General features: G+C 47.4%; 3 protein-coding genes across 5 annotated transcripts; 2 read left to right on the forward strand and 1 right to left on the reverse strand.

The window, feature by feature from the left end:
• Positions 1 to 11,198: 11,198 nt before the first annotated feature.
• Positions 11,199 to 16,010, forward strand: LOC109760095 (uncharacterized membrane protein At3g27390). 2 transcript variants are annotated; one of them, XM_020318933.4, is made up of 11 exons: positions 11,199 to 11,850; positions 11,994 to 12,313; positions 13,134 to 13,242; positions 13,337 to 13,529; positions 13,627 to 13,760; positions 13,966 to 14,254; positions 14,358 to 14,464; positions 14,549 to 14,702; positions 14,910 to 15,108; positions 15,197 to 15,437; positions 15,521 to 16,010. In XM_020318933.4, the coding sequence occupies exons 2-11, from the start codon at positions 12,214 to 12,216 to the stop codon at positions 15,768 to 15,770; spliced, it is 1,776 nt and encodes a 591-aa protein (XP_020174522.1). In that variant the 5' UTR covers positions 11,199 to 11,850; positions 11,994 to 12,213; the 3' UTR covers positions 15,771 to 16,010. The 2 variants fall into 2 exon arrangements, with proteins under 2 accessions (XP_020174522.1, XP_073364857.1); XM_073508756.1 differs by lacking the exon at positions 11,199 to 11,850 and having other exon boundaries at positions 11,935 to 12,313.
• A 287-nt stretch (positions 16,011 to 16,297) lies between these two features.
• LOC109760096 (uncharacterized) lies at positions 16,298 to 22,761 on the reverse strand. Of its 2 annotated transcripts, none has more exons than XM_020318934.4 (6): positions 22,509 to 22,761; positions 22,358 to 22,425; positions 21,440 to 21,683; positions 17,381 to 20,998; positions 16,948 to 17,008; positions 16,298 to 16,656 (listed from the first exon to the last, which is right to left on the reverse strand). In XM_020318934.4, the coding sequence occupies exons 1-6, from the start codon at positions 22,657 to 22,659 to the stop codon at positions 16,524 to 16,526; spliced, it is 4,275 nt and encodes a 1,424-aa protein (XP_020174523.1). In that variant the 5' UTR covers positions 22,660 to 22,761; the 3' UTR covers positions 16,298 to 16,523. The 2 variants fall into 2 exon arrangements, 1 of the variants encoding a protein (XP_020174523.1); XR_005768658.3 differs by having other exon boundaries at positions 16,610 to 16,656; positions 17,357 to 20,998.
• Positions 22,762 to 56,509: 33,748 nt separating this feature from the next.
• Positions 56,510 to 56,842, forward strand: LOC141041104 (zinc finger BED domain-containing protein DAYSLEEPER-like). The gene has a single exon (XM_073507217.1). It carries the CDS (start codon positions 56,510 to 56,512, stop codon positions 56,840 to 56,842), a length of 333 nt encoding a protein of 110 aa, XP_073363318.1.
• The last annotated feature ends 14,567 nt before the right edge of the window (positions 56,843 to 71,409 follow it).

Here is a 71,409-nt window from a genome sequence, read left to right on the forward strand (position 1 = left end):
CGTCGACTACATGACACTTCACCATTATTTGGGCCTAGAGGAAGGCATTGGGAAGTAATAAGTAGATGATGGGTTGCTAAAGTGACAGAAGCTTAAACCCTAGTTTATGCGTTGCTTCATAAGGGGCTGATTTGGATCCACATGTTTCATGCTATGGTTAGGTTTACCTTAATACTTCTTTTGTAGTTGCGGATGCTTGCAATAGGAGTTAATCATAAGTGGGATGCTTGTCCAAGTAATGACAGCACCCAAGCACCGGTCCACCCACATATCAAATTATCAAAGTACTGAACGCGAATCATATGAACGTGATGAAAACTAGCTTGACGATAATTCCCATGTGTCCTCGGGGGCGCTTTTCTCTATATAAGAGTTTGTCCAGGCTTGTCCTTTGCTACAAAAAGGAGTGGGCCACCTTGCTGCACTTTATTTACTTTTGTTACTTGTTGCTCGTTACAAATTATCTTATCACAAAACTATCGGTTACCTATAATTTTAGTGCTTGCAGAGAATACCTTGCTGAAAACTTCTTATCAGGAGCACGTCGAGCGTGAGATGACGAGCCAGCTGGGGTTAGCGACGGAGTGGCGGTGAGGCCGTCCTGCCGCACCGAGGGGTGCAGCGAGGATGCTTGCTGCTCGTTTCCCGCCGGGCCGATGGCGGCGTTGGCGGCGGGCGACGGGGAAGGACGGGGAGGCCCGCCAACAGGATCGGTCTGAGCGACGCGGGCAGGAGGGCGGCCCGGCGCTCAGCGCGGGCTCGACGAGCGTCCGCCATGGATGCGATGAAGCGATGGGATGCGGATCGGCGGAAGGAAAGCTTTGGCGTGCCAAATGTCGGATTTCGGGTTCCGGCAAAACCCTTGAGGTTCGAACACTAGGGTGCGCACGAAGATCTCTCTCTCCCTAGATCGCTCTCGCAACGATCGCAAGGCATAGCTCGACGAACACAAAGAACGAGAGACACAAGAGTTTATACTGGTTCGGGCCACCGATGTGGTGTAATACCCTACTCTAGTGTGGTGTGGTGGATTGCCTCTTGGGCTGAGGATGAACAGTTACAAGGGAAGAACAGCCTCCTGAGGAGAGGTGCTCTTGTGCTTGTGTGTGGCTATGGATGGAATGGCTCTGATGCAAGGTCAGATGAGATGCCTCCTATGGTGGTGGCTAGTCCTATTTATAGAGGCCCTGGTCCTCTCCCCAAATGTTGAGCGGGAAGGGATCCAACAACGGCCAAATTCAAAGGGAGACAACTAGTACAAGTTATCCTGACTAAAGGTGGTCTTCGCCTGCCAAAGGCTCTGGTGGTGACGCCGTTTTGGGCTCCACGGTGACCTCCGTCCTGCCGTCCTGCTGGTCTTGGTCTTGTAGCAATGATATGGAAACCTTTGCCTGATGCATCGGGACTCCTCGCATGCGCTTGCCTCTTTAGCACCAAAGAGGAAACGAGGACAATGCGCGCGCTGGCGCCCGCCTAGCTCCAGTCGTCATGGCTTGCGTCACAGGAACCTCGCGAGGTGCTCCTTGCCTTGATCTCTCCGCCCCTCGCGAGCCAACCTGGTGAGCCGCCCCCGAGGAGGTCTTGTGTCGTCCGCCTCGCGAGGCTTGGCCCCTCGCGAGGGTCTTGAGTGTTTGCTGGTGGAGCCACGCCATGGGCCGCAGGCAGGCAAGTCTGGGGGGCCCCCGTTCCCAGGACGCCGACAGGACCGAGGTGAAGCAATAAGGCAACAGAGAATCAGTCAAGTCATCTCGGTGAGACCGATTGCAACATCTCTATGGGACCGGAGTGAAGCAACAAGTCACAAAGAGCTGACAAGGCCATCTCGGTGGGACCGAGATCCATATTGGTGGAACCGAACTGTTAGGGTTTTGGCAGTGGCTAAGTCCAGATGAACTCGGTGGCTCCGGGTAGGAAATATCGGTGGGGCCGAGTTAGGAATTAGGGTTTGGACATATTTGGATGGAGAAAGTGGCTGAGGGTTTTGGAGCAATATCACTAAGCACTTGAGCAAATAGATCATTAAGCAACACGTCATCCCCTTTTAATAGTATTGGTTTTCCTATGGATTCAATGTGATCTTGGGTCACTTAAACAAAAATGTAGAGTCTTGAGCTTTTGTCAATCATTGTCCTTAGCATTTTGAGGGGTCCACATCTCTAGTCCATGCCGTGCCAATCATTGAACATCCTGAAATATTTGTCTTAAATAGACATTAGTTCATTGAGATATATGTTGTTATGAATTGCCAAAACTACCCGAAGATTAGTTGCACTTTCAGTTTGACATAAAATAGATAATTACTCGTGCATTGCAGTGAAGTTATAAATATTAATTCCAGTACATTAGCATGTCTATATTAGTGTTTGTGTAAAAAAGATTTTATCTACTAAAACTTTATTTGATAAACACATACTACTAGTTTATCAAAGAAAATAAAAATGGACTTGGTAAGTCAACAAAGTGTGAGGCAGTTGAGGTGGTTTTCAAGAAAAGCCAATGGGAAAAACCGAAAACAAAGTCAAAAAAGAAGAAGAGGAGAATGCACATAACATTGTGTTTGGATGTTTGCATTCGGGCCTAGTATTGGGTATTGGCATTCGTTTGGGCTGAATATCCCGAATACCACTATTTGGTTAATCTTGGCATTCAGCTTTGGCATTCAGGCTCGATATCGAGTGACCCGTCCTGCAGGCAGAAAGCTAGCAGCCCAATTCAAACTGTCCGCGCTCGACATCGCTGAGTATTCGGGATAGCGTACTTGTTCGCGACCAAAACGAGCGGCATCCTCCCATCCCTGCTCCAGGCAGCAGGTCTCGCCCGCGCGTGCCCTAAGGAATGGCGGCAGCGGCGCGGGTAGCCCATCCTATCCTCCTCTTGTCCAGCGGGCGGCGCCACCTCCCGCCCCACTAAGCTCTCTTTTCCTTTTCTCCCTCCCGGTAGAGCAGTCCCCTCTCATCTCTCTTCTGTGCATCCTAGGTTGGGGATCCTGTCCACACAATGGGAGATCCCGCAGCTGCTCGCCGGCTACCTGGTCCCTATCCCAGACCTCGACCGTCGGCTACCTGGGCCCTGTCCCAGACCTCGACTGCCGACTACCCATACACCTTCGTCGCGCTGCCGCTTTTCCGGTACTGAAAGGACGACACCTCACTCGAGGTCCTCTTCCTGGACTGGTCCTTTCGTGGCTTGCCGGAGGTCAACATTCGACCCAGGGGGCGCTCATGAAGGAGATAGCAGTCCATCTCATCTCTCTCTTCAGCGACCTCGACCCCGATATATTATTTGACCATCCAAACATCATCTCGTCTCTGTTCTGGATACCTAAACATCCAAACAAAAAAATTGGCATTCAATCTCAATGCCAATATCTTGTGACATTTGTATTCAACCCAATGCAATGCCAAGGCTCCGAATGCAAACATCCAAATGGAGCATAAGGTTCGATAGATGAAGCAACGCAGAACTTTAGTTCCTTTTTAAGGAGGAGAGTCACTCAGCTGGTTATAGTTAAGTAAAAGAAATTGGCTTGTGACTACCAACAGAGTAGCCGGCGCCAAGCTCTCAAAAACCTGCTAATTTTCTTGGCAAGGTTTTAAGAGTTACCAAATGTAGCAGGCTTAGCCATCAGCGCGCCCGAAATCACGACGATCACAGAATTGAAGTCACAGGTAATTCCCCTAGATCTGTCAAACACCTCGCACCATCAGGGCATGTACAATGGTGCTATCTTAGCAGGGAAACGTAGGATAAATGATGAGGTGAAGGAGAGAGAACTCATAACAAAAGACTTGTCTTCTTTTATTTAAGATGGCTAGTTATTAAAGATAAGGCTAAGAAATGATTCATTGTAGACATTTTTTTTGTCATCTCTAACTTACATGCAAGACTTAAGACTTAAGATAAGACCATCTTATCAATCATTATACACGCCCTCAGCGTGTGGAGACCTGCGAGGAGTAGGCAAGTCTCGTCCTAGTCCACACGTCGCCTTCGCTGGGGAGAAAAAGGCAAACAGTCCACATGTCATTAGTACCTGATGAACCGTGTCACCCAGGTAAACGGTCGGTGTTAACGCCTCCCGTCGGTCTCACGCCCCGCGTGTTCGGAGCCGTTGCCTCCCCCTTTCCCCTTGTTCCGCAACTCCGCCGGCGAGTCCGGTCCGAGGTTGCGGAGCGAGGGCGAGCGCCGTAGACGAAGTAGTCGAACACGCGAAAGTAAATGATACAGAGAGATATGGAGGAGACCGGCTTTATTAATCAATGATCAGGGATTACAATGATGGCTCCTCGTTGCTTTATATAGGGGGTAAAGGGTCAAGGGATAAGTACCCACTTAACGTAAAGTGGGGGAAACGGGAGGGGCTAGCCCGTGCGATACGCACGAGGCCGCCGCCACCCCTGGTGGCCCCGGTTTCCCAACACTCCCCCTTGGGTAATTATCCGTATATCCATGCCTCAAAACTCCGAAAAACCCAGTGGGAAAAAATATGGAGAAAGAGCACATGGTATACATTGTTGTATTGCACAAATTGCCTCGTCAAAAACCTCGTGTGAGAAACATCAGGAAAACTCACTCAAGGGAAAAAGAGTACAATCCACTCAACCATCAAGTTGAGTACTCAATCATCAGGATTGAGATTTTAGCGACGAGTTTGTGAAGTTTCTCCCCCTGAACCTTGCATCCCTCTAAGTCTCATCATACCGATTCCACGCACACACCTCTCTAAGGTTGATGCCGGTAATGATTTAGTGAACATATCAGCAAGATTGTCACAGGACTTAGTATGCAAAACTCTCACCTCGTTCAACTGTTGCAGCTCATGTGCATAGAAGAACTTGGGACTAATATGCTTTGTGAGGTTACTCTTCACATAACCCATCTGGACTTGTGCAACACAAGCAGCATTATCTTCATAGATAATGGTAGGGATTTGTACGGTGTTCAGCCCACATGTCTGCTGAATGTGGCCGATCATCCGCCGAAGCGATACACACTCTTTTGACGCTTCGAATAGTGCCATGATTTCCGAGTGGTTCGTGGAAGTCGACACAAGTGTTTGCTTGGACGATTTCCAGGAAAACGCAGTTCCACCATAAAGGAAAACATATCCAGTCTGCGATTTGCAATCATGCGGGTCCGATAGGTACCCAGCATCGGCATAGCCTATAATAGATAGGTCTTGATTTCCTTTATAAAACAGGCCAAGATCTTTGGTCCCTTGCAGGTAACGGAAGACATCCTTGACACCTTTCCAATGCCTCTTGGTAGGTTCAGAACTGTACCGAGCAAGCAAACTGACGGCGAACGCAATGTCTGGCCGTGTACAATTTGCGAGGTACATGAGTGCTCCAACTGCACTCAGGTAAGGAACCTCTGGTCCCAGAGTTTCCTCCCCCTCTTCCTTTGGCCTGAACGGGTCCTTGTCTGGCTGTAAAGATCTTCCGACCATCGGGGTCTTAGAAGGATATGCCTTATCAAATACAAATCTCTCCAACACCTTCTGGGTGTAGGCCGACTGGTGCACTAGAATCCCATCAGGGGAATGTTCAAGTTGCAGACCTAGACAGAACTTGGTTTTACCCAAATCCTTCATCTCGAATTCCGACATCAGGTAGGAACTCGCTTCCTCAATATCCTCAGGCATACCGATTATGTTTAAATCGTCCACGTACACCGAGATTATACAGAATCCATCTTGGGATCGCCGTATAAAAACACATGGGCAATCTTTATTGCTCGTGTAGCCCTTCTCATGAAGGAAATCACTTAAGCGATTGTACCACATTCTACCAGACTGTCTGAGTCCGTACAGTGCCTTTTGAAGTTGAACACTGTATAGACCCATGTTTGCTCTATCATGGTTCGGAACAGGGATACCTTCTGGAACCTTCATGTATATGTTCGAATCCAAGTTACCATATAGGTAAGCAGTGACAACATCCATTAGTTTCATTTTCAAGCCCATGTTTACTGCCATCGAGATCAAGTATCTAAAGGTAACTCCATCCATGACTGGGGAATAAGTCTCCTCAAAATTGACACCTGGTCGTTGAGTGAACCCTTGAGCAACGAGCCTTGCTTTGTACCGTACTACCTTATTATTTTCATCTCTCTTTCGAACAAAAACCCACCTATGGCCAACAGGGCGAATGTGGGGAGGAGTTCGACAAACTGGTCCGGACACCTTCCTTCTGTTGAGAGATAATAATTCGGCAGTAATTGCCTGCTGCCAATCTTTCCAATCCGACCTTTTCTTGCAATCAGCGAGCGTGTTAGGCTCAGGGTCAAGATCTATGATTGAGGCAATTTTCGTAGCAAAGTTGATGTCGACAATCACCGTTGCTCGGTTCAGGGACTCCCCCGTATAAATATAATTTATGGCCATTTCGTCATGGAGCGCATCCGGTGCAAACACTTGCTCTACCAAATTTCCCATTATGGGAGCAAGGTCCTTTAGATTTCCCGCGCCGACGTGTGCGCACACATCTCCGCTGGGTGTTTCCCCTATGGGAAAGTTTAAGTCCGGAATTTCATGCACTGAATTTTCCGTACTTGTGCCAGGTCTCGACTGGCTCCCCGTTTCAATTTGGGGTACTTTGGCGACAGGTTGTGATAAATCTCTCTTATCCTTTTTCGTCAGGCGTCCCCGAGTACTTGGGATTTGAGAAGCCGGATTTCTCGTCCTTTTAGGCCTTTGGACGGGAGCGGGTATACCATCATTTTTCTTCGGTATTTCAACCCTTTCCGGTGCATTGCGTGCGTGCACATGCGATTTTGTCACAGTCTTTAAGTCACTAAAGTGGTCGGGCAGTTGATTTGCTAAAGACTGCAAATCTATTATCTTTTGGACTTCTCTCTCAGTCTCAGCAGTGCGCGGGTCATGAGCGTGGATCCCCGTGGCTTGCCACGTGATTTCTCGACTTTTAGCATCAAGGGGTTGATTCTCTCCCCCTAAAGTCGGGAAAAGATCCTCGTCAAAAATGCAATCAGCAAAACGAGCCGTGTGACAGTCACCTGTCATGGGGTCCAGATACCTGATTATGGACACAGTCTCATAACCAACGTATATCCCCGACTTACGGAGCGGGCCCATCGCCGATCGCTGAGGGGGTGGTATTGGTACATATACCTGGCAACCGAACCTACGAAGGTGGGAAATTTTCGGTGCCGACCCTTGCGCAAGTTGAACAGGAGAGTGGATGTTGTAGGCCGACGGTCGAAAGTTGATGAGATTAGCCGCGTGTAACACCGCGTGGCCCCAACATCTAGTTGGTAAATTACAACCCTGAAGGAGCGGTCGGGCAATGAATTTAATTCTTTTAATCAATGCCTCGGCAAGTCCATTTTGTGTATGGACATGTGGTACCGAGTGCTCAACTCTGATTCCCATTGCCATGCAATAATCATCGAACGCCTTTGAAGTAAATTCTCCGGCGTTGTCCATTCGAATAGACTTTATACGATAATCCGGGAAATTATTCCTCATTTGTATGATCTGTGAGATCAATTTTGCAAAGGCATGGTTCCATGTTGACAGCAGGCAAACATTGGACCATTTAGAGGAAGCATCAATGAGCACCATGAAGTACCGAAACGGCCCCGTGAGGGGCTGAATTGGACCGCATATGTCCCCTTGGATACGTTCCAAGAATGCGGGGATTTTATCCCTCACCTTGAGGGGCGATGGCCTAATGACTAAATTCCCCTTAGCGCATGCGGAGCACACGAAATCATCGGGATTCGGGAAGTTCTTCACGTTAACATTATGGCCATGTGAGTTGTTAATTATATTTCTCATCATCCTAAGTCCGGGGTGGCCTAACCTATCGTGCCAGAGGCAGAAGAGTTCAGAGCTTCTAAAAACGGTCTTGAGGGTAGTGTACACGGGCGGTGCTACTATCTTAGTGTAGTATAGCCCTGTGTCAAACGAAGGAAGCCTTTCGATAACATGTTTACCACCTGCATCCCGCTTTGTGATGAGTAGGCACTCCTTGCCGTTTTCATCATCGGTCTCAGCATGGAAACCATTAGCGCGGATGTCTCTAAAGCTCAAAAGAGTACGAGTCGACTCCGGGTACAACAATGCATCATTAATGATCAAAGTTGTTCCCATGGGGAGTATAATAGTGGCTTCCGGAGCCAACTATGTGAGAACCGCAGCCGGCGATTGTCATAATACTTCCCGGAGATTTTTTAATGGACTCAAAGTACTTAGTTTCTCGTAAAATGGTATGAGTGGTGGCGCTATCGGCAAGGCACGTTTCCTCCATTCGGGCGCCACACACGTTCTAAAATATGACATCTAATTAATGTAATGAGGAAGAAAATACATTAAAAATAAATGCACACATCTCAGAACATAACATGCTATCATGTATAAATAATGGAATAAATGAATAAATGTCATCCAATCGCCAAAGTAAAGAATAAGTTTATGCTCTCATAGAGCTTACAACCAAATCGAATTTATTCAATTTTATTGTATCAAATCACGGGATCATGATAACCAAAGAGGTATGCTAAGTGGACTCGGTGAAGAAGCCATTCACTTCCGCCGCAATCTCCATACTAGTGAGCTGATCCTCCTTAGAAATCATCTTGGAGGCAGCATCAATGTCTAGTGGCGGCGCCGCCGAGGCGACCATGTGGTCAACCTCCATGGCGACGTGGGCGTCGGTAGAGACCGCCAAAGCTGCCGCGATGGGCACCACGGGGGTCGCCTCTATGGGCGCGGCAGGGGGAGTAGCGATCATCACGGGTGCCGCCATGGGCGCCGGTGGTGCTCCCTCCTGAACCAAGGCGAGGTGCGTCTCACGCGCCTTCCGAGCCTTATATGCATCAACGACCTCCTGTGGTGCGCGGCACTGGCGGGAGAAATGCTCCACCGAGCCACAACGGAAGCAGTCCTGAGGCCTTTGCCCTCCCTTGCCTGGCTTGTTCTGCTTAGCCGGGGCGGGGGGTGAGGGCCCTTCTTCTTGCCCTTCCGGCCCCTCTTCTTCTGTTGAGGCTTGCGGGCTTTGAGAGCGTTCACCTCCTGGCGAGAACTCCCCCCAAGTGGTTGCGCGACAAAGTTCTTTTTGAGAACCTCGTCCTGCGCCTCCACCACCTGGAGGACGTCAATCAACTCTGAATACCTCGTGTAGTTCCCCTGGCGGTAGTTCCGTGAGGACTGGACCGCGTCGGGGTGGAAAGTGGATAGGGTTTTCTCAATCTTCTGGGAGTCGGTAATCTCAGTACCACACAACCGAAGAGTCGTACAAATCCGGTGCAGAGCCGAATTGTACTCTCCAACCGTCTTGAAGTCCGCAAACCTCAGACGGATCCACTCTGCCTCTGCACGTGGCTTCACAGTGTACTTCAGCCGCTCAAACCGCTGCTTAAGAGCGGTCCAAAGGCCAGAAGCACTGCGCTCAGCCATATACTCATCTTTCAGAGTAGGTGACAGGTGATGACGGAGAAAGTGCAGAGCCTGCGCATTCTCAGTTTCGAACTTGGGATCAGTGACGGCCAGCTGGGCCCCCTTACCGATCGCCCTCAGGAGGGTTTTGCCCTGGAGAAAGATCTCGCAGTCCGAGGACCATGACAGGTAGTTTAGCCCTGTCTGGGCCAACTCAGGAAACTCCTTGTTGACAATTCCGGCCATCTGCGATTTATGCAAAAATCATGAGATTACAGCAGGTAATCTTTTGCACAAAGCGATGTTGATAAACTTATTCAATAAAATGACGTTCCAATATTTAAAACATGCTATTATATGACTTACTAAATGATTAAGAGTGCTAAACAATTAATCTATAGCAGTAAAATCATACTATAATATCATGTTACAAAAGATAGCATGTTAAGCGCATCTAGTATGTGAAAACTAGCCCAAAAATTGAATTCCCGAGGCATTTTTAAGCCCAAATACGTGTTTTCAGTGAAAACAGACAGTTCCAGGGGCTTCTACGCGAAATATTACAGCAGGAATAAAACTTGCGTAAACTCTGGAAACTACGGGGGCTAAACCGCAAAAATCCCGCGCTGCAGTCCGGCTCAGTTCTGTTGGCCCGTTTAGTGCGTAGCAGCCAGCCCCTCCCTCTCTCTCTTTTTTTTATGGAGCCAACAGCCGGGGCCCAGATGGGCCCGGCAGCCAGCAGGCCGGCCCAGGCGCTGCGCTGCCTTCCCTGGGGCGACGCTAGGGTTTCCCTAGCGCCCGCAGCGTGGATGCGGCGGCGGCCCCGGCATGTGGCGGCGGCGGCGGCCATCCCGGCACGGCGTCAGCAGGACGCGGCGGGGAGCGGCCATCGAGGCGCGTGCCAGCAGGGCGCGGTGGCTGGCCATCGGGGCGCGACGTCGAGCGCGCGCGCTGGCCAGCGGTGACGCGGCGACGGCGGTCAGCAGGGTGCGGCCATCAGTTACGCGGCGACCAGTGCCAGGCCAGCACGCACGCCGAGCGCGGCTACCACGCACGCAAGCGGGGGCGGCCTGCAGTCGGGCGGCGACCAGCGGGGCCGCGGCCAGCAGGGCACGCAGCGGGGCGTCAGCAGGACGCGGCGACGGCAGATAGCGGCGCGGCCGGCGGCCAGCGGGGTCGGCACGGGCATGCGTGTGTCTCGGGGTTCCTAATCTTCGTCTTGTTCATCGGGAACATTGACGGCGCATGGCACAGCAGGTGCGTTGCGGCAGTACCACGATCATCTGGATCGCGATCTGTACCGACTCCCTATAGTGCAGTCAACAAGTTTCTCTTAGTCCAAGAACATCGACATTGGTCGGCGACGTGTTCGTTCGCTCGGTTCTTGGGAGGAAAATCCGCACCATAGGTAGATCAAATCCGCAAAATAATCTAATCGCAAAAACGGAATCGTAGTAACGAGAGGAATCCATTTTTGCAAAAGTGGGGATCGAATCTTATACCTCCGCGGGATCGACGAAAGCCTGCGTGATGCAGGCTTGACCAGGCTTGACGGAGAGTTGATGGAGCGAAGCGTGCTAATAATGTGTTCCGCAACTCCGCCGGCGAGTCCGGTGCGAGTCCGGTCCGAGGTTGCGGAGCGAGGGCGAGCGTCGTAGACGAAGTAGTCGAAGTAGTCGAACACGCGAAAGTAAATGATACAGAGAGATATGAAGGAGACCAACTTTATTAATCAATGATCAGGGATTACAATGATGGCTCCTCGTTGCTTTATATAGGGGTAAAGGGTTAAGGGATAAGTAGCGGAAACGGGAGGGGCTATATGCACGAGGCCGCCGCCACCCCTGGTGGCCCCGGTTTCCCAACACCCCTCCCCCCTCCGCCTGCGCCGCGCACTGCAAACCCCGTCCCTCTCCACGGCAACCGCAGCCGAAAAAGCTCCACGGCAACCGCAGCCGAAAAAGCTCCCACTAGACACGAAACAGAGCACGAGGCTTCCACTTCCACGACGCAATCTCCACCCCCTTCTTCCTCCTGCACCCGCGCCCCACCCAAAAGGGAGCAAGAATCTGCGCCTGCACCGCCGTCCCTCCTTTCTCCCTCCTCCCCGCCTCCCCGGAGCCCGCCCAGCATCGGATCCTTCGCCCCCCGGTGCGGTTTCTGAATCCAGCCGAGCCAGCCCAGTCCCACCACCAGTGGGCGCCGTGGCGATTCCTTTCGCTGCTCATTTTCTGGTGTAACTACCACCGGCCCCGGCCATCTATCCCATCTCCCTGCGCTTTTGCGTCGGCGAGGTTCTCCTCCAACTCCAACCAAGCTTTTCCAACGGCACGGGTTTGTCCCTCACCGGAGGGAGGCCCACCACTCCTGTCGTCTTGCTGGCGCTGGCACTCTAGTCCTTCCTAGGTTGTCCCTCCCTACATCGTCTTGGGGCGGTCCGAATCTTCAGTCAGGTCCGTCCGTGCTTGCCTGGTTTTTGGTTTATTTTTAACCCCTTCCTTTTCTGCCGAGATCTCGTTGTTGCTCTCCGGTTTGAATGAGAAATTCGTCGCCGGTTGTTGAAAACAGTGCAATTTCCTCTTACTCCTCCTCCCAGGAAGGTATTCTACCCTTGCTTGTGTCTGGGGTTTCGCTCGTTGCTTCCCAACTGTCCAAGGTTTTGCCAAGTTTGGGTGACCAAGGATTCCTGGTGAGGAGGATTTTGGTTCCCCTGAAGCTCCTTGGTGCTCCGAATTTGGGGGGTTTTGGAGGAAAGCTCTAAGTCTTGGCCTCCTGCTCCTTGGTTAGTCCGACCAAGGCCGAAGAAGAAGCTGCCAATGGAGCCGCCTAGCAGTAGCAGGCTCTGGGCTTCTCTCTGGACCTTCATCAAGTTCCTGCCCTACTTCTGCGGCCTCTTCATCCTTGGGCTCATTAAAGGTGACATCCTGATCTCTCTACTCTGTTGCTTCTTTTGGTGTGCAAGTCTGATCTGTCATGTGTGAGTAAAATGGAGTGGTCATATGTGGCTGTGCATTTCCTTGCCTTGTATGGTAGTCCCTTGATTTCTCTGCTGCTTGTGTACATGCCTGACAGGCATTACTCACTATGCTGTTCCAGCTTTTGTTATGATATGACCAGATTGCTTTCACCTGGCTTGAGTTATTAGCTTTCAAAAGTAGTTGTTGGTTTTAACTCATGGGCTGGTATCATTTCAGTTTACTCTGTTCATTATTGGATAACAGTGTCTATGTTTTAATTATCAAATAACCCTTTGTTGACAGATGGTATGCACTTTCACCCATAAGGCTACATGGGCTTCAACCTGAAAAATCTTGTGGTTTCTCACACACAAAAATATGCTCAGAACTAGCATCAATTTGAGCCTGTTAGAAAATGTTCTCCTTGTCTTGTCTATAGAAGTATTTAATATTTGTTGATTTGGTGTTTTTTGAGATTGTGTACAACCGAAACCATGAAGTTTGTTAGGTACATATGTGACCTTGTGGATTTACTGTGCCGTTTGAATGCTTTCGGTTGAATTATGTCGCCTGTTGTCTGTTGATGTGTGCATGCAAGCCATAGATTTGCAAATGAATGACAGACTTTCATGGGGATCAATGTATGTAAAAGCTGAAATTGCAGCTCTGTTGTGTGCTTAAATACTTCTATTTGCGTTGTTAGTTCATTTTTGTTTGATTCTTCTACATATTTAAACTATGTATCGTATCCCCTCACTTCATACTATTCTGTCTAACAGGTATTCTGCTATGCCCTTGGGCATGCCTTATTATGGCAATCGGAATATCTGCACTAATTCTTGGGTTATGGCCTATGCATCTGATTTGGACATACTACTGCATCATCAGGTACAGTGTGTATCTTCTGCAGTTTCACCCTTAGCAAGCACATTAATACGCGTCTAAATACTCATATTATTTGTCCTCTTTTTGTCGAAGGCAGAACCAGAATGGTTGGACCTGTAGTAAAGCTTCTACTTCTTGTTGCTGCCACTGTGATCTTGATCTTATGGTTGATAGTTGGCATCCCGGGAAGCGTTTTGGCTGGATTATTATATGGCTTTCTAGCACCAATAATGGCCACGTTCGATGCAGTTGGCGAAGGCAAAGAAAATACATTTGTTCATTGCTTTGTGGTAAATTTTCTTTTGGTGAAACATGCCATTCCATTGTATTTATGCCCTTCCTGCTTTCTTAGAACATATTTTACATGTTACCATCTCAAAACTGCAGGATGGAACATGGAGCACTATTACTGGTAGTTGTACAGTGGTCAGAGATTTGAAAGACATGCTTTTCCACTCCTATTTCTCAATTATGGATGACCTTCGTCTTCAGACACCTTGTGGAAAGCCATATGAGATAAGGTTTGCTTCCTGTTTGTATCTAGTACTAGCCTTTAACTTATATGACCTTCATCACATATGCAAACTAGCTCCTTTTATGGTTGACTTCATAGCCGAGAGAAATGAGCCCTAGATGCAGTGCTCTGTATTTAGGCAGCACATCTCTTTTTGTTCTTCCTTGAAGAATTATGGATTATAAATATTGAGTACAAATATTTATTTACAGATTGCTTGATATTCCCGGGGCGTTGTTGTCTGCTGCTTGTGGACTCATACTGGATGTAATAATGTTCACACTAATTGCCATCTACAAGTGCCCTGTGATGCTTTTCAAAGGATGGAAACGACTGATTCAGGATTTGATTGGGAGAGAAGGACCTTTTCTGGAGACAGCGTGTGTGCCATTCGCAGGTCTTGCTATTCTTCTCTGGCCATTTGCGGTACTAGGGGCTGTTCTTGCATCTATCCTGTCCAGTATTCCTTTAGGCCTATTTGGTGCAGTTGTAGCTTACCAGGTATGGTAACTTGTACTTGCATAAATTATCATCTAGTAAAAATGCTAGGCGATATCCTTTTTCTTTTTGAAGTCATGGAGCCTTGCTCGTGTTGATTTCTCAGGAATCCTCTGTAGTCATGGGACTCTCTTATGCTGTCTCATCTGTGTCCATCTTTGATGAGTACACGAATGATGTGCTTGACATGGCACCGGGATCTTGCTTCCCAAGGTATAACCATAAACCATATTGCATGCCTTTGGATCAAATCATAAATAACTTAAGGTTTCTTGTACTGACGTTTGAACTCTCTAGGTTGAAATATCGGAAACAGAAAAATGAAGATTCTTCACATGGTGGTCAACTATCTAAGCCAGGCTCATTCGACAAGGAGAACCAAGAAGGAAAGAAACCTCTAAACCGTGTCACATCATTTAAGAACAGCATGGATGAGTTCAATCCATTCAAGGTTATCTTTTCTTGCTAATACATTAGTAGATCACAATGCTTCTGCGTCTTGTGACCAGCTTCACTTTTTGTACAGTCCAATAGGAATAGCATATGTTGGGAATAGGTTATTCAATTTTGTAAATGTCATTATCTGCTGCTTTCTATTCCTTAATAATATTTGAACTTCCAGAATCGGGACATATAACCGATTGTAGCTGTTATGCAGATGCTGGACCACTTATTTGCTGAATGCAAGCGGCAGGGAGAGGTTTTGGTGAATGAAGGAGTGATAACAATGAAAGACATCCAAGAAACGAAGTCAGGCAAAGTTGGCAGTGGGGTTCTTAACGTTGGTTTACCGGCATATGTAATCCTTAATGCACTCCTTCGATCTGCAAAATCTAACTCTAATGGCCTAATCTTGAGTAAGTTCACATAAAAACTTTCCTGTTACACCACTACCTGAAGGGTGTTATGATTACCTTAGCCTGACCTGCTTTGGAACATATTCAGGTGATGGCACTGAGATTACATCTGATAATAGGCCTAAAAGCACTCTCTTTGACTGGTTCTTCGACCCTCTTATGATCATCAAGGAACAAATTAAAGCCGAAAATTTCACAGAAGAAGAGGAAGAATGCCTCAAAATGCGAGTCTTGATGGTTGGTGAGCCCAGTAACCTCAAGGTCACTCTTCCTCATGTGCCATCACTGAATGAGCGGAAAAAAGCAGAAATCGACGCATTTGCTCGAAGGTACCGCCCTGCTCATTCTTTCATTTTGGTCAACACTATCACTGATATTTGCGACCGCCTGCTCCTTCTCTGTATCATCAAAGATTGCAAGGAATCACAAAGTCGATATCGAGATATCCTACATCCAAGCGTCGTTTCGATGTTCTTGTGAAGTCTCTCTTGTCGGAGCTCGAGAGGACGATGGGTGGCAGCGCGCCTGCCAATGGATCCCAAGCGTTAAGGTTGAGAGGCGGTATTGCCCGAATGCTTAGCCAGAAATCCGTTGGGAAGACGGCAAACATCATGGATGAAGATCCAGAAGCGCAAGTGGCAAGGAAGGCTCTCACTCCATGATAACTTTGATGATGTATTGTGTAGCTGACAAGCTAGCGAGAGGCCAACTCTGTAAAAAATGTGTAAAAGAGAAGCAGCTATGAGCTACTAGTATGAACGTTCTTAGGTGTAGCTTGGGTTGTTGTAAGTTTTGTTGTGCAAACATTTATTGCAGATCTCGCTAGTATGTTGGCATTTGAACCTGTCTCTCTGATATCACGAGGAGAAACTTGCATTAAACAAAACTCCAGGATTTGGTAACTGGTTTTACTGGGGCTAATTTGTTACACAAACTTCAGGGCTGTTTGGTTCTATGCCTTGCATTGCCACACATTTTTGCCAAACTTGCCTAAGGTTAGTTTAACAAAATGAGAGTCACAAGTTGGCAAGCCTAAGGGAATCTTGCCATACTTTTTGTGTGTATGTCATGTGGGGCCCTAATATGGCTTGCCTAAGGTGTGGCTTGAACCAAACACTTGGTCAAACTTGCCTAACCTAAGCGTGGCAACCTTTGGCAATCTTAATCACAAACCAAACAGCTGGAGGTGTAACAAATTAGAACATTCATCGACTCATCCACAGGCAACAACAAAGAGACCAATTGTCCAAAATAGCCACGGTGAAAGACCACAAACTGAATACAGCTGGAGGTGTTTATAATTTACTTCTAACATCTATAGCCAGACATGTTCAGCAGCTAAACCCACACATGCGCAAAATTTTGGGAATTGCGTGAAACTCGCGTCGATTTAAGCACCAGGTCCGTCCATTGATTCAGCCCCAAAGACTATCTGGAGGCTGGCTATCAGGCACCTCGGTGTCCTCCAGCAGCTCGGTTGGTTTCAGCCTCGCCTTCTTGTAGCTACTGGAGCCTCGGAGGACGGAGTTGATGTCACTCCTCTGTGACCTGAACAAATGGGATCAAAGCAACTCAGGTCTCAAGCAAGCTTCAACATTGTAGACCAGTAAAAGGCGAAAATCAGACTATGTTCGTCTAGTCAAGCAGTTCTATCCAAAATGTTACCGTGCATGCATCTACACCCAGTGGGGATACAAGACGGCTACAACATAACTACCATAGTAAGTTAATGTGTACCCTCCTCGCTCGTTCACATTTGCAGTGTGCTAAACTAGTTCGTCTAGTCAAGCAGTTCTATCCAAACTAGTTTTTTTTTAATATACAGATTTAAGAACTTACAGCGATGCAATGCCTTCATCATCAGGTACGTCGCTTCCCTCCCAGGCCGTGGATGAAATTCCTGTTGAATGCACATCAGTTAGCCAATTTCCACAAGTGGACCAGCGTATCATCAGATGCAAAGTCGGAAAACAGTTCGTGAGCAGCCACACTGAATAACAAACACAGGGCAAACCGTGGATTGTGGATGTCTATGAACAGAATACTAAAATAAGTACCAGTGTATTGTGTGCCATTCTGGAGATACACTTAATACTGAAAAGGGGAATTTATCAAAGCAAAGCAAGAATTTTGGAATGAGTTCCACCACGGCAGAGGAATACATAAAAGATAAGCAGTTATATTCAGTAAGTAAATAAATGCATAACAAGTGCAAATGCAATCCAGCATAAAGTTGGCCAGCTAGTACCTATTCCAAGTTACATGTTCCTACCTGAGTCAGCAGATGTGGATGAATCATCTGATGAGTTTTCCTTGCCAACCTTTTCACCCATGGTGTTCAATAGTTCATCAGAGTCTTCACTTATGGTGTCACTGAAAATTGCGCCAGCGCCTCTCTTACTAGTATCCTTCTTGGATTTGTCATTGAGCTGTTCAAAAAAATTTCTTGGAACTTTCCGAACTGCTACTCTAAATCGGTTAACAGCTGGTGTGCCATAAGTGCTTTCATTTGATGCTTGTGGGCTGATGGGACTGCTCTGAACAACATTGCTTACAACCTTAGGATTTGCATTTTCCCTCCCATCAATAGACCCGTCATGTTTTCTATTCTTACCATGATGCTTTGTCTGAGAAGTAGAGTTCATTTGTTCTTTGCCCATGCGTGCATGGTCCTTCTCAGTGGGCAAATCAGTCTGATTGTCAGCACCAACCTTGCTTTGGCGGGGCTTCTTTTCAAAAGTGCTATCACGTGTGGCATCTTCTTTTTCCTGTTCCTTCTTCTCTTTTGCATTGCCCTGATCCATTCTTCCTTTCTGCGGTGCAGAAGTGTCAGTATCTTGATTACCACCATCAGGATTTTGACACTCGGGTTTGACCAAATCCTGTTTTCTTTTGCTCTTCTTTTTCTCCTTGGTTTTCCTCACATTACCATCTTCTCTGTTAATGTTTTCTGCTTCAGTCTCCTGTTGCGGCATACTATTATCCTTGGTGATTTTATCACTGTTCTCTTTTGCATTGCCCTGTTCTATTCTTCCCTTCTGCACAACAGAATGCAGCAAATTTTGTGAACAATTATCAGTGTCTTCATTATTACCAATAGGGTTTTCAGACTCGGGTTTGACCAAATCCTGCTTTCTTTTGCTCTTCTTTTTCTCCTTGGCCTTTTCCACATTACCATCTTCTCTGTTCGTGTTTTCTGCTGAAACAGATGGCACACCCACATTGCCAGTATCAAAATGATCAGCTACACTAGTTTTATCTGTATGAAGATGGGATTCTGGCAGATCATTTGGTTCAATAATACCAGCATGTTGAGACTGCATATCTGGTTTTCTTTTGCTTTTCTTTTTGCCCTTAACTTCCCTTATAGTAGTTTCATCATTGTTTTCTGCAGAAACAGATGGGCCATTCATCACACTGGGGCTAAAATGGTCCAAGAAATTAATTTTGCCATTTTCAGAATGAATCGCTGCAGAATCATTTGGTTCAACAGCACCAGCAGAACCTTTAGGAATAGCTGCTCCCTCCTGAGCCCTGGAGTTCATCAAATCTGCAACAGAACCTTGTTCCAAAGCAGTATCCTGACTCTGAAGTTCAGTCTTGGAAGATTTCTTCCTTCCCTTTCGAGCATTAGGCTTATCATGCATGATAATTGTGCCATCTTTATGAAGTACTGATGATTCTGTTGGAGCTCCTACTATATTTTTGTCATTACGAGGCCCACCATCAGTTACATATTTTTCCTGGTCATCCTTTATGAACTGATTATCTTGTCCATATGTAGGATGATTTATTTCCTGTATTGTAGGAGTCTGAGTCTTCAAAGACTTTCTGCTTTTCTGCCGTAATACTTGACCAGTACTTGCAGGAGCGTCAACTGAAGAACCTTCCAGAAGCAATTCCTCTTTGGTGTCATTTCCTCCTTCCAAGTCCTCTGTGGGAACCTGTCTGACTTGCACACCCAAAGACTGAATATCTTTACTGCTATCGGTAGACACATGCTTTAATGAAGTCTTCTTTCTCTGACGCTTACTGGATTTGGTTCTGCCATCAGCTGGCACTACTGTATTCTCAGTCAAAACATCATTAAGATCATCAGACTGATTATCTGCTGGATATTTCAGAGGTAAGGCTGCACTAACAACACCTTCAGTGTGTTCCTTTACTGGATCTCCACTTAAGTTGTCTGTGCATCCTAAATCTGCCAATACCTCATTAATCACATTGGTTGCTGCTACATCCGCGGTTCCATCAAGCTTCCTGCAAGCACTACCCGTTGCTTCTCCTATAGTGCCTTGTGTTGTTTGCTCTGCATTTAGGGGATCGTCACTTGCATGCTGTGTCGAGCTTCCACCTGTAGTGGGTCCAGATGATTTTGTCAAAGGATCATCCTTTGAAGACTCCAAGCGGAGTTTTCTCTTCTTTTTACGCTTCCCATCACCAGTTGGATTTTCTGTTACAGTAGAATCCCCTTGATTCACCTTGCTTGGTTCATTTACAGTCTCCACCTGAGCATTTGCAATGGATCCAGATGGTTTTGTCACACCTTGAGTAGTAGGACCATCCTTTGAAGACTCCGAGTGGCGCCTTTTCTTCTTCTTCAGCTTTCCATCACCAGCTGAATGTTCTATGACATTACAATCCCCTCGCTGCACATTACTTGTGATGTGCCACTTATAAGGGTCATTTAAGATGTCCCCCTGAGTAGACACTATATCTGATTTGGCTGCTTTCTCGCTATACCCAGACTGGTCTTTTGCTTCAGCAGTATCCATGGAAGATAGGCCAACAGAACTAACCTTATTTGATTCCTGGCAATTCTTCTCATGAGAAATATTACCGGCTGTATCTGCCATATCCAGGACATTCTCACTTTTACTTCCTTTCTCCATGTTGCTTACCTCAACTCCTCTTTCATCATGATATTCATCATTGATTCCTTCTGCAATTGTTTCTTCACCAGCTACAACTTTGGAAGTGGAATTACTGGTCTCTCCAACTGCCGGATTTCCATATCCTTCATGTACAATACCAATGTTACTTTTGTCAGCAACTAGATCAGTAGTTGCCTGAGCATCAGTACCCAACTGGCTTCCACTATTGAGTTGTGATGATGGAAGATGCATGTCAGATGGTCTGACCATTGCTTTGTCTCTGCTAGTCATTTCAACATTATCTACACCATCACCTTGTTGCCCTTGGTTTTCATGAAGCAGGCCTCCATCTAACGCTTTTGGTACCTCCACTGTTCCAGCTGATGGTTTTGTTATTTCTTGGGCATCTTTGGGAGCGACTGACTGATGTTTTTTCCTTTTCTTATTCTTTCCAGGAATGATTGGATTTTCAGGCTGGATTGAATCCTCTTGTGCATTTCCATGTGATTCTTGCTGAAAAGAATTGCTTGGAATTACCCCAAGAGAATTAGTGTTTGTTTCCAATGAAGGCTTATCCAAGCTATTCACATCCCTGGTTTTGTAATCATTAGTTTCTCTAACAGGATCTACAGCTGACATGTTAACAGAATCAGTCCTTCTAGCCCTTTTGCGCTCCTTTTCCTGAGAGGGATCATCCAGTGCATGAAGCTCTCCCACCGTTCCCTCCCTTGTCCCCACTTGCTTGTCACCAGAAACAACACCAAGATCATGGTCTTCGACACTATGCAGAAGGTTTTCCTTTCTTGCGAGTAACTCTTCTCCAACCAGGGCCACATTGCTTTGATTTGAAAATCTACTGACATTTGCCACAGAATTTGTTTGTACATCAGTAGCCAGGCTTACTGCTGCATCCTTCTTTGTAACCGTACTCGGATGTGACGAGGATGACAGCTGCACATCATTTGGCACTGCATCATGTGCATGAACATTAAGCAATGCTGCAGCCTCCTCACTACCTACAAAAGCACATGAAGTATTAGATTTTAAAATAACTCAGCATAAACTATATGAAGGGAAATCAACAATATTAGCAGGTTCAACCTCATGCCTCAACAGACGATACAACTACGGACAGCATAAATTTTAACAACTTACATGCATACTGAAAAGAGGTTAATCATATGCATGAGAAAGAACATATTGACTCGAGCATGTCAAAGAAATCCACAGCCTCCACTGAGCGAGAAGGAGCTGTAGGTTGACCATACACAGGAGATTTGACACAAAGGTTCGCTTCAGAAACACAAAAACTTGAATGATCAATTCAACTGAATAGCTAACCTCATATCCCGAATAAGACATTAACCAACAATAAGCAAACTACAAAACAGTAGCGATGCTAACTTGACTCAACAATTAATACAATTCAAATGCCACAGTGGCTGCTAACTCAATACCTTCCAGCATTTGAGGATTTACACCGCCTGATATTGTTGCAGGCAACTCCATAAGACGTTTGTCCATATCAACTCCAAGACAACCTCTACTTGATCTCCCTCTATCCTCGTCTCTGCAGTAGTGTGAGTCCGTCGCAACTGCTACCATCTTGACATGCAGAAAGCACCCAGCTTTGACTTTGGAAAATGCACTCCTCAATGCCATCGAATCAGAGAGGTGGTACATTGCACCCTTGCGTAGCACCTGGCGGAAATACTAACACATTTAGAAACTTGCATTACCCTTTGAAGGGTCTCCAGATTGCACATGCTAACTGTATGGAGTTTCGGAAGAACATGCCATTCAGTCCAGGACTGTAGCACCTGGCGGAAATACTAACACATTTAGAAACTTGCATTACCCTTTGAAGGGTCTCCAGATTGCACATGCTAACTGTATGGAGTTTCGGAAGAACATGCCATTCAGTCCAGGACTACGAGGGGGGAAATGAGTTGCCCTGACTATCAGAATCAAGATATACATCTTTGAAGAATCACAATTCATGTATATATTCAATGAACTTTGTCAATTTTGATAGCCATCTATTGCATTTTTTATCAAAGAAACCGGAATTGTTAGTTAGCTCAATCTCCATTAGGCGTTTGACGAACCATACACACTGATTCGGAGGCAGGGTTTATTGAGGTTTTGGGGTTTGGAGGCACTATGCTCCCAGCTGATCAGACGCCAATTAAGTAAAACGTGCCCATACTAAAGCATCTGATCACCTAACAAAACACAGGAAAACCTACACCGAAATGTCCATACACGAGACAAGCTACATGTCAAAATACAAGAAATCTAAGAGACCCTGAGGAGCTTACTACCCTACATCCGAAAAAAAAAACATGAAAAGGATCGAAGCCGTAAACTAGAACCTGAAAGGACTTGACGGCGACGGGGCCGAGGTCGGGGAAGGCGGCGGCGTGCTCCACGGCCACTTGCGCTGCGGGGAGGCAAACAAGCGAATCAGATAAGGTTATTCCGGTTTGGGTTTGATAGGAGGAGGGGAGGCGACGAGAGGCTTACACTTGAGGCGGCGGATGGTGGAGTCCGCGGCGACGTTCAGGGCGAGGAGCGTGCCGAGGTCGGTGTCGAGGAACAGGGACAGGTGGGCGCCTCCGTCGGCGGAGCGCGCCTGCGGCGGCGGCGGTGACGGCGACGACCGCGGGCCGGCCATTGCTGGGGTGCGGCCGCCGCCAGCAAGAGAGGGGAGGAGAGGGGTTTGGCAGAGAGAGACGAGAAGTGGCGTATTTTGAGGGTGCGCTTTAGGTTATAGGCCAACCATTTCGAAATTACTGGAGATTTTTTTAGGATGGGCGCGCATAGCCAAAATAAAGAGGCGAAATTTCTTTTTAAGAATAAAGAGGCAGATTTGGTTCTACAGTACAAAGCATTTGCCCTTTTTCACAAGAAGGTCTTTTTTATTACACCACAAAGAGTTTCCTCTCGTTTAACTCCAAATTTACATTTGACAAATGTATTCTTTCTGTCAAATGAGCACTGCATATATTAACTACAAAGAGATAATACTATGTAGTACTACAAACCATGACATGCTTATATAAGGTGTACTCACAAAAAAAAGTTATATAAGGTGGAGCTTGTAGAAAAAATGAATATGTGGAAAAAGATTGCTTGCCAACTAGCAGCATGTTGCCTTTGATTGATGTTTCTTTTTGGAGGAAGCTAGTCCTTTAGGGCTTAAATGCGCAGCTTGTCGGCTGTGAAAGGTATACCTTTCCTTTCCCACCTGTTTTCGGTGTCTAAGTAGGTAAGTACGCTCGGCCCAGTACTAAACTTTAGCATTAAAGCCAGAGTCCTTCTTTTTATGAATGTTCAGGACATGGGATATTTCATTGATCTATCAGCAGTGTACATATACAAATCGTGCAATGCAGCATAAGACCATCTGCAAATACAATTGTATTGAGACAGTTCTCATTGCTCGAAGCTAAACATCTGGAACTTGAACATCTATTCTGAATCTTTAGTGCTAGCTTGGCCTGGTGATGTGCTCGATAATTCTGACTCCTATGAATGTGGTAGATCCTGAAAGCATCGAAGGCCGAAGAAGTTGTCATTTGGGATAGTTGCAGCCTGATGGTCCAATGACGCAGAGTGAGGAAGAGATTTCGAACTGATGCCGCATTCGCCAATGTTGCGTTGTCCGTCAGGAAAGTAGTCTGCTGAAGCTGAAGCAAACCTGCAATGTGGGTTGCAAGCACGAAACTGAAAGCTTCGACCTAGATGGCAAAAGCCGCTAGTGGCTAAAGCCGCTAGTGGAGAGACAACCAAGATACGAAGTTGAGAGCATGTCTGGTCGCCTCCCAACCGCATGAATATACCTAATCCAGCAGGTGTCGGTTGGCCATCCGAACTACAAAACCAAGAGGCATATGAGAATACAGTAGGACCTATAAAACTGGAGATATTCCTAATTGTGCTTATTGGATGTGGTACACTCTTCGGGGAAGCATGATCCTCCTGCACTGACACAACATGCTCCATGTGTAATTGGGTATTAACTGACGATGACATGTACCTAGGGTAGGGTCATAGGCCTGACCTAGACGCCCTACCCAAGGACATTGCCCCAGAGTCAAGGACATTCAAAGTACAACAGAAGATACCGACTGGAATCACCTTGGAGTGCAATCCACTCGACCAGCTATCCCACTCGGATACCCCAATTCCACTCGACCAAGATAGAGTCACTCGACCATACGAAGAATCACTCGGAGTACAAAAGATCTAAAGCCACCCCAGGATGGCAACGGTCAGGCGTTCACTCCATAGTCTTAAATGTCATCAATAGTCATTTATAGGCGAGCGTTACCAGTAACACCCCTGTCTTAACTTACATTGAACCATGTGTAACTGAGGGCTGGAGGGGTCTGGCGCACTCTATATAAGCCACCCCCTCCTTTGGCACAAGGGTTCGCACCCCCTGTAACTCACACGCATATTCCAGTCGACAAGCCTCCGGGCACCGAGACGTAGGGTTGTTACCTCCTCCGAGAGGGGGCTGAACTCGTAAACTCGCGTGTACAACCTTGCCGTAGCTAGGGCCTTGCCTCCTCCTACGTACCCCCTATTCTTACTGTCAGACTTACTCCCACGACAGTTGGCGCCCACCGTGGGGCGGGCGTCTTAGCGACTTCCGGCGAGGTTGCAGTTTTTCCGATCTCCATCAACATGGTTTCCAGTGGTGGTTTGGCCTTGGGCCATGAGATCCGTCTCGGCGTGCTCGTCTTCATCGCCGACGACTCCGCCTGGCTCCAAGAAGCCCCCCTCGACGTTGAGGCCCTTCCCATCCGCGGGGCAGCGCATTTCTGCGCGAGTGCCTGCGGCGTCCTCCTGCGGCAGCCGTCGACCCAGTATCGGTCGGCTCCCGCGTCATCCGCTCTCCCCGCTGTACGCCGCCGCAAGCGATTCGGTCGGTCGCAGCTTCAGCGGTGGGTGAAGCATGCGGTGGCTCGCCAGTCGGCCACCCCTCAAGTTGCGGCTATCGAGCCCGACGAATCTCTCTACGGAACATTCGACTGGTTCCGCGGACACTCTTTCCGAGTGCGGGAGCAGCGACCCTGCGGCAGAAGTCCTCATGGCCGACTCACCTCGCAGCCCGCCTGGGTTCCGTCGCGGTGGTGGCGGTGATGGCGGCGGCGGCCCATCGCGTGGTCACGACGAATATCATCACCAAGCCCTCACTTCGGAGCAAAGGGAAGAGCCGCATCGTCTCAACGTGGAGGCGCTCCATACCCCCATCATCGGGGAGACCTCTGAGGCTCGGGCCTTGGAGGCTGCGCGCCAAGCCACCTTGGCTGAGCGCACGCATCTGAAGAATCTCCAACATTCACTCGACGAACGCGCCCGTCGACAGATCCCTGAATCCAGTCGACGGCCACGACAGTTGTTTTCGCCTGAACCTCAGGTATATCGCACTCCAGTTCAAAATCTTGCAGGAGTAGCACAAATAGCAAAGTCAATTCAGTCGTCTCGTTCAGAAGCTGGCAGAGGTTTGATGCAGATCCGAGCGCTGCTCCGAGCAGCAGGTGAACAAAACTCGGCTGTTTCTCAGTCGCGCAACAGGATTCATAGTAGATATGTGGTTGCGGACACAGTTCAGTTGGCGCATAGCCCAAGATCACCTCCGCGGCGTGAGAATCGTGGTCATCGCCAGGATCAGTATCTGGGTCGAGGTCACGGGCAGTATGATCATCAATTTCCCCGTGATGACCACCGTCGAGTGCCTATGCCCCCTCCGAGGGACGAATCGTACGCGCCCGGCGGTATGATGACAGGCTCCTGTATGGTGACGAGCAGAGAGCTCCGATTGATCCCAGAGAACCTGGATTCGATGCAAGATCAGTTCTGGTCCAGGGTTTGGTTGACAGAGGCAGAGCACACAGAGAAGGGCAAGATAGAGATCGCCCAGTCGGGAACAGAGCATTTGTTTCTGGGCCCGAGTGTTTCAGTAGAGCCATCTGAGCTGCTGAAATCCCTCCCAACTTCAGATTGGCAATAGGAGCGAGTAAGTTCACCGGTGAATCGAAGCCCGACACGTGGTTGGAAGATTACTGAGTGGCTGTGCAGATTGGTGGAGGCAACGATGACGTAGCCATGAAACACCTCCCCCTGATGCTTGAGGGTTCGGCCAGGGCCTGGTTGAATCAGTTGGCCGCTGGAAGTATTTTCTGTTGGGATGAGCTAGCCCGAGTGTTCATTAAAACATTCGAGGGCACTTGCAAGTGACCTGCCGGGCTGACTGAGCTGCAGCATTGCGTCCAGAAACCGAATGAAACTCTAAGAGATTTCATCCAGAGATGGACCACTCTTCATCATACAGTGGAGAATGTGTCAGAGCACCAAGCAATTTGCGCTTTCAAAGAAGGCGTACGATACAAAGAGCTTAATCTGAAGTTTAGTCATTCAGGAGGTATGTTTCTAGGCCGAATGATGGAAATTGCCACTCGGTATGCCAATGGCAAAGAAGAAGATCGACTCCGCAGTGGCAAGGGAAAACCAGTCGGTCAAGGTCAGGACACTGGAGGTGGAAATTCCAATCGGAAACAGAAACGTAAAGGTGAAGTTGCAGGTCCCGCCGAGGCCGCAGTTCTGAATCAAGGAAAATTCAAAGGAAAACCTAAGGGGTCGTGGGTGCCCAAAAAGGTGAAGGATCAGTCCGGCAACAATGTTCTGGATTTGCCGTGTCACATACACACGAAGAAAGATGAGGAGGGTAACTTGATTCTGCCCAAGCATACCACTCGACAGTGTCGGCTCCTGATTCAGCAGTTCCGAGAGGCTCAGCCCCCAGAGAAGGACTCTGATAAGGAGGAAGAGAAAGAAGAAGATGATGGTTACCCCAATGTGAATGCTACTTTGGTGATTTTTGTTGACTTAGAGAGCAAAAGTCGACTGAAGGTCATTAACAAAGAAGTGAACATGGTTGCTCCGGCAACTACGACGTATTTGAAGTGGTCGAAGACTCCTATTACATTTGACCAGTTCGATCACCCAACGCACGTTGCTACCCCCGGGCGGCAAGCGTTGGTGGTTGACCCAATCATTGGGGGCACCCGACTGACCAAGGTTCTCATGGATGGTGGCAGTGGATTGAACATTCTGTATGTTGAGACCCTCCGAGGGATGGGCATTCCGATGTCCAAGCTTAGTGAGAGCAACATGCGATTCCGTGGAGTCATCCCAGGAAAGAAAGCAGATTCACTCGGTCAGATCACTCTTGATGTGGTTTTCGGTGATTCAAAGAATTACCTCAAGGAAAAGTTGACATTTGAGATGGTGGATTTTCACAGTGCCTACCATGCTATTCTGGGTAGACCCGCATATGCTCGTTTCATGGCTCGACCATGTTACGTATACCTCAAGTTGAAGATGCCTGGTCCCAGAGGCGTGATCACAGTCACAGGGAATCGGCAAAGAGCGGAAGAGTGCCTCCAGAAGGGCTCAAAGATTGCCGACGAACAGATGGCAGCAGTAGAGATGGAAGAATATCAGAAGAATGCAGATCCGAGTGATTTGCTGCGAGCTAAGAAGCCTACTTCAGAGTCTGCGTTTCAGTCGGCCAGAGAGACAAAGCCTGCACATATTCACCCGACTGATCCCAATGCTGCTCCGACCCACATCTCAACAACACTCGACAGCAAATAGGAAGAAGCGCTCATCCAGTTCCTCTGTGAGAACTGGGACATCTTCGCATGGAAACCATCTGATGCTGGGTGTACCTAGGGGACTGGCTGAGCACCGTTTGCGTGTCGACCCGAAAGCAAAACCTGTCAAGGAACACCTCCGTCGGTCCGCCGTGGAGAAGAGGAAGGCAATTGGCGAAGAGGTGGCTCAGCTTCTGGTAGCTGAGTTCATCTGCGAGATATACCACACTGAGTGGCTCGCCAATGTCGTCATGGTCCCCAAAAAAGATGATTCACTTCGTATGTGTATCGATTTCAAGCACATCAATCGGGTCTGCCGAAAGATCACTTCTCTCTTCCCCGCATCGATGAGATAGTCGACTCAACTGCAGGGTGTGAGCGTTTGTCCTTTTTGGACGCGTATTCCGGGTACCATCAGATCCGACTGTATGGACCCGATGAGATAAAAATGGCCTTCATCACCCCATTCGGGTGCTTTTGTTATGTGCCACGTTCATGCGCATGATTCAAAAGTGCATGCTCACTCAAATCAGTCGGAACGTGGAAGCATACATGGATGATATTGTGGTTAAGTCACGTAAAGGTTCCGACCTGCTGACTGACCTCGCTAAAACGTTTGCCAACCTAAGAAGATATGATATCAAGCTCAATCCGTCGAAGTGCACATTCGGAGTCCCAGGTGGAAAGTTACTCGGTTTTCTCGTTTCCGAACGAGGGATCGACGCAAACCCAGAAAAGATTGGAGCAATTCTCCGAATGAAACGCCCTGTGCATGTGCATGATGTTCAGAAGCTTACTGGTTGTTTGGTTGCATTGAGTCAATTCGTCTCTCGTCTCGGTGAAAAGGCATTGCCTCTTTACCGACTGATGAAGAAGTCTGACAAGTTCGAGTGGACTCCCGAAGCCGAAGCAGCGTTTGTAGAGCTCAAAGCCCTGCTTTCCACCCAGCCGATGCTTGCTGCCCCAGTCAGCAAAGAGCCTCTATTGTTATATATCGCATCCACTGGACAAGTTGTCAGCACAGTGCTCATAGTCGAGCGGGAAGAAGAAGGCAAAGCCTACAAAGTTCAACGCCCAGTGTACTATATTTCTGAAGTCTTGACTCCGTCCAAGCAAAGGTATCCGCATTACCAGAAGCTTGTCTACGGGATTTATTTGACCACAAAGAAAGTTGCACATTACTTCGCAGACCACTCGGTTTTAGTCGTCAGCGACGCTCCATTATCAGAAATTCTGAACAATCGGGATGCAACCGGTCGAGTGGCCAAGTGGGCGATTGAACTCCTTCCTTTCGATATCAAGTTCGAAGCAAAGAAAGCAATCAAGTCTCAGGCAATAGCAGATTTCCTCGCCGAGTGGATTGAACAGCAGCAACCGACTCGGGTTCACTCGAAACATTGGACTATGTTCTTTGATGGGTCCAAGATGTTGAACGGTTCTGGTGCTGGAGTGGTCCTGGTATCCCCAAGAGGCGACAAGCTCAATTATGTACTCCAGATTCACTTCGACTCCTCAAACAATGAAGCTGAGTATGAGGCACTTCTTTATGGGTTGCGTATGGCCATCTCACTCGGCGTCCATCGCCTGATGGTTTACGGCGACTCAAATTTGGTGGTCAATCAGGTAATGAAGGAGTGGGACATCAGGAGCCCTGCCATGACTGGTTACTGCAATGTAGTGAGAAAGTTAGAGAAAAAGTTTGAAGGGTTGGAGCTCCACCACATACCCCGACTCAAGAATCAAGCAGCTGATGATCTGGCAAAGATAGGCTCCACTCGGAAGCCTATTCCCAGTAATGTGTTCTTGGAGCATCTCCATACCCCATCAGTCCAAGAAGATCCCTTTACAAAGGAGCCCCCGCAACCGATAAGTTCAACCAATCCGACTGAGATTGAAGCTCCAGCAGTAGTCGACTTGATCATGGAGGTTTTAGTGATCACTCCCGACTGGACGTTGCCATACATTGCATATCTGCTCAGGCAGGAGCTCCCAGAGGATGAAGATGAGGCCCACCAGATCGTCCGTAGATCCAAAGCCTTCACGGTGATAAGTGGGCAGCTTTATAGAGAAAGTGTTACCGGAGTAGCTCAGCGTTGCATCTCTCCAGAAGAAGGTCGACTGATCTTAAATGAGATTCACCCGGGGACCTGTGGTCACCACGCGTCCTCTCGGACCATCGTGGCCAAAGCATACCGAGCGGGATTTTACTGGCCACGTGCGAATGAGATGGCTAAAGATATAGTCGACAAGTGTGAAGGCTGCCAGTTTTACTCAAACATGTCTCACAAGCCTGCATCTGCCTTGAAGACTATTCCACATGTCTGGCCATTTGCAGTTTGGGGGTTGGACATGGTTGGACCTTTCCAGACCGGCAGAATCGGCTTCACTCATTTGCTCGTAGCAGTCGACAAGTTCACCAAATGGATCGAGGCCAAGCCTATCAAGAATCTTGACTCAAGCACTGCCATTAGTTTCATGAGAGAGCTGATATTCCGATATGGAGTCCCTCACAGCATTATCACAGATAACGGCTCCAACTTTGATTCTGATGAGTTCAGAGCATTCTGCGCTTCCCAAGGCACTCGGGTCGATTACGCATCCGTTGTGCACCTGCAGTCGAATGGGCAGGCGAAAAAGTGAATGGCTTGATCCTACAAGGGCTGAAACCCCGATTGATGCGCGACCTCAAGCACGCAGCTGGAGCTTGGGTGACTGAGTTGCCATCTGTCCTGTGGGGATTGAGAACGACTCCCAATCGGTCGACTGATCGAACCCCTTTCTTAATGGTATATGGTGTTGAAGCTGTGCTTCCGAGTGATTTGCTGCACAATGCCCCCCGAGTGGAACTCTTCTCAGAAGCTGAAGCTGAACATGCATGCAAGACGCAGTTGATCTCCTAGAGGAGGAACAAGAGATGGCTCTGATCCGGTCGACCATCTATCAACAAGACATGCGTCGATTCCATGCCCGAAATGTCAGAGGCCGAGCATTTCAGGAAGGAGACCTTGTGCTTCGAGTGCACCAGAAACGACCTCACAAACTCGCTCCCGCCTGGGAAGGACCCTTCATCATAACCAAGGTGCTCCACAATGGGGCGTATCACCTTTACAACGTAGCCAAGAAAGAAGACGAGCCACGCTCGTGGAATGCGGATCTGCTCCGCCGTTTTTATACCTAAACACTCGATTCGACGAGTTGTAATAAGAATCCTTCAGTTTGCTTATTAAAGACATGATTTTTGCAGTATATTAATGATTGTTTTCACATAAGCATGTGTGTTCAAATCCCCCAGTGGGTGGCTTAGTCGCGAACCCGATTCGCCTAAGTTTCAAAAACACTCCGAATGAAGAGCAACCCTCTCACTCGGGGGCTTAGCCGCGAACCCGATTCGCCTAAGGTACAAAACGAACTCCGAGTGAAGAGCAACCCTCTCACTCGGGGGCTTAGCTGCGACCCCGTACTCGCCTAAGTTACAAAAACACTCCGAGTGAAGAGCAACCCTCTCACTCGGGGGCTTAGCTGCGACCCCGTACTCGCCTAAGTTACAAAAACACTCTGGGTGAAGAGCAACCCTCTTACTCGGGGGCTTAGCCGCGAACCCGATTCGCCTAAGTTGCAAAACGAACTCTAAGTGAAGAGCAACCCTCTCACTCGGGGGCTTAGCTGTGACCCCGTACTCACCTAAGTTACAAAAACACTCCGAGTGAAGAGCAACCCTCTTACTCGGGGGCTTAGTTGCGACCCCGTACTCGCCTAAGTTTCAGAAACACTCCGAGTGAAGAGCAACCCTCTCACTCGGGGCCTTAGCTGCGACCCCGTACTCGCCTAAGTTACAAAAACACTCCGATTGAAGAGCAACCCTCTCACTCGGGGGCTTAGCTGCGACCCCGTACTCGCCTAAGTTACAAAAACACTCCGAGTGAAAAGCAACCCTCTCACTCAGGGGCTTAGCTGCGACCCCGTACTTGCCTAAGTTACAAAAACACTCCGAGTGAAGAGCAACCCTCTCACTCGGGGCTTAGCTGTGACCCCGTACTCGCCTAAGTTACAAGAACACTCCAAGTGAAGAGCAACCCTCTCACTCGGAGGCTTGGCCATGCACTCTGAGCTGTGCCACAAGTACAACGTATGGTTGCACTCTGAGCTGCGCCACAAGTACAACGTCTGGTTGCACTCTGAGCTGCGCCACAAGTACAACGTATGGTTGCACTCTGAGCTGCACCACAAGTACAACGTCTATTCCGAGTGAAGAGCGATCCTCCCACTCGGAGATTCAGCTGCGATTCTAAAATTTGCCCGAGTCAAGAAATCTGAAGATAATAAAGACGAAGCAACTGCATTCAAAAGAAACGGCCAAGTTCAGATAAATCCGGCAAAGTTCAGAACCACCAGCACAAGTACTCGAGCACCAAGCCCGAAAGAGTTTAACGATTACAGAATCACTCGGCATTCCGAGGCAAATAAAGTCAAGTTATCAAATTTTTCACTCAGCAGGAGGAGGACTTGCTGGCTCGACGAAACTGTCTAAGTCGATGCCGTCTGCAATGCGAGTAGCTGCATCGATGAAGGTCTCCATGAAGGATTGGAATTGAAGCTTCTTGGTGTTCGCAACCTTAAGAGCCGCCAGCTTCTTCTCTTCTTTGATTTCCTTGCAATGAACGCGGACGAGTGACAAAGCCACGTCAGCACCACGGCGGGCAGATGACTTCTTCCATGCCTGCACTCGGTCCGGGATGCTGTGGAGTCGAGTCATCAGTGACTCTAGGTCATTCAGAAGCACATCCTCTGGCCATAACTCCTTGTCGATCCGGGATAGCGCGACCTTCAGTCGAGCGATGTAATCCAAGACACTGGCAAGGCGAGATTCCAGTCGCAACACGTTCATTGCAGCTTCGTCCTTGATGGGGGAGTTGATAGGGTCCAGACCTGTCTCGATCCGCCTAGTTTCTTCCTCGAAGTTCTGACAGAATTCTGCACGCACAAAAAGGTGTTGAAGTGACAGTAACATAATGGAAAAGTTCTCTGCAGTCAGTTGATAAAGAAAAGTACCTTCAATCATGAGGAACATCTTCTTGGAAAGACCTCCCAGATAAGTTTCCAGTTCATCTCTCTTCCGAGTGAGAACATCAACTCTGTCTGCCAAGGCCACCTTCTCCTCCTTCAGCTGCATGACTTCCTTCTTCGCTTCATCAACAGCGGTTTTCAGCTTGGCGTTCTCTTCTTCGAACTTTCCGACTGAAGCCAGCTTCTTGTCGGCAAATTCAGCCTTCTCCCGCGCTGTATTCTGTGCCGCTGCAAGGTCAAGATCCTTCTACTCCAGAGCCTGCTTCATTTTGTCTAAAGAAATAACATTCTTCAGACGAGCTTGGAGTTGATGGTTTTCACTACGGACATCTGTTCGAGTGGAATCACTCGGTTTAAAGGTTGAGAGGAAAATATGGCAAGGCGAGCAGTCGACAAATTGTTACCTCCCATGACAACTGCTTCATCTTGGGCTTTCTTCAGGTTTTCCTTAGCCAAATCCAGGTCGAGATTGAGTTGAATCTTCTTCTTCTCCAAATCAGCAAACTTGGATCCAAGCTCACAGGATTTCTGCAATCAATAAACAGGACACGTCAGTCGACAGAAACAAGGATCAGTCACTTCTGAGTGATAAGTTGCAAGGTCAGATTCTTATGACAAAAAGAGTTCTAAGACTACTGCTGAATCAAACATTCAACAACAGTCTCGGGGACTTGGTACCTCTTGAGCATGCGTTGGTTTTCCCTTGAAGAGGAAAGGGTGATGCAGCAAAGTAGCATAAGTATTTCCCTCGGTTTTTGAGAACCAAGGTATCAATCTAGTAGGAGATTACACACAAGTCACCTAGTACCTGCACAAACAATCAAGAACCTTGCAACCAACGCGATAAAGGGGTTGTCAATCCCTTCACGGTCACTCGCAAAAGTGAGATCTAATAAAGATAGTAAGATAAATATTTTTGGTATTTTTGTTGTATAGATTAGAAAGTAAAGATCGTAAATAGTAAACGAGATGTGATGTAAATATAAGAGATGCAATATAATAAGAAAGAGACCCGGGGGCCATAGGTTTCACTAGTGGCTTCTCTCAAGATAGCATATATTACGGTGGGTGAACAAATTACTGCCGAGCAATTCATAGAAAAGCGCATAGTTATGAGAATATCTAGGCAATGATCATGAATATAGGCATCACGTCCGTGTCAAGTAGACCGAAATGATTCTGCATCTACCACTATTACTCCACACATCGACCGCTATCCAGCATGCATCTAGAGTATTAAGTTCATAAGAACAGAGTAACGCATTAAGTAAGATGACATGATGTAGAGGGATGAACTCAAGCAATATGATATAAACCCCATCTTTTTATCCTCGATGGCAACAATACAATACGTGCCTTGCTGCCCCTACTGTCACTAGGAAAGGACACCGCAAGATTGAACCCAAAGCTAAACACTTCTCCCATTGCAAGAAAGATCAATCTAGTAGGCCAGACTAAACCGATAATTCGAAGAGACTTGCAAAGATATCAAATCATGCATATAAGAATTCAGAGAAGAACCAAATATTATTCATAGATAATCTTGATCATAAATCCACAATTCATCGAATCTCGGCAAACACACCGCAAAAAGTATTACATCGAATAGATCTCCAAGAACATCGAGGAGAACTTTGTATTGAGAACCAAAGAGAGAGAAGAAGCCATCTAGCTAATAACTATGGACCCGAAGGTCTGTGGTAAATTACTCACGCTTCATCGGAGAGGCTACGGTGTTGATGTAGAAGCCCTCCGTGATTGATTCCCCCTCCGGCAGATCGCCGGAAAAGGCCCCAAGATGGGATCTCACGGGTACAGAAGGTTGCGGCAGTGGAAAAGTGGTTTCGTGGCTCTCCCTGATGTTTTTAGGGTATAAGAGTATATATAGGCGAAAGAAGTACGTCGGTGGAGCTCCGTGGGGCCCACGAGGGTGGGGGCGCGCCTACCCCCCTGGGCGCGCCCTCCTGCCTCGTGGCCGCCTCGCGGAGTTCCAGACTTCAACTCCAAGTCTTCTGGATTGCGTTTGTTCCAAGAAAGATCATCGCGAAGGTTTCATTCCGTTTGGATTCCATTTGGTATTCCTTTTCTGCAAAACACTGAAATAGGCAAAAAAACAGAAACTGGCACTGGGCCTTCGGTTAATACGTTAGTCCCAAAAATAATATAAAAGAGCATATTAAAGCTCATTAAACATCCAAAATAGATAATATAATAGCATGGAACAATCAAAAACAGCCAAATTCCGACGCCGTCCGTGCCTCCCCGAGCTCGCCTAGAACCTCTTCGTGACCGCGGTGAGCACCCGGTCATTTCCCCCCTAACCCTGCTCCCCGTTTGGTTGCCGTAGCACCGTTCCCCACGAGCACCGAACCATGCCGCCGCCCGAGCTCCTCGCCGCCGTGGCCACAGTCGTCATAGCTCCCAACCGAGCACACCCACGTACTCACCGCGCCGCGTAGGTGCCGTAGGAGCTAAGCACGCCACTCCACGGCCACCGCAGCCCCGTTCCCGAGTGCGCCCGAGCTCCGGCCGCCGCGGTCGAGCTCCTCGCCATCGCCTCCGGCCACCCCAGGCCCGACTGGCGCCACCGCCCGACGCGCGCTGGTCTGGGCTCTCGAACGAGCCCAGCCACGCTGCGAACGGGGCACCACAGCCCGCGCCCGAGTGCCCCGCCGCGTCTGGCCTCGCCGGCGTCACGACGCCAGTGGGTTTGACCCTGCTTGACCGGGGTTTGACTTCCCCCCCTGACCCACTGACGTGTGGGGCCAGCCCCTGTTAAAAGTTAGTTTAGTTTAAACCTAAACTTAGTAAGGCACTGAGAGACTGACAGGCAGGTCCCACGGGTCAGGTTTGACCCTGGCCAGCCCGTTGACTCGCTGACGCAGTGATGACGTCAGGCTGATGCAGTATTACATTTTCTGGATTTATTTTTATTCAGGAAATTCCAGAAAATAGTATAAACTTCTAAAAATCATATAAAATCAACCGTAGCTCAGAATGAAATAATTTATATATGAAAAATTATCAGAAAAATGCAATCTATCCATCTGTATCATTTTCATGCATGTCAAACTAAGTTATACCTGCTGTATAGGTGAAAACATGATAATGCACTATTTGAATTCATAGTTTGAATGTGAATTTGAATCTTTGGTTCAAATCAACTCAAACCATTCTGCTCTAGCTTGCATTAGCCCAAAACACATTCATATTGCCATGTCATAGCATGCATCATATTGTGCATTGCATTGATCGTGCCCTTCTCTGTTTGCCGGTAATCGTCCCCTCTCAGTAGCCGATGCTCCGATGACGTGATCGATGACACCGATGAAGAACTATAATATCTTCAGAAGTGCCAGGCAAGCAACCCCCCCTTGTTCAACCCGATACAATCCCATTCTCTCGCTCCTGCTCTCTTCTACTGCATTAGGACAATCGATTCAACTGTTACATGCTGCGGTAGTTGAACCCCTTTTCCTCTGCATGACCTGTCATTGCCACAGTAAATAGATGAAACCCACTTGCATGAGTAGGAGTTGTTTGAGCCCTGATGTGCCTACTCATTCATGCTTGTTTGTCATGCCTGCTACTGCTTAGAGTTGAGTCGGGTCTGATTCATCGGGGATGAATTGGAATGGTGATGAACATGTCCTACTGTGTGTGAGCCAAGTGTGTGAACACGATTTGGTAAAGGTAGCGGCGAGAGGCCATGTAGGAGTACATGGTGGGTTGTCTCATTGAAGCCGTCCTCAGGAACTGAGTTCTGTGTTTGTGATCCATGATACAGTTACTACCACGCATTGGGCCCGAAACCAATGGACCCTCTCGGCTTCTTAATCACCCTTGTCCTCTGTCCAGGAGTTGCAAGTAGTTTCTGGTGTTTGTAGTATGCTGGAGGCCGTGGACAGCGCTGACCGAGGGGTGGGCTGTGATGCGGTAGGCACGTGGCACGGTGTACCGGGCGCCCGTTTGGTGTCTCGGGAACCCTGCACACATCGTTCGGGGCCGTATGTGGAAACCTCGGCTGGACTCCCTGCGGATGGAACCTGAATAGGCGATAAACCTGGACTAGAGACTTGAGTGTTTAGGTAGGCTGTGGCCGACTCCCTCGCCAGGCTTCCGCTTGAAGGTTGCCGAGGTACACGACGTGTACATGGTGGTAAGTGGCGAGAGCGTGTGTGACGAAGTACACCCCTGCAGGGTTAACATCATCTATTCGAATAGCCGTGTCCGCGGTAAAGGACTTCTGGGTTGCCTATAACAGTTCATAGACAAGTGAAAGTGGATACTCTAAAATGCGCAAGATAAGCGTGAGTGCTATGGATGGCGTTCTCGTAGGGAGACGGGAGCGGATCCATAGTGGTGTATTGATATGGTGAATATGTGGACTCGTGTGCGCCACCCCAAAAGAGTTGCTTGCAGTCGTAGTTCAGGTTAGCCACTGAGTCAAAGCTGGCTTGCTGCAGTTAAACTCCACCACCCCCTTTTGGTACCGATGCATATGTAGATAGTTCTGATGTAAGTCTTGCTGGGTACACTTGTACTCACGTTTGCTTATTTTATGTTTTGCAGAGAGACGTCAGTCTCGCTAGTAGTTCCGTGTGGACTTCGACGTTTAGCTTGATACCTCAGCTACGATCTTGTGCCCTCGGCAGGATCTGGTAGATAGTCAGGCTTCTCAGCCTTTTTCATTTGTAGATGTCTGTACTCAGACATGTTAAGCTTCCGCATGTGTTTTGACTTGTATGCTCTGAATGTTGGGTCAAGAGACCCATGTTTGTAATATCTGGCTCTTCGGAGCCTAATGAATAAATACTCTGAGTCGTAGAGTCTTGTTGTGATGCCATGTTGTATTTGCACATATCGAGCATATTGTGTGTATGATTGAAATGCTTGGTATGTGTGGGATCCGACAACCTAGTTGTTTATCCTTGGTAGCCTCTCCTATGGGGAAATGTAGTCTTGTGCTCCCATGAGCCATAGTAGTCCGCTACAGCCCAGTTCACCGGAGTCCTGCTAGCCCAGCACTACTGCTCCGGAACACTTGACTGGCCGGCATGTGTTTCATATCGCTCCTGTGTCTGTCCCTTCGGGGAAATGTCACGCGGTGACATCCGGAGTCCTGCCTAGCCTGCTACAGCCCGGGTTCCCGGAGTCCTGTTAGCCCAGTGCTACAGCCCGGATTCGCACGCTGCTGACCGACACGTTCGATGTTGATTCAGGTATGCCTGTCCCCATACGTTAGTGCCGCTTTGGGTTCACGACTAGCCATGTCGGCCCGGGTTCTTTGTCATATGGATGCTAGCGACATTGTCATATACGTGAGCCAAAAGGCGCAAACGGTCCCGGGCCATGGTAAGGCGACACCCGTGGGGGTACCGTGCGTGAGGCCGCAAAGTGATATGAGGTGTTACAGGCTAGATCGGTGTGACTTGGAATCGGGGTCCCGACAGCGTTGGTATCAGAGCCTGACTGCCTGTAGGTTTACGAAGCCAAACTGGTCGAAGTTGAGTCTAGAAATGCTTTAGTTATATAAGGGAATTGATTGTGGAAGGGAACGTAAGGCTCTTTTTACTCCTTTACCTTATGCCCTTCTGATCTGAGTCACCCTCTTCTCTTCTACGGGGATTAAGAACTAGGCTTCTCATCTTTCTATCAGGATCACGTGTTACTAATCCGTAGAATCTTAGGATTGATGGATTTAAGCCCCAGTTCAGTTTCTACTACTTCCATGTGTTCTTAGTTGATCTCAGAACATTGATATTGTAATGTTAAGTGGTTATGCCACCATTTTTTGTAGGATGTCTCAAATCCTTTGAGCATTTACAGCCGTTATGCTGTCCGAGTCATCCCAGGCTTCTAAATAATCTGATGCATTTGCAAATCCCTTCTTTCTGTTCTCGATGTTCCTTTGGGCCAGATTAACCACACTAATCGTTGAGTTGAGGTACTCTGTTGCCTTGACATATATGTTGGAGTTATTATTATGACCCTAGGTGTCTTAGAGGACCACTTAGTAATCTAGCAATGCTTGCATCCCCAGTGTGATGATTCTGGCCATTATTCTCGAAAGCATCCCGTGATGCCATTTAGTTAGTAGGCATTCTATTCCTGGGTTTAAACCCGAGATCCACTCCACTCACCTCCTGTTGATAGTATTTGCTAGCTCCTTTAGGATATTAGTAACCTTTGTGATAGTCTTCGAGGTCCGTGGTATATCGTTCTTCCAAATACCATGAACCATTCATGGCAGAAGTTCTTTTAACCAAAAGATCACAACCAGGGCGCTCTTGAGGAGTACTCCATTCATATTGTGACTCTGCCAGTCCTTCCTTCTCTACATGGGTTATCCGGAAGAAATATGTTGAATTTGTTCGACATACTAATCCATGCATCCACAACTTAGAAAAACATATGTTCCTTTGGGTTGTCCCTCTTTAGTTATTTTCTGGCCCTCGTCTATCAATTGATAGTCAGGAGTAATTGTGCATTTGTGTTATCGATGCCTATTATTCTTGTGGTCTGTCAAGCCATTCTAATCCGGAATGACTAGGAGAAACAAACTCCAGTACCTCGTCCATCTCTGGGATTGGGTCAAAGTAGTTGTATTCCGCAGATCAAATGCCTAACCAGCTTTTGTTCTGTTCTACCTTCGAGTATTACCCCCTTTATGTCGAGAATATTGTAGGAATTGCACCATCTCTCACGAATTCTTAACGCAGTGATACTTCTCGCCATCATTGCTCATTCCTCAGTTCCGTGTCGTCACGGCCGGAATGCCGACAGGTGAACTATGATGTGTGAAATCTATACTCCTAGCAACTCCGTTGCTTGGTAGTTAAAGGACAATAATTTCATCCTTAGCGTGTTGGTTACTGAATCACATCCTAAGGTTGATCGTGCTACCCAGTCCTTATTCCCGGTGCACTTTTCGATAATGAGTTAGGATAGTGTCAGTCCTTGCTTATTCGGTCATATCGTCTTGCTTTGAAAAGCAAGATCGTTCTCGAGCTTAGTAACATATCGGTGGTTCGTGATGTTCCGAATATCTTCTCGGAAGTGTCACCAGGTTGCCACCTGACCAACATGTTGAGTTCGTGATCAAGTGGGTCTCTTGTAAACCACCCCTTCTCCAAGAATCCGTGCTGGATACCCCTGAGCTAGTTGGTTAAGCAAAACAACAACTTGGAGAGTTGGAAGATAAAAGCTTATCTGACTTAGTTTATCACTAAGGGATATCTTTTTGTGTGTGTTGAAGATAGATGATATCTTCATCGATTGGTCCCTATGATCAGTTGTTGGACCTATTCTCATATTAAGACTTTGATTTGAGTATGGGCTATCATCAAGTCAAATCAGAACCAACGATGTTCATAATGTTGTCTTACTCGTGGTTGATCCCTCGAGCATACACCATTATATCTTTTGGGTCTGATCAATGCTATCACTTGTTCATATAATTATGGAATTCCATCTCCATGGAAACCTGGATGAAATGTTGTTGAGCCCATCAGCAACACTGCTACCTTCTCCATGATTCGTGTTGAACATCCAGCTAGTATTGGAAACTTTATAAGCATTATCTTCGTGATCCGTTCATGAAGCATATGTTGGATGAAAGAAGTGACTTACTCTGATTCATGTGCATTAGATGCAAGTTGCCGCCGTGGATTCGAGAAAGTTGTTTTGCTTCCTCTGGAATCATCCCAAGTCAGTCATGCATATGTGCGAAGTATACCATGGTTTGGAGACTTGCAACCTTCATTCGATATGTATCCTTAGCACACCAAGCCACTAACTGACTTGTTTAAGGAAAAGGAGTTCCTTCATAAGAGCTAATCCGGACTTATGAAAGGACTTCGATATCCTCGTTGATGGTTCCCAACCAGAACTCGGTAGTGTTTTATTATAAGACTACCATGTGATCATGCTTGTCTGGGACAACGTGCTCACATGTATGTAGCAGAACTAGCTCATGTTTTGGAGCTTGCTATCGTAGTTCATCCCCTGAGAATCTTGCAACGTCTTCTCGTCGATTTGTGTTGCAAACCTTAATTTTCTTTCTAGACTTGATGAAACCAACTAGACCTGGTTTCTAGACTGAAACCAACTAGATCTGAATCTCAGGCAGATATGATGGTTGGAACATTTCCCAAGAATTATAATATTGCCTCTCGATAACCGGTAAAGTGGATGTCGTGGCCAACACATCCAGCCGGAAGGCCTATTATTGTAGTATCTTGATTGAGGAAGTTGGCCACCTCCCCATAAGGATTCCCTAGGATTTATTCCACTAGTTATTCCCTATGGATTCCTGCGCACCCAAAGTCCGACCTTTACTTGATGTTCTAGATATCAAACCATATCTATGAATGGGTTACGCTAGCACATCAAGGAGAACATTAGAAGCGGAGTGCTAAATGTCTCTCGGTCGATCATCCAGATTTTGTTCCCTTGGCTTCGCTAAGGTGAAATCTGGGAAAGTGTTGTCCTCCTTTGCACCTGCATCCTCCATCACCGTTCATCATGGTAGTATGATGTGTTGTCAGGATCCTCGACATGGATGTTGGTAAAATCTTGATGTATATGGAAATGCTCAAGTTCTTGAAAGCACGCTCAGTCACTCGGTTATATCCTTGGTATCAACTGGAATATGCCTTCCATTTGCCGAGTTGTTCTATAACCATAGTTTCCTTTCCAAATTGAGTGTGCCATTCTTTTGAATTCTTTCGAACGATCGATTGCGATTGCCTTAGGCTGGCATAAAGAGTTTCAATGATATTTATATCAAAAGTAATTCTTTTTGCCACTTCAGGGAATATTTCTACGAGCCATCTTCCCTAAGGTGCCTCGTTATGGAGTCATGGCAATTATCTCCTCGCTACTTTGAAACCATGCACCGTCTTATTCAGCGTGGAATTGTGTTTATCAACTTGAATCTTCGTTCTCTGTTTCACTTCATCCCTCTCTCGATGTATGTGTTGAGTCTCAGCTCAAGAGATACTCAACGTCGCATTCCGTGAGTTGATCGTGAGTTGCTCGATCTTTAAGGAGATCGATTTCTATAGAGTTTTCCCTTGTCGTCATCGTGTTGGATGAAGATCTCGAAAGCAAAGACGTCAACATTAATTGAAGCAACGGATCAACATCTTCGCGAAGAGCAATTGGATCATGAAGATGGTGTTAGCTTGTGTCCCTCTGTCTTCCTCACGTCTTGAATCTCGGGACGAGATTCTTGTTTAGTGGGGGTGAGTTGTCACAGCCCTAGAATTGCTTGTAGTTAGTTGCATGAAAGCATTCATGTCATCATGTCTAATTCAAATGAATTTGAATTGGGGATGACCAAACCCTAGCACCAAATGAATTCAACTAGGTTCAAAATAAAAATATTTTCATTAAACCCAAAATGCCCTTCAAAAATGTTCATTATTTATGGAAAAAGGTTAAAACCTTCACCAGAGGTCATGCACATTTTTCCAAGGCATTTATGGTCTTTGAAATTAATTCAAACATATTTGAATTGGAGCTATTTAAATGCTATATACATTTTAGGTGCACCAAAAATGTTGGAAATTGTTATGGGTCACTGGAATAATTCAGACAACACCCCTAATTATTTCCAGGATTTTATAAAATGGTTTAGTATTTTACTAAATCAAAACAAAACAAATTAAACTAGAAAACAGAAACAATTAAGTAAGAGAGAGAGAGAGAAGGCCACTGGGCCCCTCACCTGGACATACCTGGCGCCCCACCACGGCCCAGGAGCTGGCCCAGCCCACCAGAGCCGCCACCGTCTCCCACCCCGCGCCAGAAGGACGCCAGAGGGACGCCGGGCGTGTGGTCGCCGCGCGCGAGGCCACCTCCTGCTTCCGCCGCTTCTGGACGCCTCCACGAGTGCCACGGCACCTCCCCGACCCCCTCTCACTTCTCCCTCACTCGCTGCACTCCCTCCCCTCCCCTGTCTCTCTCCCCGCAGCACCACCGAACAGAGCCGTCGCCACCGTCGCCGTTGCCGTGGCCACCGGCCACCCCTCGCCCCGCCGATGAGTCCACGAGCTCCGCCTCGACGCCTTGAAGCTCCCCCTCAACGCGAGCATCGCCGGACGCCCTGTCGCCTCGCCATCGACCCGTCGTCTCCGCGCACGGCCGTGCATCGCCGCCGCCAAATTCCGACGCCGTCCGTGCCTCCCCGAGCTCGCCGAGAACCTCTTCGTGACCGCGGTGAGCACCCGGTCATTTCCCCCTAACCCTGCTCCCCGTTTGGTTGCCGTAGCACCGTTCCCCACGAGCACCGAACCACGCCGCCGCCCGAGCTCCTCGCCGCCGTGGCCACAGTCGTCATAGCTCCCAACCGAGCACACCCACGTACTCACCGCGCCGCGTAGGTGCCGTAGGAGCTAAGCACGCCACTCCACGGCCACCGCAGCCCCGTTCTCGAGTGCGCCCGAGCTCCGGCCGCCGCGGTCGAGCTCCTCGCCATCGCCTCCGGCCACCCCAGGCCCGACTGGCGCCACCGCCCGACGCGCGCTGGTCTGGGCTCTCGAACGAGCCCAGCCACGCTGCGAACGGGGCACCACAGCCCGCGCCCGAGTGCCCCGCCGCGTCTGGCCTCGCCGGCGTCACGACGCCGGTGGGTTTGACCCTGCTTGACCGGGGTTTGACTTCCCCCCTGACCCACTGACGTGTGGGGCCAGCCCCTGTTAAAAGTTAGTTTAGTTTAAACCTAAACTTAGTAAGGCACTGAGAGACTGACAGGCAGGTCCCACGGGTCAGGTTTGACCCTGGCCAGCCCGTTGACTCGCTGACGCAGTGATGACGTCAGGCTGATGCAGTATTACATTTTCTGGATTTATTTTTATTCAGGAAATTCCAGAAAATAGTATAAACTTCTAAAAATCATATAAAATCAACCGTAGCTCAGAATGAAATAATTTATATATGAAAAATTATCAGAAAAATGCAATCTATCCATCTGTATCATTTTCATGCATGTCAAACTAAGTTATACCTGCTGTATAGGTGAAAACATGATAATGCACTATTTGAATTCATAGTTTGAATGTGAATTTGAATCTTTGGTTCAAATCAACTCAAACCATTCTGCTCTAGCTTGCATTAGCCCAAAACACATTCATATTGCCATGTCATAGCATGCATCATATTGTGCATTGCATTGATCGTGCCCTTCTCTGTTTGCCGGTAATCGTCCCCTCTCAGTAGCCGATGCTCCGATGACGTGATCGATGACACCGATGAAGAACTATAATATCTTCAGAAGTGCCAGGCAAGCAACCCCCCCTTGTTCAACCCGATACAATCCCATTCTCTCACTCCTGCTCTCTTCTACTGCATTAGGACAATCGATTCAACTGTTACATGCTGCGGTAGTTGAACCCCTTTTCCTCTGCATGACCTGTCATTGCCACAGTAAATAGATGAAACCCACTTGCATGAGTAGGAGTTGTTTGAGCCCTGATGTGCCTACTCATTCATGCTTGTTTGTCATGCCTGCTACTGCTTAGAGTTGAGTCGGGTCTGATTCATCGGGGATGAATTGGAATGGTGATGAACATGTCCTACTGTGTGTGAGCCAAGTGTGTGAACACGATTTGGTAAAGGTAGCGGCGAGAGGCCATGTAGGAGTACATGGTGGGTTGTCTCATTGAAGCCGTCCTCAGGAACTGAGTTCTGTGTTTGTGATCCATGATACAGTTACTACCACGCATTGGGCCCGAAACCAATGGACCCTCTCGGCTTCTTAATCACCCTTGTCCTCTGTCCAGGAGTTGCAAGTAGTTTCTGGTGTTTGTAGTATGCTGGAGGCCGTGGACAGCGCTGACCGAGGGGTGGGCTGTGATGCGGTAGGCACGTGGCACGGTGTACCGGGCGCCCGTTTGGTGTCTCGGGAACCCTGCACACATCGTTCGGGGCCGTATGTGGAAACCTCGGCTGGACTCCCTGCGGATGGAACCTGAATAGGCGATAAACCTGGACTAGAGACTTGAGTGTTTAGGTAGGCTGTGGCCGACTCCCTCGCCAGGCTTCCGCTTGAAGGTTGCCGAGGTACACGACGTGTACATGGTGGTAAGTGGCGAGAGCGTGTGTGACGAAGTACACCCCTGCAGGGTTAACATCATCTATTCGAATAGCCGTGTCCGCGGTAAAGGACTTCTGGGTTGCCTATAACAGTTCATAGACAAGTGAAAGTGGATACTCTAAAATGCGCAAGATAAGCGTGAGTGCTATGGATGGCGTTCTCGTAGGGAGACGGGAGCGGATCCATAGTGGTGTATTGATATGGTGAATATGTGGACTCGTGTGCGCCACCCCAAAAGAGTTGCTTGCAGTCGTAGTTCAGGTTAGCCACTGAGTCAAAGCTGGCTTGCTGCAGTTAAACTCCACCACCCCCTTTTGGTACCGATGCATATGTAGATAGTTCTGATGTAAGTCTTGCTGGGTACACTTGTACTCACGTTTGCTTATTTTATGTTTTGCAGAGAGACGTCAGTCTCGCTAGTAGTTCCGTGTGGACTTCGACGTTTAGCTTGATACCTCAGCTACGATCTTGTGCCCTCGGCAGGATCTGGTAGATAGTCAGGCTTCTCAGCCTTTTTCATTTGTAGATGTCTGTACTCAGACATGTTAAGCTTCCGCATGTGTTTTGACTTGTATGCTCTGAATGTTGGGTCAAGAGACCCATGTTTGTAATATCTGGCTCTTCGGAGCCTAATGAATAAATACTCTGAGTCGTAGAGTCTTGTTGTGATGCCATGTTGTATTTGCACATATCGAGCATATTGTGTGTATGATTGAAATGCTTGGTATGTGTGGGATCCAACAACCTAGTTGTTTATCCTTGGTAGCCTCTCCTATGGGGAAATGTAGTCTTGTGCTCCCATGAGCCATAGTAGTCCGCTACAGCCCGGTTCACCGGAGTCCTGCTAGCCCAGCACTACTGCTCCGGAACACTTGACTGGCCGGCATGTGTTTCATATCGCTCCTGTGTCTGTCCCTTCGGGGAAATGTCACGCGGTGACATCCGGAGTCCTGCCTAGCCTGCTACAGCCCGGGTTCCCGGAGTCCTGTTAGCCCAGTGCTACAGCCCGGATTCGCACGCTGCTGACCAACACGTTCGATGTTGATTCAGGTATGCCTGTCCCCATACGTTAGTGCCGCTTTGGGTTCACGACTAGCCATGTCGGCCCGGGTTCTTTGTCATATGGATGCTAGCGACATTGTCATATACGTGAGCCAAAAGGCGCAAACGGTCCCGGGCCATGGTAAGGCGACACCCGTGGGGGTACCGTGCGTGAGGCCGCAAACGGTGTGACTTGGAATCGGGGTCCCGACACAAGCATCCCCAAGCTTAATTCCTACTCGTCCTCAAGTAGGTAAATGATAAAAACAGAATTTTTGATGTGGAATGCTACCTAACATAATTTTCAATGTAATTCTCTTTATTGTGGCATGAATGTTCAGATCCATAAGATTCAAAATAAAAGTTTAATACTGACATAAAAACAATAATACTTCAAGCATACTAATAAAGCAATCATGTCTTCTCAAAATAACATGGCCAAAGAAAGTTATCCCTACAAAATCATATAGTCTGGCTATGCTCTATCTTCATCACACAAAGTATTTAATCATGCACAACCCCGATGACAAGCCAAGCAATTGTTTCATACTTTTGATGTTCTCAAACTTTTTCAATCTTCATGCAATACATGAGCGTGAGCCATGGACATAGCACTATAGGTGGAATATAATGGTGGTTGTGGAGAAGACAAAAAGGAGAAGATAGTCTCACATCAACTAGGCGTATGAACGGGCTATGGAGATGCCCATCAATAGATATCAATGTGAGTGAGTAGGGATTGCCATGCAATGGATGCACTAGAGCTATAAGTGTATGAAAGCTCAACAAAAGGAAACTAAGTGGGTGTGCATCCAACTTGCTTGCTCACGAAGACCTAGGGCAGTTTGAGGAAGCCCATCATTGGAACATACAAGCCAAGTTCTAGAATGAAAAATTCCCACTAGCATATGAAAGTGACAACATAGGAGACTCTCTATCATGAAGATCATGGTGCTACTTTGAAGAACAAGTGTGGTAAAAGGATAGTAGCATTGTCCCTTCTCTCGTTTTCTCTCATTTTTTTTTATTTGGGCCTTTCTCTTTCTTTCTTTTTTGACCTCTTTTTTTTCGCCCGGAGTCTCATCCCGACTTGTGGGGGAATCATAGTCTCCATCATCCTTTCCTCACTGGGACAATGCTCTAATAATGATGATCATCACACTTTTATTTACTTACAACTCAAGAATTACAACTCAATACTTAGAACAAAATATGACTCTATGTGAATGCCTCCGGCGGTGTACCGGGATGTGTAATGAATCAAGAGTGACATGTATGAAAATCATGAACGGTGGCTTTGCCACAAATACGATGTCAACTACATGATCATGCAAAGCAATATGACAATGATGGAGCGTGTCATAATAAACGGAACGGTGGAAAGTTGCATGACAATATATCTCGGAATGGCTATGGAAATGCCATAATAGGTAGGTATGGTGGCTGTTTTGAGGAAGGTATATGGTGGGTGTATGATACCGGCGAAAGGTGCGCGGTATTAGAGAGGCTAGCAATGGTGGAAGGGTGAGAGTGCGTATAATCCATGGACTCAACATTAGTCATAAAGAACTCACATACTTATTGCAAAAATATATTAGTTATCGAAACGAAGTACTACGCGCATGCTCCTAGGGGGATAGATGGTAGGAAAAGACCATCGCTCGTCCCCGACCGCCACTCATAAGGAAGACAATCAATAAATAAATCATGCTCCGACTTCATCACATAACGGTTCACCATACGTGCATGCTACGGGAATCACAAACTTTAACACAAGTATCTCTCAAATTCACAACTACTCAACTAGCATGACTCTAATATCACCATCTTCATATCTCAAAACAATCATAATGAATCAAACTTCTCATAGTATTCAATGCACTTTATATGATAGTTTTTATTATACCCATCTTGGATGCTCATCATATTAGGACTAATTTTATAGCCAAAGCAAATTAACATGCTGTTCTAAAGAGTCTCAAAATAATATAAGAGAAGCATGAAAGTTCAATAATTTCTATAAAATAAAACCACCACCATGCTCTAAAAAGATATAAGTGAAGCACTAGAAAAGTTATCTAGCTCAAAAGATATAAGTGAAGCACATAGAGTATTCTAATAAATTCCGATTCTAGCGTGTCTCTCCAAAAGGTGTGTACAGCAAGGATGATTGTGGTAAACTAAAAAGCAAAGACTCAAATCATACAAGACGCTCCAAGCAAAACACATATCATGTGGTGAATAAAAATATAGCCTCAAGTAAACTTACCGATAGACGAAGACGAAAGAGGGGATGCCTTCCGGGGCATCCCCAAGCTTAGGCTTTTGGTTATCCTTGAATTTTACCTTGGGGTGCCTTGGGCATCCCCAAGCTTAGGCTCTTGCCACTCCTTATTCCAAAATCCATCAAATCTTTACTCAAAACTTGAAAACTTCACAACACAAAACTTAAACAGAAAATCTCATGAGCTCCGTTAGTATACGAAAATAAACCACCACTTTAAGGTACTGTAATGAACTCATTCTTTATTTATATTGGTGTTAAACCTACTGTATTCCAACTTCTCTATGGTTCATACCCCCCGATACTACTCATAGATTCATCAAAATAAGCAAACAACACACGAAAAACAGAATCTGTCAAAACAGAACAGTCTGTAGCAATCTGTATCAAATGAATACTTATGGAACACCAAAATTCTGAAATAAATTGGTGGACGTGAGGAATTTTTCTATTAATCATATTCAAAAAGAATCAACCTAAAAGCACTCTCTAGTAAAAAATGGCATCTAATCTCGTGAGCGCAAAAGTTTCTGTTTTTTACAGCAAGATCGCAAAGACTTTACCCATGTCTTCCCAAAGGTTCTACTTGGCACAAACACTAATTAAAACATAAAACCACATCTAAACAGAAGCTAGATGAATTATTTATTACTAAAAAGGAGCAAAAAGCAAATAACAAAAATAAAATTGGGTTGCCTCCCAACAAGCGCTATCGTTTAACGCCTTTCAGCTAGGCATTGATAATTTTAGTGATGCTCACATGAAAGATAGCAATTGAAACACAAAGAGAGCATCATAAAGCATGTTAAAAACACATCTAAGTCTAACATACTTCCTATTCATAGGCATATTATAGTCAAACAAATTATCATAGAAAGCAAAAACTAGCATAGGCAAGGAAGAGGAAAGAAACAATAGCAATTTCAACATAACGAGAGGTAATCTAGCAACATGAAAATTTCTACAACCATATTTCCCTCTCTCATAATAATTACATGTAGGATCATAATCAAATTCAAAAATATAACTTTCGCAAAACATATTCTTAACACGATCCACATGTATGCAAAGCTGACACTCTTCCAAAATAGTGGGATTGACATTAACTAAAGTCATGACCTCTCCGAACCCACTTTTATCAAAAACTTCATAAGATTGAACATTATCCAAATATGTGGGATCTAAAGTTGACACTCTTCCAAACGCACTTTCAATATTAGTGCAAACACTATTATCAATCTCATATTCATCATGGGGCTTAAATAAATTTTCAAGATCATAAGAAAAATCACCCCAATCATGATCATTGCAACAAGTAGTAGACATAGCAAAATTAGCATCCCGAAGCTTAGGGTTTTTAATATTATTAGCACAATTGACATTAACAGAATTTAAAGTAAAATCATTGCAATCCTGCTTTTTATTCAAAGATCTATCGTGAATCACTTTATAAAGCACTTCATCACAATTTTCAGATTCACGGATTTCAAGCAAAACTCCATAAAGATAATCTAGTGCACAAAACTCACTAGCAATTGGTTCGTCATAATTGGATCTCTTAAAAAGATTGGCAAGTGGATGAGGATCCATAGACTTTTAGCAAGCAAAGATGCAAGCAAAAAGAAGGCACATGGTAAGACAAGACCGAACAGAAGAGGGGTGAAGGAAAGGCAAATCTTTTTGAAAATCGTTTTAGAAGTGGGGGAGAGGAAAACGAGAGGCGAATGGCAAATAATATAATGCGAGGGAGAAGTGTTTATGATGGGTACTTGGTATGTCTTGACTTGAGCATAGATCTCCCCGGCAACGGCGCCAGAAATGGCTAGTTGACGGGAGATCAAATCTTGACTTGACTTGGCGCAAATCTCCCCGGCAACGGTGCCATAAATCCTTCTTGCTACCTCTTGAGCATGCGTTGGTTTTCCCTTGAAGAGGAAAGGGTGATGCAACAAATTAGCGTAAGTATTTCCCCCAGTTTTTGAGAACCAAGGTATCAATCTAGTAGGAGATTGGAAAGTAAAGATTGCAAAATAGTAAAACGAGATGTGATGTAAATAAAAGAGATGCAATATAATAAGAAAGAGACCCGGGGGGCATAGGTTTCACTAGTGGCTTCTCTCAAGATAGCATATATTACGGTGGGTGAACAAATTACTGCCGAGAAATTGATAGAAAAGTGCATAGTTATGAGAATATCTAGGCAATGATCATGAATATAGGCATCACGTCCGTGTCAAGTAGACCGAAACGATTCTGCATCTACAACTATTACTCCACACATCGACCGCTATCCAGCATGCATCTAGAGTATTAAGTTCATAAGAATAGAGTAACACATTAAGCAAGATGACATGATGTAGAGGGATAAACTCAAGCAATATGATATAAACCCCATCTTTTTATCCTCGATGGCAACAATACAATACGTGCCTTGCTGCCCCTACTGTCACTGGGAAAGGACACCGCAAGATTGAACCCAAAGCTAAACACTTCTCCCATTGTAAGAAAGATCAATCTAGTAGGCCAAACTAAACCGATAATTCGAAGAGACTTGCAAAGATATCAAATCATGCATATAAGAATTCAGAGAAGAACCAAATATTATTCATGGATAATCTTGATCATAAATCCACAATTCATCGAATCTCGGCAAACACACCGCAAAAAGTATTACATCGAATAGATCTCCAAGAACATCGAGGAGAACTTTGTATTGAGAACCAAAGAGAGAGAAGAAGCCATCTAGCTAATAACTATGGACCCGAAGGTCTGTGGTAAACTACTCACGCTTCATCGGAGAGGCAATGGTGTTGATGTAGAAGCCCTCCGTGATCGATTCCCCCTCCGGCAGATCACCGGAAAGTGCCCCAAGATGGGATCTCACGGGTACAGAAGGTTGCGGCGGTGGAAAAGTGGTTTCGTGGCTCTCCCTGATGTTTTTAGGGTATAAGAGTATATATAGGCGAAAGAAGTACGTCGGTGGAGCTCCATGGGGCCCACGAGGGTGGGGGCGCGCCTACTCCCTAGGCGCGCCCTCCTGCCTCGTGGCCGCCTCGCGGAGTTCCAGACTTCAACTCCAAGTCTTCTGGATTGCGTTTGTTCCAAAAAAGATAATCGCGAAGGTTTCATTCCGTTTGGATTCCGTTTGGTATTCCTTTTCTGCAAAACACTGAAATAGGCAAAAAAACAGAAACTGGCATTGGGCCTTCGGTTAATAGGTTAGTCCCGAAAATAATATAAAAGAGCATATTAAAGCCCATTAAACATCCAAAATAGATAATATAATAGCATGGAACAATCAAAAATTATAGATACGTTGGAGACGTATCAGGACTACACCCAGTGGGTGCACTTGGCGTGCCCCCACTGGTTCAATTTCCCACTCGACATGGTCTGCCCAGCACGAGTGGAAGGAGTAAAAAAACAACAACATCTGTTCTCAGACCACCGCCGACTGCCCGCAGTCGACCGCGGTCTCGGGGACCACACCCAGTGGGTGCACTCAGCGTGCCCCCACTAGTTCAAGAGTTCACTCGACACGACCTGGTCGACTCAAGTGAAAGAGCTACAAAGCAAAAGAGAAACACCCAGTCGGTGTACAGATACAAGGTGCAAACTCATGATAGATGCACATAAGGTTCCAAAACGCTCATCCACGGACATCTTATGAATAATAAAGCAGCAGTTTTCAAGTAGCATATCCTAACAGAGCAAAGATCAAGCTGAAAGACGATCGGAAATCAACTTACAATCCCACTTACTCGGACATTGGTTTGAAGGGCAGAGCTAGCATCATAGGCGACCTTGCTGGTTTTGTACACCACCTTCATTCGGTCCATCATTAAGCCCGCTTGGATCATGGTTTCCTTGGCAGCGCCTACTTGGTTCTCCGGGACGTGATGACCAACAAAAAGAGGGGTTGGTGGAACAGACGAGGTAGCCGGAGGAGCTGAAGCTTGAAGTTGCACAGTCGGAGTAGGGGCCTAAGCAGTCGACACCGAAGGCTGGTCAGTCAACAAAGTATCAGCAAAAGAAACAGAAGTCCGAACTGGATCACCAAGTTGCTAAACGACTGGTTCTGATGCTGATGTCAAGTGAGACACTTTGCTGGCAGGCACCCTCTTGCTCAGAGTCGTGCCCCTTCTCCCTATGTTCCTTTGTGGCACTTCTTCATCATCGTCATCGTCTGGAAGTTGGATAACATTTGTTGGTGCTGCAAAACATTCGACCGTAAGAGTTCAGTCGGCCATAAAAAAATAGGCAAAGTAAGATCATGGTTGTGGAGCCGTACCTGCCCGAGAAGTGGTCGCATCTGCGGTTTCCGCGTCATCCTGCTCCTTATCAATATCCATGGACATCCCGGAAGTAGCAGAATTGAAAGTTCCCAACTTCACTCGGTCAAACAGGGAAAGAATTTCTCGATCAAAACAAAAACAAAAAGAAGAAACACTTACGCAGAAGCAACAGGAACAGCCACCTTGATCTTGGGCAGGGCCTTCCAGAAGGAAATATGCCCTATAGGCAATAATAAATTTGTTATTTATTTCCTAAATGTTTATTATTCATGCTAGAATTGTATTAACCGGAAACTTAGTACATGTGTGAATACATAGACAAAACAAAGTGTCCCTAGTATGCATGTACTTGACTAGCTCGTTAATCAAAGATGGTTAAGTTTCCTGACTATAGACATGTGTTGTCATTTGATTAACAGGGTCACATCATTAGAGAATGATGTGATGGACAAGACCCATCCGTTATCTTAGCATTATGATCGTTTAGTTTTATTGCTATTGCTTTCTTCATGACTTATACATATTCCTTTGACTACGAGATTATGCAACTCCCGAATACTGGAGGAACACGTTGTGTCCTATCAAACGTCACAACGTAACTGGGTGATTATAAAGATGCTCTACAGGTGTCTCCGAAGGTGTTTGTTGAGTTGGCATAGATCAAGATTAGGATTTGTCACTCCGTGTATCGGAGAGGTATCTCTGGGCCCTCTTGGTAATGCACATCACTATAAGCCTTGCAAGCAATGTGACTAATGAGTTAGTTACGGGATGATGCATTAAGGAACGAGTAAAGAGACTTGCCGGTAACGAGATTGAACTAGGTATGATGATACCGATGATCGAATCTCGAGCAAGTAACATACGATGACAAAGGGAATGACGTATGTTGTTATGCGGTTTGACCGATAAAGATCTTCGTAGAATATGTAGGAGCCAATATGAGCATCCAGGTTCCGCTATTGGTTATTGACCGAAGATGTGTCTCGGTCATGTCTGCATAGTTCTCGAACCCGTAGGGTCTGCACGCTTAACGTTCGATGACGATTTGTATTATGAGTTATGTGTTTTGGTGACCGAAGTTTGTTCAGAGTCCCGGATGAGATCACGGACACGACGAGGAGTCTCGAACTGGCTGAGAGGTAAAGATTGATATATTGGAAGGTTATATATGGACACCGGAATGGTTTCGATTAGGTTCGGGGATTTTTGGAGTACCGGGAGGCTACCGGAACCCCCTGGAAAAGTTAATGGGCCTATTGGGCCATAGTGGAGAGAGGGAGGCTGCCACAGGAGGTGGCGCGTGCCCCCCAAGCCCAATCCGAATTGGACAAGGGTGGGGGGCGCGGCCCCCCTTTCCTTCTCCCTCTCCCCCCTTTCCCCTTTCCCCTCTCCGTTGGAAGGAATGAGGGGGGCTGAATCCTACTTGGACTGGGAGTCCAAGTAGGACTCCCCCCTTGGTGCGCCCCCCTTGGGCCGACCACCTCCTCCTCCCCTCCTTTATATACGTGGGCAGGGGGGCACCCCAAAGACACAACAGTTGTTTCTTAGCCGTGTGCGGTGCCCCCCTCCACAGTTTACTCCTCGGGTCATAGCGTCATAGTGCTTAGGCGAAGCCCTACGCGGATCACATCACCATCACCGTCATCACACCGTCGTGCTGACGGAACTCTCCCTCGACCCTCTACTGGATCAAGAGTTCGAGGGACGTCATCGAGCTGAACGTTGTGCTGAACACGGAGGTGTCGTACGTTCGGTACTTGGATCGGTTGGATCGTGAAGATGATTGACTACATCAACCGTGTTAACATAACGCTTCCGCTTACGGTCTACGAGGGTACGTGGACACACTCTTCCTGTCTCATTGCTATGCATCTCCTAGATAGATCTTGCATGATCGTAGGAAATTTTTGAATTACTACGTTCCCCAATAGTGGCATCCGAGCCAGGTCTATGCGTACATGATATGCACGAGTAGAACACAATGAGTTGTGGGCGATAATAGTCATACTGCTTACCACCAACATCTTACTTTGATTCGGCGGTATTGTGAAGCGGCCCGGATCGACATTACATGACCGCGTTCATGAGACTGGCTCTACCGATGTGCTTCGCACACAAGTGGCTGGCGGGTGTCTGTTTCTCCAACCTTAGTTGAATCGAGTTTGACTACGGCCGGTCCTTGTTGAAGGTTAAAACAGCACACTTGACGAAAGATCGTTGTGGTTTTGATGCGTAGGTAAGAACTGTTCTTGCTAGAAGCCCGTAGCAGCCACGTAAACAACAACAAAGTAGAGGACGTCTAACTTGTTTTTGCAGGGCATGTTGTGATGTGATATGGTCAAGACGTGATGAGATGATCATGTTTTGTAGAAGTTATTGGCACCTGGCAGGAGCCTTATGGTTGTCACTTTATTGTATGAAATGCAATCGCCATGTAATTGCTTTAATTTATCACTAAGCGGTAGCGATAGTCGTAGAAGCAATTAAATCTGAGAACTATTTCTAAAAAACTGGTTAAAAAGGGTTGGTTTTTTCTTCAGGCTTAATTGGTTGAGGTTTTATTGGGTTGAGCTTTTTTTGGTTCAAGTTTGGTTTGGGTATATAGAAAAACCAGTTTGGGTATAATTGGTTACGGGCTTAAAGAGTTTGGGCCTAACCGCTGGAAACTACGGGTTCCAACCCGGTTCCTCGCCTCAGAGCGCAACTCAGAAAAGAAAGCCCCATCGAGGGGTCGAGCTGACCTACCCATTCCCGATCCCGATCCCTCCACCGCCGCCGGCCGCCCTCCATCGTCGATGTTGCCCTTCACCGCTGGCCTACGCCCTCTCCCCCTCCCCCTCCCCCTCCCCTTACCTCACAGATCAGTGCCCCCCTCCTCCTCCTGCTCGCCTTCTTCGCCCCCTCCTCGACGTCCTCGTCGGCGGCGCCGGGCATCATCCAGCTGCCGCGCGTCGGGTTCTGCGCCGCACCGGCCTCCACGCGTCAAGTTCGTCGAGTTTGGCGGCACTCGCGCCATCCCACTCATCTACAAGACTACAACGAGCCCGCGAGCGCCTCCTCGAGGTCACTTCCTCCAGATCCCCCTCCCCTCCCTTCGTCTCTCATTTTACTCCAGAAATTCCAGTTCTTTGGAAGTCAACCCGAAGTAGATCTCGGTGGTATCTTGATTATTCAGTGCAGTAGACCACTTTGTAAATTACAAACTAAGGTACATGGGTTGCTGTTCATGAACAACACAAGTAGCAGGCATTTGGTTAATGTTCATGGATTGCTGTTCCAAGAATAGAGAATTGCTATTAGTTGCTCAATTCTGCTTGATTAGGATTTGGAGTTACTGTAATTAACATGTTAGTATGGCACTAAACGCATGAATTTTACAATCGACTGGACATCCTTTGCAAATTCCTGTAATAGTGAAGAAATAGCTTCAAGATCATTTACATTAACAATGACATATTTCTGGACATCCTTTGCAATCCTTTGCAAATTCCTGTAATAGTGAAGAAATAGCTTCAAGATCATTTGTTGTTTCAAGATCATTTACATTAACAATGACATATTTTTGGACATCCTTTGCAAACTGTACTATTGATTGTTTCTACTGTACTATTCTAGCATTTTGTAACAGTAATCTTCCATATGTATTTTCACATGCAGTGTGCTCTGAAATTTGAGGCATGTCTACCTCAGAGGTTTCCGGGAGTGCCGATTCCATGGATGAGGATATGAGTCAAGTACCACGTGTTAGAAGGTCCAAGGTGTGGGAGCATTATGAACAAGATCTGGTTCGCATACATGGTGATCTCAAGGCTGTGTGCAAATATTGTGGGACACAACTTCACACCAAGTTTGGGACTACGAGTTTGAGAACCCATATTGCAGAGTCTTGCAAATCAATTGAGGATGGTTGTAGGAAGAATTTTCTGTTGACTATGAAAAAAACAACTTCCGAAGGCCCGTTTGTGTTTGATCAAAAAGTTTGCCGTGATCTCATGGTCAAGTTTTGCATCCATCCTGAGATCCCCTTTCTTAAGTTTGAAGATCCATACCTTTAGTCATGGATTAACTCAATGCAGCCAGCATTTCAAGTCATGGGTCGTCACACAATTCGCGATGATGCAGTGAAGATGTACAAGGGAATGAAGAAAGATATCGAAGTTGAGTTACAAAATTTGGATTCTCGCATTTTCTTAACATCTGATATGTGGACTTCATCACAGAGCTTGGGCTACATGTCCATCACCGCCCACTATATCAATGCAGAATTCATCTACAAGAAGAAGATCATAAGTTTCGCAGAGGTGAAGTATCCTCACATGGACTATGCGATAGAAGAGGAACTTGTTGGTTGCCTAACAGAATGGGGCATAAAGGGGCAAGCTGTTCACTTTGACACTGGATAATGCCAGCAATAATACTAATGCATGTGATGAGTTGATAAAATATCACAAACATGAGCTGCTCCTTGAAGGTCAACATTTGCATGTGAGGTGATGTGCACACATTCTCAATATCTTGTTTCAGGATGGAATGAAGATAACCCATGAAGCTATTGACATGATACGAGAGTTGCTGAAGTTTATTGACTCTTCTCCTTCAAGACTTCAGGATTTCAATACAATTGCAAGTGGGACGGGTCCGCCTTCAAAGAAAGGTATCTCTATTGATACACCAACCAGATGGAACTCAACATGGAAAATGCTTGTAGAAGCATTGATATACAAATCTGTCCTCACTAGTTATGCAACTCGAAAGATGATAGAATCTCCAAGTGAGCAAGAATGGGAAAGGGCAGCAGCTATTTGTGAGTTTCTAAAAGCTTTTGAAGAGCATACCTTAATTGTTTCAGCTCATAGGAAGCCAACTGCACATAAGTTTCTGCCGGTTGTGCTTTGTATTCGCCATGGATTAAAAGATCCAGGTTGGAAAACCTCTGAAGTGTTGAAGGAATTGGCGGCAGCGATGCAAACAAAGCTCGATAAATATTGGGATCCCGAGGAGAAGGAGAATGCAGTTCCTAACCGTCATAGAAAAAGCAAGGGCATTGAGTTTAACCACTCACTTGTCATTGGTACATTCCTGGATCCAAGGAGGAAAGAAGATTATTTGGATTTATTCTATTGCAAGTTGTCTATCAACGAGGAGCAGGTTTCAAAACAAGTGGAGATTGCTTTAGAATGGGTGAGAAAGTATGTCAAGGAATATGAGCTACTTGCAGCGACAAGCACTGCACACTCGACACCTTCTAGTCAAGGCAATGCCACTATTGGATCACCTATTGCAGGGAAAAGAAAGCTGGAAGAAGAGTTTGCCCAACACAAGTCTCGTCGGAGGTCACGTGTACACAAATCAAAACTTGACACATACTTGGAAGAAGCAAGGGAGTAGGATTGTGCTGACTTTGATGTCTTGGGTTGGTGGAAGAGGCATGCTGAAAAGTTTCCTATATTGGCATCGATGGCCCGTGACTTTCTCGCAATTCCTTTGAGCACAGTGGCATCCGAATTAGCTTTCAGTTGTGGTAAGAGGATACTTGGTGACACGAGAAGTTCTTTGACCCCTGATATGCTAGAAGCGCTTGTTTGTGCTAAAGATTGGTTGTTCAAACCAAAGGAGGGTGAGTTAATTGCTTACATTTTGGTTCTACTACTTGTGTAGAATGTGATATATAAAGCATGTAGTATAGAAGTGTTGATATGCCTTTAAATTAATATTTTATTTCATTTGCAGGAGATGGACAGTAAGGATGCAACTAAAAATTTGGAACCAACAAAAGGTAAAAATATAATCTTGATCATCGTTATATATAAGCAAGGGCTAGTGAAGTTCCCAATTTGGTGGCCAAGCTGGCTCTTTAGAAAATCCCAATCATTTTTAGGTGTTTATTAGTCTACTGTTATGTTTGTTTATGTTTATTAGTTGGCTCTTTAGAAAAATTAACAGTTGGCCAATTTGGTAGCAAACTGTTATATTTATTAGTCTACCTTTTTTCTGATGTTGCACAAGTTAGTGGCACCTCTTTGGTGTCCTTTCTTCGGTCTGTTAATTTTTCTGAAGGTTGTCGAGGAATAGAATAGAATATGTTCTCTTCGTTTTGGATTTAGGTGTTTGGAGACAATACTATGACCATGTACGACCAAATATATTTGTACTATTTTATGTACTTGTTAAGGCATATGTGGGTAAATATTTTGAGTCCAGTAGTTGCTTCTGCAACCACATTTTTTCCAACAGGAGGGGATTGGTTTGTGTGACTGACAAAACTCAGGGCATCTCTCTTTTGTGTTGGTGCAGACATTTGTTCCTCCAGCATCAGACTATTCTGGTTCTTCTCTTGCCTAGAAATCCTGCTTTCAACAAGTTCAGAAGCACCCAGCATGACATTTTCGGTTAATCTGAAGAACAATGGCTCCAAGTTGAAACATGCAGCCATCAGCACTGAAGTGGTAGTCTAGTGTATATCATGGTCGCCATGAGCCCATGACATGCAGGGGTTACTATTATCCTCTGTAATCAAGTTCTAAACCTTTGAAGAAAATGTTATTCTTGTAATGATGGACGTGAACTCCAAGCATCTGATCTCAACCTGAATCAAATTTTAACTATCAAGTGCATTCTTGTTCTGATTGTACATATACTGATACTTTACATGTATGGGTGGGGAACTGATCTAGAACTATAGGCTACAACCATAGTTCCTAGAATGGGTTTAGTTTGGTTTTGGAGAATCTGTCATATGGTATAGTTTGGGCTGGGTGCCAATGCCAATTACATGGGTTCAGTTTGGTTTGGTTTCCGAAATGTCATCACGTGGGTTCAGTTCAGGTTCGGTTCGGTTGCCCACCCACTCTCAGATTTAGAAGCAATAGTTGGACAACGATGCTACGATGGAGATCAAGGTGTCATGCCGGTGACGATGGAGATCATGATGGTGCTTTGGAGATGGAGATCAAAGGCACAAGATGACGATGGCCATATGATGTCACATATTTTGATTGCATGTGATGTTTATCTTTTATGCATCTTATTTTGCTTAGTACGACGGCAGCATTATAAGATGACCCCTCACTAAATTTCAAGGTACAAGTGTTCTCCCTGAGTATGCACCATTGCTACAGTTTGTCGTGCCGAGACACCACGTGATGATCGGGTGTGATAAGCTCTACGTTCACATACAACAGAACACTGAGACCGAAAGGTCGAACGTGAATCATATAGTAGATATGTTCAACATAGAGATGTTCACCATTGAAAACTACTCCATCTCACGTGATGATCAGACATGGTTTAGTGATATGGGTCAGGTGGTCATTTAGATGACTATAGGGATGTCTATCTAAGTGGGAGTTCTTAAGTAATATGATTAATTGAACCTTAATTTATCATGAACTTAGTACCTGATAGTTTTTGCATGTCTATGTTGTTGTAGATCAATGGCCCGTGCTATCGTTCCCTTGAATTTTAATGCGTTCCTAGAGAAAGCTAAGTTGAGAGATGATGGTAGCAACTACACGGACTGGGTCCGTAACTTGAGGATTATCCTCATTGCTGCATAGAAGAATTACGCTACGTAGAAGAATTACGTCCTGGAAGCACCACTAGGTGCAAGGCCCACTGCAGGAGCAACTCCGGATGTTATGAACGTCTGGCAGAGCAAAGTTGATGACTACTCGATAGTTCAGTGTGCCATGCTTTATGGCTTAGAATCGGGACTTCAGAGATGTTTTCAACGTCATGGAGCATATGAGATGTTCCAGGAGTTGAAGTTAATATTTCAAGCAAATGCCCGAGTTGAGAGATATGAAGTCTCCAACAAGTTCTATAGCTGCAAGATGGAGGAGAATAGTTCTGTTAGAGAACATATACTCAAATGTCTGGGTACCATAACCACTTGACTCAGCTGGGAGTTAATCTTCCTGATGATAGTGTCATTGACAGAGTACTTCAATCACTGCCACCAAGCTATAAAGGCTTCGTGATGAATTATAATATGCAAGGGATGGAAAAGACAATTCCCGAGCTCTGCGCGATGCTAAAGGCTACGGAGGTAGAAATCAAGAAGGAGCATCAAGTGTTGATGGTTAACAAGACCACTAGTTTCAAGAAAAAGGGCAAAGGGGAGAAGGGGAACTTCAAGAAGAACAACAAACAAGTTGCTGCTCAAGGGAAGAAGCCCAAGTCTGGACCTAAGCCTGAAACTGAGTGCTTCTACTGCAAAGGGACTGGTCACTGGAAGCAGAACTGCCCCAAGTATTTGGCGGATAAGAAGGATGGCAAAGTGAAACGTATATTTGATATACATGTGATGTGTATCTTACTAATGCTCGTAGTAGCGCCTGGATATTTGATACTGGTTCTGTTGCTCATATTTGCAACTCGAACAGGGGCTACGAATTAAATGAAGATTGGCTAAGGACGAGGTGACGATGCGCGTGGGAAATGGTTCCAAATTCGACGTGATCGCCGTCGGCACGCTACCTCTACATCTACTGTTGGGATTAGTTTTAGACCTGAATAATTGTTATTTGGTGCCAACATTTGAGCATGAACATTATATCTGGATCTTGTTTAATGCGAGACGGTTATTCATTTAAATCAGAGAATAATGGTTGTTCTATTTATATGAGTAATATCTTTTATGGTCATGCACCCTTGAAGAGTGGTCTATTTTTGTTGAATCTCGATTGTAGTGACATACATATTCATAATATTGAAGCCAGAAGATGCAAAGTTAATAATGATAGTGCAACTTATTTGTGGCACTGTCGTTTAGGTCATATTGGTGTAAAGCGCATGAAGAAACTCCATGCTGATGGGCTTTTGGAATCACTTGATTATGAATCACTTGATGCTTGCAAACCATGCCTCATGGGCAAGATGACTAAGACTCCGTTCTCCGGAACAATGGAGCGAGCAACTGACTTATTGGAAATAATACATACTGATGTATGCGGTCCAATGAGTGTTGAGGCTCGCGGCAGGTATCATTATTTTCTGACCTTCACAGATGATTTGAGCAGATATGGGTATATCTACTTAATAAAACATAAGTCTAAAACATTTGAAAATTTAAAGAATTTCAGAGTTAAGTGGAAAATCATCGTAACAAGAAAATAAAGTTTCTACAATCGGATTGTGGAGGATAATATTTGAGTTATGAGTTTGGTCTTCATTTGAAACAATGCGGAATAGTTTCGCAACTCACGCCACCTGGAACACCACAGCATAATGGTGTGTCCGAACGTCGTAACCGTACTTTATTAGATATGGTGCGATCTATGATGTCTCTTACCGATTTACCACTATCATTTTGGGGTTATGCTTTAGAGATAGATGCATTCACGTTAAATAGGGCACCATCTAAATCCGTTGAGACGACACCATATGAACTGTGGTTTAGCAAGAAACCTAAGCTGTAATTTCTTAAAGTTTGGGGCTGTGATGCTTATGTGAAAAAGCTTCAACCTGATAAGCTCGAACCCAAATTGGAGAAATGTGTCTTCATAGGATACCCAAAGGAAATTGTTGGGTACACCTTCTATCACAGATACGAAGGCAAGATATTCGTTGCTAAGAATGGATCCTTTCTAGAGAAGGAGTTTCTCTCGAAAGAAGTGAGTGGGAGGAAAGTAGAACTTGATGAGGTAATTGTACCTTCTCCCAAATTGGAAAGTAGTTCATCACAGAAATCAGTTCTAGTGATTCCTACACCAATTAGTGAGGAAGCTAATGATGATGACCATGAAACTTCAGATCAAGTTACTACCAAACCTCGTAGGTCAACCAGAGTACGTTCTGCGCCAGAGTGGTACAGTAATCCTGTTCTGGAAGTCATGTTACTAGACCATGACGAACCTACAAACTATGAGGAAGCGATGACGAGCCTAGATTCCGCGAAATGGCTTGAGGCCATGAAATCTGAGATTGGATCCATGTATGAGAACAAAGTATGGACTTTGGTTGACTTGCCCGATGATCGGCAAGCCATAGAGAATAAATGGATCTTCAAGAAGAAGACTGACGCTGACGGTAATGTTACTGTCTACAAAGCTCGACTTGTTGCGAAAGGTTTTCGACAAGTTCAAGGGGTTGATTACGATGATACCTTCTCACCCGTAGCGATGCTTAAGTCTGTCTGAATCATGTTAGCAATTGCCGCATTTTATGATTATGAGATTTGGCAAATGGATGTCAAAACTACATTCCTTAATGAATATCTTAAAGAAGAGTTGTATATGATGTAACCAGAAGGTTTTGTCGATCCTAAAGGTGCTAACAAAGTGTGCAAGCTCCAGCGATCCATTTATGGACTGGTGCAAGCCTCTTGGAGTTGGAATATATGCTTTGATAGTGTGATCAAAGCATATGGTTTTATACAGAGTTTTGAAGAAGTCTGTATTTACAAGAAAGTGAGTGGGAGCTCTGTAGCATTTCTAATGTTATATGTGGATGACATATTGTTGATTAGAAATAATACAGAATTTCTGGATAGCATGAAAGGATACTTGAATAAGAATTTTTCAATGAAATACCTCAGTGAAGCTGCTTATATATTGGGCATCAAGATCTATAGAGATAGATCAAGACGTTTAATTGGACTTTCACAAAGCACATACTTTGATAAAGTTTTGAAGAAGTTCAAAATGGACCAGTCAAAGAAAGTGTTCTTGCCTGTGTTACAAGGTGTGAAGTTGAGTCAGACTCAATGCCCGACCACTGCATAAGATAGAGAGAAAATGAAAGTCATTCCCTATGCCTCAGCCATAGGTTCTATCATGTATGCAATGCTGTGTACCAGACCTGATGTGTGCCTTGCTATAAGTTTAGCAGGGAGGTACCAAAGTAATCCAGGAGTGGATCACTGGACAGCGGTCAAGAACATCCTGAAATACCTGAAAAGGACTAAGGATATGTTTCTCGTTTATGGAGGTGACAAAGAGCTTGTCGTAAATGGTTACGTCCATGCAAGCTTTGACACTGATCCGGATGACTCTAAGTCGCAAACCAGATACGTATTTATATTGAATGGTGGAGCAGTAAGTTGGTGCAGTTCCAAGCAGAGCATCGTGGTGGGATCTATGTGTGAAGCGGAGTACATAGCTGCTTCGGAAGCAGCAAATGAAGGAGTCTGGATGAAGGAGTTCATATTCGATCTAGGTGTGATACCTAGTGCATCGGGTCCAATGAAAATATTTTGTGACAATACTGGAGCAATAGCCTTGGCGAAGGAATCCAGATTTCACAAGAGAACCAAACACATCAAGAGACGCTTCAATTCCATCCGCGATCAAGTCCAGGAAGGAGACATAGAGATTTGAAAAATACACATGGATCTGAATGTTGCAGACCCGTTGACTAAGCCTCTTCCACGAGCAAAACATGATCAACACCAAGACTCCATGGGTGTTAGAATCATTACTGTGTAATCTGGATTATTGACTCTAGTGCAAGTGGGAGACTGAAAGAAATATGCCCTAGAGGCGATAATAAAGTTGTTATTTATATTTCCTTATATCATGATAAATGTTTATTATTCATGCTAGAATTGTATTAACCGGAAACTTAGTACATGTGTGAATACATAAACAAAACAGAGTGTCCCTAGTATGCCTCTACTTGACTAGCTCGTTAATCAAAGATGGTTAAATTTCCTGACCATAGACATGTGTTGTCAGTTGATTAACGGGATCACATCATTAGAGAATGATGTGATGGACAAGACCCATTCGTTAGCTTACCATTATGATCGTTTAGTTTTATTGCTATTGCTTTCTTCAAAACTTATACATATTCCTCTGACTATGAGATTATGCAACTCCCGAATGCCGGGGGAACACTTTGTGTGCTATCAAACATCACAACGTAACTGGGTGATTATAAAGATTCACTATAGGTGTCTCTGAAGGTGTTTGTTGAGTTGGCTTAGATCAAGATTAGGATTTGTCACTCTGTGTATCGGAGAGGTATCTATGGGCCCTCTCGGTAATGCACAACACTATAAGCCTTGCAAGCAATGTGACTAATGAGTTAGTTACGGGATGATGCATTACGGAACGAGTAAAGAGACTTGCCGGTAACGTGATTGAACTAGGTATGATGATACCGACGATCGAATCTCGGGCAAGTAACATACCGATGACAAAGGGAATGACATATGTTGTCATAAGGTTTGACCGATAAAGATCTTCATAGAATATGTAGGAGCCAATATGAGCATCCAAGTTCTGCTATTGGTTATTGACCGAAGATGTGTCTCGGTCATGTCTGCATAGTTCTCGAACCCGTAGGGTCCGCACGCTTAACGTTCGATGACGATTTGTATTATGAGTTATGTGTTTTGGTGACCGAAGTTTGTTCGGAGTTCCGGATGAGATCATGGATATAACGAGGAGTCTCGAAATGGTCGAGAGGTAAAGATTGATATATTGGAAGGTTATATACGGACACCGGAATGGTTCCGATAAGGTTCAGGGATTTTTCGGAGTACCGGGAGGCTACCGGAACCCCCCGGGAAAGTTAATGGGCCTATTGGGCCATAGTGGAGAGAGTGAGGCTGGCACATAAGGTGGCGCGCGCCCCCAAGCCAAATCCGAATTGGACAAGGGTGGGGGTCGCGGCCCCCCTGTCGGCGTTCTGGGAACGGGGGTCCCCAGACTTGCCTGCCTGCAGCCCACGGCGTGGCTATGCGAGCAGGCCTGTCCGGCCCATCTTCATCAACAAGGCATACAAGACCCTCGCGAGGAGGACGACGCAAGACCTCCTCGGGAGCGGCCTCACCAGACTGCCTCGCGTGGAGCGGAGATATCAAGGCGGGGAAAACCTCGCGAGGCTCTCGTGACCTGAGCCATGACGATCAAGATCAGGTGGGCGCGAGGCGGGCGCCAGCGCGCGCAACGTCCTTGTTTCCTCTTTGGTGCCAAGGGGGAAAGCGCAGGCGCGGAGTACCGAGGCATCAGACAAAGGTTTCCATATCGGTGCAACGAGACCAAGACCAGCGGGACGGCAAGACGGAGGTCACCATGGAGCCTAAGACGGCGTCACCACCAGAGCCTTTTGCAGGCGAAGACCACTTTTGCCAGGATAGCTTGTACTAGCTGTCCCCTTTCAAATTTGCCCGCCGTTGTTGGCTCCCTTCCCGCTCAATATTTGGGGAGAGGAACAAGGCCTATATAAGTAGAGCTAGCCACCACCGTAGGGGATAACTCATCCAGAGCCATCTCACCCACACAAGTCCGCAGAGCACAAGAACACCTCAACCTCAGGAGGCTGTTCTCCCCTTGTACTGTTCTTCATCAGCCCAAGAGGCAATCCACCACCACCACACTGGAGTAGGGTATTACACCACAACGGTGGCCCGAACCAGTATAAATCTCGTGTCTTTCTGTGTTGCGAGTTCGTCGAGTTCGTTCGCGAAATCTTAGCGAGCTTGGGCGTAGATCGGTAGGAGGGAAAGAACTTTGCGCGCACCCCAGAGTTCGAACCTTAAGGGTAATGCCGGAACCCCAGATCAGACATTTGGTGAGCCAGGTGCGCCGTAGCTTCTCCTTCATTGATCCGTGTTTCGCCCTAATGGCAGGCGCCCCGCCACCGGCTCCAACGGCCGATGCTGACGACTGGGCTAGGGGGCTCCGAGCCCTGGCCCCCGCCCTTCGACAGGTGCGGTGGCCACCCAAGTTCAGGCCAAAGATGCCGCCGCGCTACGACGGCGCGGTGGACCCGTCGGTGTTCCTGCTGGCATACGAGGAGGCCGTCCTCGAGGCCGGGGGCGACGACAAGGTCATGGCCAACTGGCTCCCCATGGCCCTCGCCGGCGAGCCACGCGCCTGGCTGCTCAACCTCCCGGGATCCATGGTGGCGTCCTGGGGGAACTCCGCGACCTCTTCACTGCTCGCAACGCGGTGCCGGCGCACCACGCAGTCGCAGCCCTGCTCGGCAGCTCTCAAGCACCGCCTTCGGATCGCCACGTCAAGCCGTTCCTCCGTCAGATTGGTGCCGCTTCCAAGCGCCCAGGGGCTCCACCGGGTTGGGCTGCGCCAGAGGCCGACCTCACCTTCGGCTCAGAAGACCACCCCAACTCTACCGCCGGCTCGGGCAAGCTCCCAATGCTCTGCATGCCCACCATCTGCAACGTGGCTGTTACCAAGACCCTCATCAACGGCGGAGCAGGCCTCAACTTGCTCTCCGTAGAGGCCTTCAGCCTTCTTCACGTGCCACTCGAGCGGCTCAGTCTCAGCAAGCCTTTCTCAGGAGTCGGTGGTGGCAGTGCCCGTTCTCTGGGACAGATCCGCCTCCCCGTCACCTTCGGCACACGCGACAACTACCGCACCGAGCTGGTCGACTTCGACATCGCCCGCATCGGTCTCCCGTACAACGCCATCCTCGGGTACCCAGCTGTCACCCAGTTCATGGCGGCGACTCATCCGGCCTACAACCTCATGAAGATGCCTGGGAGCAAAGGCGTCCTCACCATCAAGGGGGACACCAAGGAGGCCGTGACGGCGCTCAAGCTCGCCCTCAAAACTGCCGCGACGGCGCAACCTGACGACGAGGGCGCCTCCAAGCCCAAGGGAGCCATACCGACCAAGAAGAAGCAGTTGTTTACACAAGACAAGGCGGAAACCAAGCAGGTGCCGGTCAGCGAGGACAGGCCCTCAGGAGCCACCTTTACCATAGGTGCCGGCCTTGACCCAGGGAAAGAGGAAGCATTGGTGAAGTTCTTGCGCGCAAACAAGGATATATTCGCGTGGGAGCCCAATCAGCTTGTAGGAGTCCCGAGAGAGGTGATTCAGCATCATTTAAGGGTATGCCCCAATGTGCGCCCCATGAAGCAGCGGGCGAGACGGCAGTCCACTGAGAAGCAAGCCTTCATCGTCCAAGAGACCCGCAAGCTAGAAGCGGCGGGTGCAATTCGCGAGGTTCGGTGTCCCGAGTGGCTGGCGAACCCCGTCGTAGTGCCGAAGAAAGGCGGGAAGGAACGGATGTGCGTCGACTTCACCAACCTTAACAAAGCCTGCCCCCAAGATCCGTTCCCGCTCCCACGCATCGATCAGATCATCGACTCCACCGCCGAGTGCGACCTACTGTGCTTCCTGGACGCGTTCTCGGGATATCACCAGATCAAGATGGCGGTAGAAGATTTGGAGAAGACAACCTTCCTGACCCCGTGCGGGGTGTACTGCTACACCTGCATGCCCTTCGGAATGCGCAACGCGGGCGCAACCTTTCAGCGACTGATGCACATCGCCTTAGGGTGACAGCTCGGAAGAAACACAGAGGCCTACGTCGACGACATCGTGGTGAAATCTCGGGAGGCGAGGACCCTGATCCAAGACCTGGAAGAAACCTTCGAGAGCCTGCGCCAGGTGAACTTGCGGCTCAACCCGGAGAAGTGCGTGTTCGGCGTCCCTTCCAGCAAGCTGCTGGGCTTTCTCGTGTCCCATAGAGGGATCGAGGCAAACCCAGAGAAGATCAAGGCCATCGAGGACATGAGCCCGCCGCATACCCTAAAGGAAATGCAGAAGTTGGCTGGTCGGGTAACTGCGTTGGGACGCTTCATCTCCAAGCTAGGAGAACGCGCCCTACCCTTCTTCAAGTTGATGACGAAGAAAGGCCCGTTCGAGTGGACCCAGGAGGCCGACCGAGCCTTTCGAGACCTCAAGAGGTACCTGACCAGCCCACCGGTGATGGTGGCACCACGACCTCTCGAGCCCCTAGTGCTCTACCTTGCCGCTACCCCGTACTCCGCCAGCGCAGTATTGGTGGCGGTTCGGGAGGAGCACCAAGCCAAGGGCGCGCTGCGCCGAGCTGCAGCTGAAATGACGCAAGATCAGGAAGGCGCCGTGGGAACCGCAACGGCGTCAACAGAAGACCAAGCTCGGCAGGACGACGTCACAGGGACCCCCGCAAGCGACCAGGCACCAGGAGTTCCACCACCTCAGGAGATGTCCGGCCCCCCGCAAGACACGAGCCTCGCCAGCGCGCCAGTCCTTGTCGAGCACCCGCTATTTTTTGTCAGCACGGTGTTGCGGGACGCAAGAGCACGATATCCCATGCCTCAGAAGCTCCTGCTAGCGCTCTTGGTGGCCTCGCGCAAGCTGCGTCATTACTTCCAGGGGCACCCCATCAAGGTCGTCTCAGCCTACCCGTTGGAGAGGGTGCTCAGGAGCCCCAATTCTGCTGGAAGGGTCGCCGATTGGAACATCGAGTTGCAAGCATTCCAGTTAGAGTTCAGCACTACTAGGGTCATCAAGGGAGCCGCGCTCGCTGATTTTGTGGCGGAATGGACGGACGTCCCGACGCTTGAAATAGGCGAATACCGGTACACCTCGCCAGGAAGTGAAGCACCACACGGTTGGGTCATGTACTTCGATGGTGCCTTTGCGCATCAAGGCGCAGGGGCTGGAGCAGTGCTCATCTCGCCCACTTAGGATAAGCTCTACTATGCCGTGCAGCTCTGCTTTCAGCATGGCGAGAAGGTCTCCGACAACATCGCGGAATACGAAGGCCTCATAGATGGCCTGAAGGCCGCGGTAGCTCTGGGGGTGAAGCGCCTTACCGTTAGGGGCGAATCGCAGCTCCTTGTCAACTTCTCCAACAAAGTATATGAGCCGAAGGATGAGCATATGGAGGCATACCTCGCAGAGGTGCGCAAGATGGAGAAGCAGTTCTTGGGCCTGGAGCTGCAGCACGTGCCCCGGGGCACCAACAAGGAAGCCGACGACATCGCCAGGAGAGCATCCAAGCGGCAGCCACAAGATCCCGGCGTCTTTGAGGAACGGCTCTTCAAGCCATCGGCGACACCACCTTTCAAGCACAGCTCAGCCTCGGGAGGAACTCCCACAACCTCCTGCCACAGGAGCCCCGGCCTGTGGCCCGACCTCAGGAGCTCGCTTGCTCTTGGCGCTCGAACCTCAGGAGGGATGCTGGACCAAGGAATTCAAGGAATATCTGATGCAAGGGGCGCTGCCGGAGAAGGAGGAGGATGCAGAGCGTGTGGTTCGGCAAGCCACGACGTACTGCATCTAGGATGGCGAGTTGTACAGGAAACAACCAAACGACGTCTCCCTGCGCTGCATTTCCAGGGACCAGGGGAAGGAGCTGCTAACTGACATACATGGTGGGGACTGCGGGCACCACTCGTCATCACGGACCCTCGTCGGCAAAGTATTCCGTAGTGGGTTCTACTGGCCCACTGCGCTCAACAACGCAGCTGAGCTGGTGAGGTCCTGCGAAGCCTGCCAGTTCCATGCCAAGCAGATTCATCAGCCGGCTCAGGGCCTCCAGACCATTCTGCTCACATGGCCGTTCGCGGTCTAGGGGCTGGACATCTTGGGCCCGTTCCCTCGAGCGCCTGGGGCCTACCGCTACCTCTACGTCGCCATCGACAAGTTCACCAAGTGGGCGGAAGTGGAAGCCGTCCGTACCATCCCAGCTGGCTCTGCTGTCAAGTTCATCAAGGGCCTCGTGAGCCGCTTCGGGGTCCCCAACTGCATCATCATAAATAACGGCTCACAGTTCACTAGTAACCTCTTCAAAACCTACTATGCTAACCTTGGAACGCAGATCTGCTACGCTTTGGTAGCGCACCCCAGGAGCAATGGTCAGGCCGAACGCGCCAACGCGGAGGTCCTGAGGGGCCTCAAGACCAGGACCTTCAAGAAGAAGCTCGAGGCCTGCGGCAGGGGCTGGCACGGCGAGCTCCAGTCCGTGCTGTGGTCTATCCACCACCGTGTCACATCCTAGCTAGTTCATGCATTAGAGTGTTGCATCATGTCTACTTTTCACAGAAACTTGAAATGGGGATGCCAGAAACCCCCAGCACCCCCCTGAACACAACTAGGGTTTACTAAAATCCTTTTCAATGAACCTGAAATGCCCTCCATAAATATTCACCATCTTTGGTCCTGGCTAAAACCTCTGCCAAAAATGGTTTCATATTTTTGGAGGCCATTTTGGATTTTTGCACAAGCCATAAGTATTTGCATGTGGGCAATTAAAATCCTATAAATATTTTAAAATGCCCAAATAATCTTGAAGGTATTTTTAGGCTGTTGAGAATATTTTCAAAGGTGCCTCTGAATATTTTCAGGATTTTCCTAAATGGAATAGTATTTCTACTATTTCAAAACACAGAACAGAAATAAATAAAAAAAGAAAGACAGAAAGCAGAGAGGAACTTACCTGGCAGCCCACCTGGCGGCCCAGCACTGTGCTGGCCCATGGCCAGTCAGCTGCTTGCTCTCGCCAGAGCAGGCAGAGAGGTGACGCCGGCGTGCGCGAGCTCGCCACGGCGCCACCTGCTTGCCGCCTCGCCCGTGGACGAGCTGGACGACCTCCACGACGCGCCCCCGAGCCCCTGGACACCCCCTTTCTCCCCCATCGCCTCTCCCTCGCCTTCCTCCACCATGGCCGACGCAGCCGCTGCCACCTCGCCGGAGTAGCCGTAGCCACGGTCGTCCTCGCGCCGCCCCACCGTGTCCAGCAGCTCCGCCGTCGCCTTCTCCTTCCAGCAAGTCGAGCCCCGAGCGCTCGCTTGCCCCGAAGCCACTGCTCCGACCTCGCCTTCACCGCCCACCGCCGGAGATCCCCTCCGCCGTCACCACCACAGCAGCTTGCCCCCGACCTCGCCGTCCGCTCCGTCGCAACCACTGTGAGCCTGGCCACCTTTCTATCCTCTCCATTCTCCCTCTCGAGCTCCGTAGCCACTGCACGTAGCTCACCCGCACGCGTCGCCGCCGAGCTCGTCGCCGACGAGGCTCCGGCCATCCAACGGTCGCACGACCATGGCCGTTAGCTTCACTGCATCGCCAGGAGCCCGTAGCACCATCGCACGCCCCTCGCCGTGCTCTCTAGCGACGGGTTCGACTACACCCGTACCCCGGCAGCCGCACGGCTCGTCGCCGGCGTCGATTCCGGCGACCCCGAGCTCCACCTTCACCACCAACCGACGCGGGTTGCTCCCAGCTACGCG

Source organism: Aegilops tauschii, chromosome 2, assembly GCF_002575655.3.
Source record: "Aegilops tauschii subsp. strangulata cultivar AL8/78 chromosome 2, Aet v6.0, whole genome shotgun sequence".
Classification (NCBI taxonomy): domain Eukaryota; kingdom Viridiplantae; phylum Streptophyta; class Magnoliopsida; order Poales; family Poaceae; genus Aegilops; species Aegilops tauschii.

Coding starts and splice junctions, on each gene's coding strand:
- LOC109760096 (XM_020318934.4), bottom strand. CDS start 22,659: ATGGCCGGCCCGCGGTCGTCGCCGTCACCGCCGCCGCCGCAGGCGCGC. Junction 20,999..21,439: donor AAATCCTCAAATGCTGGAAG/GTATTGAGTTAG, acceptor GTGCTTTTGTAG/GTAGTGAGGAGGCTGCAGCA. Junction 16,657..16,947: donor GATGAAGGCATTGCATCGCT/GTAAGTTCTTAA, acceptor CCATTTGTTCAG/GTCACAGAGGAGTGACATCA.
- LOC109760095 (XM_020318933.4), top strand. CDS start 12,214: ATGGAGCCGCCTAGCAGTAGCAGGCTCTGGGCTTCTCTCTGGACCTTC. Junction 13,243..13,336: donor ACATACTACTGCATCATCAG/GTACAGTGTGTA, acceptor TGTCGAAGGCAG/AACCAGAATGGTTGGACCTG. Junction 14,465..14,548: donor CCGGGATCTTGCTTCCCAAG/GTATAACCATAA, acceptor TGAACTCTCTAG/GTTGAAATATCGGAAACAGA.
- LOC141041104 (XM_073507217.1), top strand. CDS start 56,510: ATGCAGCCAGCATTTCAAGTCATGGGTCGTCACACAATTCGCGATGAT.